The 69,896-nt window shown below is 45.1% G+C and overlaps 6 protein-coding genes and 1 long non-coding RNA gene across 8 annotated transcripts; 3 read left to right on the top strand and 4 right to left on the bottom strand.

Annotated features, from left to right (window-relative positions):
* Nucleotides 1–10,190: 10,190 nt before the first annotated feature.
* nocta (nocturnin a) lies at nt 10,191–15,647 on the top strand. Its single transcript, XM_079745365.1, has 3 exons — nt 10,191–10,633; nt 14,014–14,268; nt 14,504–15,647. Exons 1-3 carry the CDS (start codon nt 10,414–10,416, stop codon nt 15,376–15,378), a joined length of 1,350 nt encoding a protein of 449 aa, XP_079601491.1. The 5' UTR covers nt 10,191–10,413; the 3' UTR covers nt 15,379–15,647.
* Nucleotides 15,648–16,095: 448 nt separating this feature from the next.
* Nucleotides 16,096–22,873, bottom strand: LOC307081844 (ETS-related transcription factor Elf-2-like). The gene is made up of 9 exons (XM_079745193.1): nt 22,558–22,873; nt 21,686–21,769; nt 20,965–21,277; nt 20,336–20,446; nt 20,112–20,225; nt 19,550–19,633; nt 18,467–18,659; nt 17,636–17,878; nt 16,096–17,482 (listed from the first exon to the last, which is right to left on the bottom strand). Exons 2-9 carry the CDS (start codon nt 21,758–21,760, stop codon nt 16,861–16,863), a joined length of 1,755 nt encoding a protein of 584 aa, XP_079601319.1. The 5' UTR covers nt 21,761–21,769; nt 22,558–22,873; the 3' UTR covers nt 16,096–16,860.
* Nucleotides 22,874–23,284: 411 nt separating this feature from the next.
* On the bottom strand, nt 23,285–33,798 carry mgarpa (mitochondria localized glutamic acid rich protein a). Its single transcript, XM_079745284.1, has 8 exons — nt 33,601–33,798; nt 31,377–31,477; nt 30,541–30,646; nt 29,023–29,040; nt 26,841–27,203; nt 24,509–25,527; nt 24,326–24,376; nt 23,285–24,212 (listed from the first exon to the last, which is right to left on the bottom strand). Exons 1-7 carry the CDS (start codon nt 33,674–33,676, stop codon nt 24,338–24,340), a joined length of 1,722 nt encoding a protein of 573 aa, XP_079601410.1. The 5' UTR covers nt 33,677–33,798; the 3' UTR covers nt 23,285–24,212; nt 24,326–24,337.
* Nucleotides 33,799–34,588: 790 nt separating this feature from the next.
* LOC307081424 lies at nt 34,589–36,436 on the bottom strand. The gene is made up of 5 exons (XR_013812147.1): nt 36,374–36,436; nt 36,007–36,118; nt 35,652–35,755; nt 34,976–35,036; nt 34,589–34,864 (listed from the first exon to the last, which is right to left on the bottom strand). It is a non-coding gene; the product is annotated as an uncharacterized lncRNA (long non-coding RNA).
* A 92-nt stretch (nt 36,437–36,528) lies between these two features.
* On the top strand, nt 36,529–50,014 carry LOC307082035 (N-alpha-acetyltransferase 15, NatA auxiliary subunit-like). Its single transcript, XM_079745445.1, has 20 exons — nt 36,529–36,695; nt 38,320–38,404; nt 38,592–38,696; nt 39,043–39,200; nt 39,330–39,464; nt 39,584–39,737; nt 39,826–39,945; nt 40,117–40,212; nt 41,579–41,685; nt 41,765–41,837; nt 42,128–42,297; nt 42,401–42,553; nt 42,638–42,766; nt 43,044–43,257; nt 44,256–44,449; nt 44,599–44,707; nt 47,301–47,399; nt 47,798–47,941; nt 48,031–48,128; nt 49,424–50,014. Exons 1-20 carry the CDS (start codon nt 36,642–36,644, stop codon nt 49,625–49,627), a joined length of 2,601 nt encoding a protein of 866 aa, XP_079601571.1. The 5' UTR covers nt 36,529–36,641; the 3' UTR covers nt 49,628–50,014.
* Nucleotides 50,015–50,367: 353 nt separating this feature from the next.
* On the bottom strand, nt 50,368–58,565 carry ugl (ureidoglycolate lyase). 2 transcript variants are annotated; one of them, XM_079744439.1, is made up of 16 exons: nt 58,441–58,565; nt 58,208–58,226; nt 57,325–57,453; nt 55,402–55,620; nt 55,105–55,195; nt 54,888–54,964; nt 54,209–54,319; nt 54,020–54,079; nt 53,603–53,759; nt 52,750–52,948; nt 52,089–52,167; nt 51,910–52,002; nt 51,511–51,583; nt 51,322–51,389; nt 50,781–50,911; nt 50,368–50,592 (listed from the first exon to the last, which is right to left on the bottom strand). In XM_079744439.1, coding segments are annotated over exons 1-16 (1,668 nt in total). In that variant the 5' UTR covers nt 58,443–58,565; the 3' UTR covers nt 50,368–50,432. The 2 variants fall into 2 exon arrangements, with proteins under 2 accessions (XP_079600565.1, XP_079600566.1); XM_079744440.1 differs by lacking the exon at nt 50,368–50,592 and having other exon boundaries at nt 50,851–51,202.
* Nucleotides 58,566–59,606: 1,041 nt separating this feature from the next.
* Nucleotides 59,607–62,494, top strand: rab33ba (RAB33B, member RAS oncogene family a). Its single transcript, XM_079744442.1, has 2 exons — nt 59,607–59,840; nt 60,048–62,494. The coding sequence occupies exons 1-2, from the start codon at nt 59,616–59,618 to the stop codon at nt 60,558–60,560; spliced, it is 738 nt and encodes a 245-aa protein (XP_079600568.1). The 5' UTR covers nt 59,607–59,615; the 3' UTR covers nt 60,561–62,494.
* The last annotated feature ends 7,402 nt before the right edge of the window (nt 62,495–69,896 follow it).

The following is a 69,896-nucleotide window of genomic DNA, read 5'->3' as shown; positions in this document are numbered from 1 at the left end:
AGAAGGTAAGGACAAAGAGATAGGAAGGGAGAGGTGGAAACAGGGGCAAGAGAGAAACAAAGGCTATACACCAGTGATCCCCACTTATAACTCAGAGACATGGATAATGACAGTCCAATCTTCTGCTATTCTGCTAAAGTATTTGTATAGCGCCACAGAGAACCAACAGCCAGGCAAGGAGGAGGCAGAGCCATTTACCGTTTCACAACTTTGATCAAGGACAGTTGGTCACCTTGTCATGGTGGGGAGAGAGAGGTTTTTTCACATCTATTGCATGCTTCAGAAGAGCCTGCATTGACACAGGAAACATCTTAGCTTGCACTGCTGAATGACAATTATATTTTGTTGTATTTATGTATTTATATGGGGCAAGTGTTGCCTTTTTACCATGGATTTTGCATATATTGTCTACGCATAAATCAATACTGACTAATAAGAGATTCAAGAGTTGTTGGACGGTCTCTTGGGCAAATATTTCCACAACCAGAAACCAACCTAGCCTTTTACGATTCTACAGGTAGAATGTTTTACCAAAACCTATGTCTGCACACGTAGTATATACATGTTCATTAATGACTTACAAACATCTTTGAACTTTCACATTTGGTGGTATTAAAACTAGGGATCTCCCGATAGCAATTCTTCACTTCCGATACCGCAAATCTGACTATCTGCCGATGCCGATATAAGTCAGATACTTTTACTCTTGAACAAATAATAATAACAATAAAATTTATGGAAGCACTTTTCTCGTTATTGCCAATTCGCCACCAAAAAACATCTCACTAAAGAAAAGTTGAATTGCTTAAATCAAGTGAAAAGTTTTGAACAGAGTTCAAAAGTCTAAATAGAGGAAACACTAGGCACTAGAAGGCCGGTTCGGGCACTGCTTGGCTCGCCCCGCATTTGACTGCCTTGCCTGTGTAAAACCGAGGGGGTAAAAACCTCCCGTCGTCACGGAGCCAGCTTTCTTGGTTCCCTCAAGTAGGCGGGGCTACGCACAGAGAGTAGCCATCTTTAGAATAATTTGCATACTAAGAATGTAAAAGAAATGTATGATTCAAGAGACTCGCATGCAAGAATGAGTAGGCTTCTGAGTGTAGGCTACAAACGCGACTGACTAATTCCAAGTGAAAAAACGCCAGCATATTCTTTATTCTGCCAACCAGTTTTTTTATCCCGACAAAAGCGTCGTAAGGAGAGAACCTCTGCGTCTTTCTCATAGATTGCACCGTCTAATTTAATGCGACTGCATCACCTTCTCTCACATGATCAGCAGGGTGTGAACTCAGTTAAACAAATAGCTAAACTGATAAAGTTTGAATACATTTGAGATAAAAACATAGATAGCTGAGTTGTTAACGCTGATTGTTTGAATGGGTTGAATCAAGTGTGTGCGTGTGTGTGTGTGTGTGTGTGTGTGTGTGTGTGTGTGTGTGTGTGTGTGTGTGTGTGTGTGTGTCTGTCATCACTTGTAGTAACCAGGAAAAGTGTTATTGACGTTATTCTTTCACATCTAGTTAATCGAGATAAGCTCACAAAAGGATAAGGCTTGTACCGTTGGACTCCTTGGAGCCTCTTTCATAGGGCCGATCATTTGTTTTAATAGCATGACGTGAAAAAGATTACTTACGTTAGCATTTAGCTTCTACCGTAAGTACATTGGATAATTAAGAAGCAGCTAGCCTCTAGCCATATAAACGGGGGTCCCCACACACAAACGCCCGATATATAATAATCATATTTCCAATGGAATAATCATTTAAATTGATTGCACAAAAGCTGTGATCCGCTCTAGCCCAAGCTGGAGCATGTGATGTGATCGCATGATCGCGCTCGGCAACAGCCAAATATTACATTCGGCTGTTGCACTTTTTTCTACTTTAAGGTTGAAATACTGCCACACCGCTGACGTGACTGTTCAACAGGTAGCATGCACATGATAGATCTATCATGTGCATGCACCTAATTGGCCATTACTGTTGTTTTCACGTGACACGCTTCGCGCATTGGATCATAATTTTTCTACCGTGTGATATCTGACCCAGCGTTCTGGGCCATTATCGGCCCAATACCGATGCCATGGATCGGATCGGGACATCGCTAATTAAAACATATTTCAGAACCCTCCAAAATATCAACCAACAACGTTATGCTAAGCTACCTAAACATGTGGCCAATTATCCTAATCTGTCTGTTTGTGATGGTGAAGGGTGCAACCATCATTCACAGGCAGGGATCATTTCTGATTAGAGAAATGTATTTGTTTTACTTTACTTTTTTTGTGTGTGTTCTGTCCGTTGTGTCTTTATAACATAGCTGCACCAGTGCACCTCAGGACAGCTTTGAACAGCCATAGTCTTTGAAGATAGCAGAGAGATGCAGAGATACACTTTCATACAAATATGTAACGCAAGAAAAGTAGGAAGGATTGAGCGAGACAATCTGCTCAATGTAAATGTTTACAGGGAGAGAAGGTATGAAAGCTCATTTTTCATTAAGTCCTTATTATAAGGCTCTGTTGTCAGCCCACATCCTGCTGTAATCTGTAAGCCATTACCAGCACCTAAAAATAACCAAGTTAACATGCGCAGCTGCCGAGCCAACCAACAACATTTTTTAATAAAAGTCATGTAACTGTGGCCATAATCAAATTTAATGAGCCATCCCCCCCCCCCCCCCCCCTCCCCCTTCTTACATATTTGATTCATAAAGTGGTTCTGAGCATGTTCTGCTGGGGCCCTTAGCGAAGGCCTGGGAGCCTAGCTCCACCCAGGATCTGACTGTTGATATCCAGGGGGAGATACTATGCTGAGTTTATACGGTTAAAGAAAAGAGTGACACACGAAAGACTCCTTTCAGGAAGCCATGCAGAAGATTGCCTTAACCTCTGCTCCTGTCTAAACTGCCCCTTTTTTGTGTTAGGTAGATACATTTATTAAAGGACAATAGTGTGTGTGTGTGTGTGTGTGTGTGTGTGTGTGTGTGTGTGTGTGTGTGTGTGTGTGTGTGTGCGTGCGTGCGTGTGTGTGTGTGTGTGTGTGTGCGTCTGTGTGTGTGTGTGTGTGTTTGTGTGTGCTTGGTAACAGCAGGTTGGGCTGAAGAATGAATGAAGTGTAAAGAATGAAAGAAGCATTGAGTTCAACAGCAGCATAGTGAACATGATCATTTTCGGCGTAGACATACAAGTGTGTTTAAACAGACCCTAACATGTAACTAAATGCTCTAAAGCACTCAAACAGACCACAAGCATGCACCCAGGCTACTACCGCTCTCTCTGCACACCCCGTCAGCTCCGCCTATTTGACGTCACCAAGGTAAATCCAGACCTTACTGAAACAAGGCTAATCCACTCCACACATCGATTTGAGCCTTGCCTTGCAAAGGGAGTGGACACCATAAGATCAGAAACCCAGAGAGCGAGAAAGACAGAGGGAGGGAGGGAGGGAGGGAGGGAGAGAGAGGTAGGAGTTAGGGTATTGGGACACGCAGTGCTACAGAGGATTGGACTGTCTGCTGATGAGAAATACGTTGGGGTTGAAGGGGGGTAAAAGGTGCCAATAATTGCAAGAGTCACACAGGATTATGTGCTTGCAGAAGTCTGGGAAGGTCTACTGTAACACAGCTAAAACAGGAAGGTTAGCAAGGAGGAAGGGAGGCTTGGTCCTCCTCACCTTCAACACCTCTGTGAGTGCAGTGAGGATGACATCCATCTATTGGACTTTCCACACACGCAGGCTCCATGCCGCTGGGTTTTTCTTCCACTCCCATGAGCAACACCTCTGGTCCATCAACACCTACCGTTTGCCAGTTGAGGGGGAATCAATAGTGCTCGACTGAGCAGCCGGGGAAAGCATCGATCGCTCATATCCCCGTGTTTACTGTCGGCCCATGCTGCTCCGCACAGCTTGCTATTGCCTTTGTGTGTTCGGTCGCGTAGCAATATAGGACGGTTGAGTACCGGTCTTTCCTTAAAAAGTATGTTTCTTTAAGTGTGGAACAACAAGGGAAGAAAGGACCTTCTCTAGTGATTAGAAACACACAACAGAACAAGCTCTCTGAGTGCTAAAGTAGACGTCTAATAGGCCTTTGTTGTTCTGGTCACAGACTTGAAGCTAAACTAAACTACACTCATTATGACAGATTTAGGCCGAAAACCAATTTATTAGCAGACACTCAAACTTGTCCTTTTCATAACCTTGCAAGCCAATGCCCCTCTCATACGCTCTCACGCCACATCTCCTCCTCTCACACCTATTACGTAAACCTTTTCCATAATATATTGTATGTAATCATATGACTTTGAAACCTGAGTGTGGCCCACAGCGCCCAGCTCACTGAGCAGGGCGCTCTCAAAGACGATCAAGTATGGCCGACCAAAAAGCCAACCCTGCCCCAGGGGGTTCTGTGGGACCGTCGACTCGGATCCTTCTGGAACGCATAGTCCCATGGTGGTCAATAGTGATGTTTGACCAGCCATCATTTGGTATGGTTTGGGTTAAGAATAGAAGCTATGAAACGTGGGAAGTGGGGAAGAAGTCATGTCGTCAGCACTTGACATTGTCTGATGTGTGCACTTACAGACGTAGCCTACGCTACATGCTAGTATTGTTCAATAAGACCAGCCACAGGCAACATGAGAGCACAAGACCACTGCCGCACAATCCCCTTATAGACTGATGATGTTTTCATTTCATTCTAAAGCTGTTACATTTGTTAAAAATGTGCTCATTTGACATTGCTGAAAGCAAAACTGCCTAATCACGGTGGCTGACTCGGCTACAGCCGAGCAATGATTAAGCCTAAAGGTTCAGAATGAGATAATGTAGGCAGAAGCAGATTACCACACAGGCTAGCCTAGGCTGGAGCCTAGGGGCCCAGGTGTGGAAGGGGCCCTGGATTGGCCAGACTATTTTCCATTTTTCTTATAATAAAATAAAAACCTGACCCCTAATGGCCCTATAGAAACATTAAAAAGTTAAGCAGCTGATAGGGTAGATTAGAGATTAGATTAGATAAACTTCAATATCCGTTTACACAGAAATTTGTCTTGCATTATACATCTCTTCAATCCTCATGGCAAGACCTTAAAACAGCACATAAAAAAACATTTCCACAACATTTAAGAGTCCAAGAGTCCATACACACAGATAAGTCCATAAGAGTCAGGTGTCTCACAGTCCAATTAATGAAAGGCCATAGATGTGTCTGCGGTGTGTGAAATGATATTGGGTGTAGTGTGTTTGCATGTGAGATGTATGTAGAGTCTACTTTACTCTTCTCTGTTGGTTAATTAAAGCGTCTTCAGGATGGCAGGATGATACTCCTTATTTAAGACGTGAGAGGGTACCAAAGCCATCTTGTCTGCCATCCTGAGGATGTGTTCAGGGCAGTAGATGTGTGGGGCCATGTCATGTGGCCAGGTTCATAAAGTCAATTTCGTTGTGAATAAAGATGTCACAACTACTGGACGGCAATATCTGAAAAGAAATGTGATAGTGGAGCAAAAAAGGTCCCGATTGTCTCCCAAATTCATGTAATTTAACATAATTCAGCATTATGTGTTTCATGTTTCAACCATTTGTCCAATGTGGGGCACTTCGCTAACTTGATCTGGAATAATGATGCCCACCTCTTTATTTGACCCACAAAAAAAGAATTGTAATCTGTTTGGGAAATTAAATATCGGCTTGCGCGCAGGAGTGAACATCTAGAGCTTTAGTGCCATCTAGTGATGGATTGTATATCCAAGACATAGCTTAATTAAATGTGCTCCCATATCGAGACCGTTTTCTTTCCTATACATAGACCCCCATGAGGACAGATGGATATATTTGATTTCCACAGGTTTTTACGACCACATTCATTTAGAAAAAGTGGTTTAATGTTTAATGCTTAATTTGAACTACACTGAATGAATGCTACATTTTAAGGCCTACATTAGCACAAAGGTCAAAAGACTGTGTCTGCATGAGCAGCCACATCTTACACTTCTGCAGGGGTCCATTTACAGGGATGAAGTATCCTTTTGTGAGTGATGATCCCGGCATCTGGAAACAGGTCCTTAGCAAACTTGACACTCAATCACGTAAACACAGTGACACCCACAAAGGGCCAAACACAGTATTACCCACAAAGGGCCAAGCACAGAACACACAAGTTACTGAAATCAACTAAATGTATAGACGTCCACCTTGAATGTGTTCTTTGCCTAATTGTAGGCGTACGTCCCATTGCTCTCTGGGTCCTGAAGGCTAATGGATTGAAAGAGAAGCCTAAACCTTTCTATAGACCTGGAGAATACAGACCCTATTATGATTGCATGAGATCAATTAAAACACCTTAAGTTCCCCAAGGTGACACACAGCCACGGCTACGTGGGTGATGTCCTCTGGTCCCTCGTCTCTTGGAAGGAGACAAACTACCTCTGGTCGAATCACACACAGTATCCATCGCTGGGTATCCTTGAGTGAAAGCACCTCTCAAATTTCTCAATAGCATTTTTCAATATGGATAAAGAAAATGTTGAGCTGGAGTTGAAAGAACACACCATGTGATAGCAAAAAAGTCTCTGTGTTACCCAGGTCACAAGCAAATACGATTGAATGAATTCCAGCTATTAGTCTGCTATTGAAAGACTACACATAATAGTTGATATCACCTTATTAGTTTTATTGTGGCCCCAAATGTAACATCAGAAGTCCCATAATACAGTTGACAGTACTACACACACAGATATATATATATATATATATATATATATATATATATATATATATATATATATATATATACTACATCCCAACAATCTGTGAGATGATGCCCACAGTTGAGAAGATAATGAGCCACTTGTCTCACCAGACCTACCTCACTAAGTTGTAGTGATACATATAGCAATGGCTCCTTTTCAACTACTGAACTGTTTTTAGGACCACTGGAAGAAATGACATTGCATCGCATGGACTCTGAGATGTTGTGATCAGTAACGGTTAAGACCCATTTTCTCCTGCGTAGAAGTGGGTCTACAGTACAGTGAGTGTGGATCAAGAGTCTCACTGCATCAAGGGCCTTTGCTTTTGACATTGGGTCCCGAAACAATTCTGCCAACTGAATCTCAATTTCTCATGCATGGTGTGGTCCTTATTGTAGTTATTATAGTATTGGTGGGTTAACTCGCAATTAATCACACTTTTAAAATTCTAATTTAAATCCACTCCAATTGAAGTTAAATTAGATTATCAAATGGCATGACATATTATCATTCATACAAAATGTATGAATGATACATTCATACATACTCATAAGCAAAAACTAGACCAAGTGATCTTGAGAGAGTTATATTGACTCACTCAATGTGGGTTGAATATGAAGCTTAAGGAGTACCACAGATTTGGGAATTGTAAACAGGAATTTAATTAGTACAATTGTAAACCAACAGTTACTACAAGTCTAGTTAAATTCAAATAAGTAGCGCCACAGATTTGGGAATTGTAAACAGGCTGTCACTTACTGCAAGTGTAATTGAATTTAAAGTAATTGGATCCAAAAACAAAATTATTTCTGATATGAATGTTCACATTCTGTGGCAAAACCAAAAAAAAAAAAGCAAAAAGCAAAATCAAAATCAAAGTAAAAAAAAAAAGAGAGAGAACGTGCGTTAATGCGTCAATTTGTATTAATCGCGTTAAAATGAGATTGCGTATCCGCGTAATTAACTTGCCCAGCCCTAGTTGTTACTGTAGGAGTGTCATGCAGAGCCACCTTAATCAATATACTAATAAACACCGGTCGTGCATCTGAGGTATGATGTGGTCTTTATTGTTACGTTGTTACTGTATGAGGGTCATACAGAGCCACAGAATCAACATGCTAATAAACACAGGTCAAACATCCAGTACTTGGCTTGGGAGAAGATGTTATTGCATGTCTGTGCCACATGAGGAACATGACCCACCACATCGGAGAGCGGTTTCTAATGTCCACATGGGCTGAGATAAATGTTGTTCATGTAACGCCCCATCCAATTCACTTGTTTGTTGCTTTTGTTTGGTCTTCTTTAGTGACATATTCATTTCATGACGTTCTTCAGATTTTTGGACCTTTTTGTTATAGTGCTGTGTGATGTGAACCACATGAGGTCATTGCCCTACAGTGCAGTTCGGAGAGAAGCGGGACGTTTGTTAGGAAACATGTTGTGTTGACGAACATATTGGTTAATGATTTATAGAGACTGAACATTGTACACAACACGCTAAATCTTGGGACAGAATATGGCTATGGGTGACTGACCATGTTATGAAGTGGTATGATGAATTCTGGTGTGATCCAGATGCCTCGGACACCAGCCTTCCGAGTTGCACTTGTGACATCATTTACGGTCTCGGAGCACTTATAGCGTTCCCGTTCGTCTTTGTGATTGTTTCATGGAATTGGCTAGTCGTTGTTTATTGTTAACTACATTAGCCTATTAAGCATACCAGCTCGAAAAACAAACACAACTTTACATTGTACTGCACACACAGCAAGACCGTGCAATGCATAAATTGGTGACCGGAATAAAGTAGCAATGTAATCAAGTATGTATGAATGAATCTGTCACCAATTCATTCAAGACAAACGGGAACGCTATAAGTGCTCCGAGACCGGAAATTATGTCACATGTGCAACTCGGAAGGCTGGTGGGTGTCCGAGGCATCTGGATCACACCATAATGCCGCCTTCAAAGCAGCTCGGCGGTTCGGAAGCTCTTACGTGTCTTCACGTAAACATTCCCTTCTTCCGAAATAAGATTGTTCAGGAAACGCCCCACAGAAGTTCGTAGGCTATGACATAAAACCGGAAAAACTGATCGTTCGTGACACTAGACTTCAGGTATGGATCTCTGCAGGGACCTCTTTGCGCTTCTTTGCTGAATCGGATGAATCAGTTATTAGAACTGCTTGCAATGGTTGAACATGAGCGAGAATTTATTTATCAGGTGATTGTTTATCTCTCCGCCTCCCTTTTAGTAGCTGTCCTTTCAACAAGTGTCTTTCCTCTTTTTTTCGCTGTCTTAGCGGTGTTAGTTGTTGGTATCCGGGGAATGGGAAATTTAGGGGCCGTTGATGAAGACATTGCTATTCATTTGTTGTCGCCGTAGTAGTGCAGAACTGTCAGACTGCTAGGCTTGTGAACGCTCACGCAGGGACGCACCAACGTCGTTGCCAAGGTGAACGGACAGTCCCACAGCCAATAAGAACGGAGAATCAGAGCCTCACTCTGATTGATCAAAGTGTACATGAGCGGTGGCAATTTTTGGGGGCGGCACACAGAGGCAGGGGAGAGCAAAGTGATGAGCAGATATTCTCAGAGCACTTCACCTACATACAGCTGACTGGCTATTATGACAGTTTTGCCAAATATTACAGTAAAAAAATTACCCACCCTAGCTTTAAGCACACAATATACATCGTAAGAAAATTAAATGCAGACTTCACATTTAAGAAAGACTACTGGGGGCAGTTAATTTCAACATCAACATCAGTTGAGCCTCTTTTTTTTAACATGTGAATTGGGATTCAAGTGGCCTAAAATATTCCCGTTGGCCAAGTCCGACCTAAGTGATTAGGCCGCTTGTTGTAGTCCAACTAAGGGAAATTGTAGTTCGACTCTAGAGACGCTAGAGGTCAGCAATACTCGCGCAATGACGTCGGTTAGGAAAAGTGGATTCAAATTCATTTTAAGCAGTAATGTATTTTTCTATGTTCGAAAGGAAGCACCTTTTGATCTCTCCTTTACACGATGACGTTTTCCACAAAGGTGAGGTAAAGGAGGAATAAAGGTTAGGAGATTTGACTATTCGTAGAGGCCCCTGGTGTCAGAAGCATCTGGATCACACGATTCTGTCTGCGTGAACACAAGACACCGTGACGAGTCCCTGCGTCACGTCCCAGACTGAGCGTCGAGTTCCGATTGGTCCGTCATGGAATGACGTCTATAAATAAATCCCGCCTCTTCAGATAGACGTGTTAACAGAATCCCTCCTTCGCAGACGGAACCACTTCCACAAGAGGTGGAATTGTACTTTTATATAGTTATCACCATGCATTCAAATCATTCAGTACGGTAATTATTAGAATGAAAGCATAACAATATTTCTGTTTGGAACCAACATCAAACTGGACTGTTGTGGCCGCTTCTGGTTCATCTTTAGGACTGATCCATCTACTTTCCGCCCCTGGAAACGTGACGTAACAGTTCAGTCACTCAGTGCGATAGTAAAGAGACTGTCCGGCGAAACTATATTAACAGAATTTAACAGAATACTCGATTGGTTTCCCTTCAAGTAAATTATTCAGTCAACAGAAGCGACCAAGCTTTGAAGAGTCGGTGGTCGTCAAACCCTTACTGTCTCTTCTGGACCCCCGAGCAGGAATGACCACCGCGCTGCTCCTCAGCCGAAATCTGGCCGCGCTGTGCGTCTCATCCCGTGGGCAACTTTCCGTCAGGAGGGGGTTCTGTTCCGCGTCCCCGTCCAGCCCCGCGCCGAGACCCGGGCACACCACTGGAGCAGGAGGGGAAGCGGAAGCCGGCAGCCACGAGCCAGAGTGGAAGGTGGCTCGAGCATCACAAACTACGGCCAACACAGGACCAGGTACACATCCCCAAAGTGGAAAGACCTACACATTGACATGGAGAAAATGACAAATCTAAGAAATAATTCGTATATTGTAGATATTGTCTGTCTTTAATAAATCCAATTGGAGTGAGAATGTAATTTCAATAGGCTGCATAGGATGTTCGGATGAGAGCATCGTCTTCCAAGCCGCACGTGTTTGCCTCGAGCTGTCATTCAAGCAGGCAGGATGCTGTGTTCTGTGGTCACGCATGTCGCTCTCTGAGCGGATGTTGCCCTCTGGCCAAAGGTTCAACAGGCCGGTTTCTTGTAGTAGCCCGCTCTCACACTGGCACAGGTTTGGTTGCTATTGTAGCTTGAGATGTTTGTTTTTTTTCTAAGGGACAGTGTTGCTGGTAAAACAATGAGTTCAGGCTGAAGGTATATTGATAACCTGCTCAGGGAATCAGCTGAAGGTCATTAAGTCAAAGCTAAATCCATCCAGCAGGAAAGTTGGCGGTAATAAGTTGCTACAGATTTTAGCTTCTCCTGCACACAGAAACATGGCACTATCATGTCATTGTTCCATTTGTATTTCCCTATAGCCCTACAGAGGGAGGACTTTATAATGGAACTTCTTTACTGGCACATGTTATGTAACGGGCCTTAAGAAGTGGCCCACGTGTCACTCTCTCACTCCTGTACTCTCATGCGTGTGCATTATGCCACTGTAAGATTTAAAAGAAGATGTAATGCCACACTGGTGTTCTATTTATACTAAGGTCGATTTCAGCTTATTTTGAATGTTGATTATATTTCAAAACACAGAACCCCGAATGACAGTGAAAAAATATTTTTGAAGGCCTTTCTCAGGAACAAATACAGTCCCAAAACAAAAGTAGCATTTTAATTAAACAAATTCTCTTATTTTTCTATTTCCGGCAGAATAAAAAGTAAAATAAAAAGTTGGCATCAGCTTCTTTATCTTAAATCCACACCCACACAATCCCACCCAGCCACCCCAGCGGAGTGGTCTTGTGATTCACATTCTTCCAGGGTGCTCCATTTCAGGATTCCTAATAAATGACCAGCTAACACAATTTGCCTTCTATTTAAACGCACACAGCCTCCAAACGTCCTACGAATTAGGCTGTGAGTAGTCAGAAAATGTACCCTTCAACACCAGTTGGTACACAAAAGTAGAAATAGTTAGAGAAAAAAACACGGCTGGTATAATTCAAAAAACCCTGAATACTTTCCTAATCAAGGCATGATTCTTATTACAGTCATCTAACTAAATTAGAAGACGTTGGGTAAGCAATTGTGTGTCCCTTCCCCCCACTGAGTAGGTCATCAGTTAAAGGCTGTCTAGGATGTCTCGATACCACCACATGCAGATGGTTCTTACTGTCCACGCACGGGTACACAACTTCACAAGCCAGTAGAGCAGACTGGTGGTGAACACAGCATCCCAGCACATTTCTGCCTTGATTGCAAAGTGGAACCAAGCGAGCGGAGAGAGGAAGAGACACGGATGTTAAGGCAGAGAGCCAAATACAGAAGTGAGCAGAGGAAGAAGCTGGGCCGTCATAAGAGATATTGGGCTGAAGAGGAGATATTAAGCTGAAGCGGCGATATTAGGCTGAGGAGGAGATATTAGGCTGAAGAGGACGTTGGGCGTTGTGTTGAATTAAAGGTGAGCGGGCAAATGTGGGCACAGTCCAAATAATTAGTAGTAACCTATTTAGATCACATGGTGCTGGTCTTGCTTATTTATTTGTTTCATTCAGATTTGTCCTACGACAGGATGCCAGAGAAAAGGACAGGTTGGACAGCTTCTCAAAATTATAATGGAATATAATTTTTCATGGGACATGTAAACGTGTTTTGGGAGAGAGGAGAATTTTGCACAGTGACTGTCGCAGTGCGACAGTCGTATGCTTTGGTCCATGTGCTCATTACATGTTGGTTGATAAGTAACCAATCAGAGGGTCAGTGGTCCTACTGAGATGGCGGCAGCTATATTATTCAGTCTTTATGACTTGGTGGTTCATCAAGTGTTGATACCACAATGCATGTTTTGTGCACTTTACCTCATTAGACCACACAAATCTAAAGCTAGTATCATAACCTCATTGGACTACACGATATTAGAGCTAACATCATGACCTCATTGGACCAAACGATATTAGAGCTAACATCATGTCCTCATTGGACCACACTTTGTAGCACCAGTTCCGACTGGTTTCTAGTGATCAGGACAACAGCATATGGAGGTGTGGTAACTTGAAGAGGCCCTGGTTCCAGGAGACAATGTCCGTTTACCTCATATCTCTGAATAAACCTCTTGTTTTAACTTTGACCCTTCTCAGGCATAGACCTGAATCCAGCCTACACCAGGCATCAACATGACACTTCATCCACACTCGAACATTTTAAGAACGTGTGTGTGTGATAAAGGATTTGTGGCCAACCCCCGTTTGAGAGACGCATGCCGTTTCTTCCTGAGCCCGCCCCCCGTTTGATAGACAACAGGTCTGCTCTTCCTGAGCTCGCCCCCCCAATTGATAGACAACCTGTCCACTCTTCCTTAGCCCCCCTCCGTTTGATAGACAACAGGTCCACTCTTCCTGAGCCCCCCTGTTTGATAGACAACAGGTCCACTCTTCCTGAGCCCCCCTCCGTTTGATAGACAACAGGTCCACTCTTCCTGAGCCCCCCTCTGTTTGATAGACAACAGGTCCACTCTCCCTGAGCCCCCCTCCGTTTGATAGACAACCTGTCCACTCTTCCTGAGCCCCCCTCCGTTTGATAGACAACAGGTCCACTCTTCCTGAGCCCCCCTCCGTTTGATAGACAACAGGTCCACTCTTCCTGAGCCCCCCTCCCCTTCTCTCCTTGTCCAGAGAACAGCAAGCAGCTAGCTCTGCGTCCCTCCAAAGCTGTAGCTCTTTATATTGTCCGGCCCCCCTAGAGGGCTCTCTCCAAAGAATATGTATTGCAATGTTTTGAAATATGATAATCTTTGGGTTATTTTAATGGCTGTTATCAGAGGGTTATCATACTTCAGGTCTGAAGGTAAACATTCTTGTACTCATGGCAACATCCGTACCGTGATACTCATATACACCAGTTGTGTAAATGGAGTCCAGCTCCATCAAAGGGAAAAGAAGACGGGGACCCTGTTGTTCAGTCCTTCAGTATGCGGGCGTCTCCATCGCCTCCATGTGTGTCTTCATGTCCTTCCAGCACACTCTAGTGCTAGCTGACGGAGAGGCTTCTGGATGAGTCCTAGCAGTGAGCTTTGTTCTCTGTGTTCCCTGTTCACTGTACCACATGACACCCCCGCGTGCGCGCGTGTGTGTGTGTGTGTGTGTGTGTGTGGCCCCTCCCTGAACCCTCCCCTGTCTCCTCTACAGGACGTCCCATGGGCTCCATGAGCAGCCGGCCCTTCAGCACCCTGGCCCAGCCGCTCGACGGGGGGCTTCACCGGGACCCCGAGGCGGACCCCCAGGCGGACCCCGAGCAGCTGCTCCGTCAGTGTGAGGAGGCCCTCCGGGGCCGCCCGGCCCGGCCCCGTCGGGAGCTGGTCTCCACCCGCGCCTCGGCCAACTGCTGCCACCACAGCGCCGAGCCCAGGGTCCGCGTGCTGCAGTGGAACGTCCTGGCCCAGGGTGAGGGTGGCTCCCCATCCCTCTGTCTGGATTCACTCTTCACCTCTCCCTCCTTTCCTCCTCTCCTCTGCTCTCCTTCTGTCTGCTTCCCTCCATATTAATGCTGCATTTTATTCATCGTCATCATCATCCATAGAGTCATCGGGACACGCAGACACAACGGTGAAAAGAACGGCGAGCAAGAAACCCTCCTTAGCCCCACTAAAGGGTCCTTCTCTCTCCTCCCCCCCTGCAGCTCTCGGGGAGGGTAAGGACGGCTTTGTGTGCTGCCCGCTGGACGCCCTAGACTGGCGGGAGAGGAAGTACCTGATCCTGGAGGAGATCCTCACCCACCGCCCCGACGTGGTGTGCCTGCAGGAGGTCGACCACTACTACGACACCTTCCTGCCCGTCCTGGGCAGCCTGGGCTACCGGGGCAGCTTCCTGCCCAAGCCCCGCTCGCCCTGCCTGGACGTGGAGCCCAACAACGGGCCTGACGGCTGCGCCCTCTTCTACAGCCACGAGCGCTTCTCCCCGACGGCCACCGACCACTTGCGCCTCTCGGCCATGATGCTGCCCACCAACCAGGTGGCCATCGTGCAGTCGCTGCGCTGCCGCTCCACGGGCCGGGGGCTGTGCGTGGCCGTCACCCACCTGAAGGCCCGCAGCGGCTGGGAGAGGATGCGGAGCGCGCAAGGAACCGACCTGCTGCGGCGCTTGCAGAGGATCGCGTCCCGGGCCGCGGCCTCGGAGGCGGGCGCCCCCGGGGGCAGTGCGGCGGAGCTCCCCCTGGTGGTGTGCGGAGACTTCAACGCCGAGCCCTCGGAGGAAGTGTACCGGCGGTTCCTGGCGTCGTCCCTGCGGCTGGACTCGGCCTACAGGCTCCTGAGCCCCGACGGGCTGACGGAGCCCCCGTACACCACCTGGAAGGTCCGCCCGTCCGGGGAGAGCCGGGGCACGCTGGACTACATCTGGTACAGCCGCGAGTCGCTCAGCGTGGAGACGCTGTTGGACATCCCCAGCGAGGAGCAGATCGGGCCCGGCCGCCTGCCCTCCTACCACTACCCCTCGGACCACCTGTCGCTGCTCTGTGACGTCAGCTTCAGAGAGCTCCCTCATAGGCTGATGTGACCCTGTGTGGGCGGGCTGCTCAGCTAGGGAAATGAGTTTCACTTTCGCTTACCTCGTATTGTTATCCTTAGGAATGAACTTCACTTAACTTACCTCGTATCGTTATCCTTAGGATGAGTTTCACTATTCGTAACGTTATGCTCATTAGTTAAAACGGTTCAAAAGCTTATTTGAGAGGTTGGAATGCAAGTAATTTAGTGTATACAAGACAGCGGGCCACAAATGATGGGAATTGTTTGAAGAAGTTACTTGACACTGGAAAGTAACCGAGTTATTTATTTTCTTTGGACCAGCGTCTGCTCTTTAAAGATATTTTAAAAAATATTTTTCAATATTTAATATTTTTCTACATAATGGTGTTATATTACCGTTGTTTAATTGATTGCTACTTTGTAAAAGTACAAGTTAATTAGGGAATTGTTCCTGTGATCAAATAAACTAACTATATTCATAACTTGTTTGGTGTAAATTATATTGTATTTGATCATTTCAAATATGGTTCCCAAATTTGATCCCCCCCCCCCAAAAAATGTGCGCAACACTTTAGTGTTCTTAGTGTAATAGCATTGAACAGCCTGACACTAGTTTTATGGAACCGTGTTCCTAAATGTTGTTCCATAAGTACATGCTGCGCCAGGCTTACATTGCTTAGTACATGTGAACCAAGAGTACAATAAATCCATTGAGTTTTATTCACTTCTTTTTATAATACATATTTAAGTAAAATCTACATCAATACACTGATAGTACAAGAAAAAAATAGTATATTATTCAAAAAGCGCACAATGTCTAAGTATTTATTCTTTAAGCAGACATCCTTTCACTCCCTTATGTATGGTAAAAAAAATGGACAAGAGAGCAGGGGGGGTGGGGGGGGTTGCTTGAAAGAAAAGCGTAACAACATAGCAATTAGAAGTGTCTGCTGCAATGACACATGCCAGGTGGGTATCAAAAAAAATATTTTTTTCGTTTTTTTTATGTACAACAAAGTCTGCTTGGGCTTCTCATATTTGTTTTTAATTACAAAAGGCATTTGTACAATTAACAATCTAAGGCTGCCCATCAAGGTTGGATGGGATGAGCTCTGAAGCGGACGTAGAAAGAGGGTCCCTTGTTTTCGGCTTTGTTGGGACTTTTGAAGCCCTTCCTGGAGAATTAGGTTTCCAAATAGGATGGCAGAGCTGGGCCAATGGGAGGAGAGGCAGCACTGAGCCCCATGGCCAGCCTGGGCCAATGGGAGGAGGCCCTGAGCCCTGTCCTCAGCCTGGGCCAATGGGGGGAGGCGGCACTGAGCCCTGTTCTCAGCCTGCGCTGGGACGTCCAGCGCACTGTGTGCTGATATCTAGCAGTAGTCCAGAGTCATTTCTCTCTCGCCAAACCCTCCCCGGGCCCTGAGGGGGGGGCCTCTGGACGCCAGGGCCCCAGGGTTTTTGGCATGGAGAGTGGAAGGATGGAGGGTGGCCGGGGGCTGGAGGGGGTAGACTAGGAGGCCTTCGAGTCCTCTGTGGTGGGTGACGCCCCCGTTTCCTGCGGGCCGCTTGCCGTGGCTGGGTCAGTCTGAGGGGCCGGCGCCGGCCCCACCGGTACGGAGACTGCCGCCGGGGCGGGAGACGGGTGGACGGTCGCCGTGACGACGGAGGGAGGCGGCGGCGCCACACGCTGAACGGAGAGCTGAGGGAGCGCCTGGGCCAGGGCGGCCGGCTTGGCCAGGATGAGCTGGGGCCCCTGCCGGCCGGGGGCCAGCTGCAGGGTGCCGACGGCGGCGGGGGCGGCCGCCTTGGGGCCCACCTGTGTCAGGTGGGCCCCGGCGAGCGTCCTGGCCTGGAGGAACTGCGTGAGCTGGCCGGCCGAGTTGGCCTGCATCAGGCTGGCCAACTGGTTGGCCGGGATGGTGATGATGGTGATCTTCTCGCCCGCCTTGGCGCCCGCCGCCGGCAGCACCGAGGGCATGGCCTGGATCACCAGCTTGGGCGGCGGGCCGCCCGACGAGCCCCCCACGGTGAGGGCGCCGCCGGCGGTGGAGGTGGTGGTGAAGATGGGGGAGGAGTTTAACGTGACCTGGCCCAGCGAGTTGGTCATGACCAGGGGCATGGTGCGGATGGACCTGCGGGGGGGGGGGGGGGGGGGAGCACAGAAACACATGAGCCATCAGTCAGAACAGGAAAAAAGACAGGATCCCATTCTTCAGGTGTAGAGACTCTCTCTCAGAGGTCCTTAGGATCATCTCTCTGGTTCTACAGTCGGGTGGTGCACCCACCTGGCCCCGGCGTTGGCGGGGATGACGGTGACGTAGCTGTGCTGGGGCAGACCCACGCCGCTCTGCTCCTGGCCCAGATGGTGAACGGCCATCTGGTGCTCGTTGACCATCACCCCCTCGGCGTCCTCCACCTCCTCCCCGTCGTCGTCGTCGATCACGCGGATGTTCTTGGGCATGTCCTTGAACTGGTAGGCCAGGCGCTGGCCCTCCACCTTGGCCAGTATCCCCCGCTGGTAGTAATACCTGACGGAAAGAAACCACACAGACTGAATACAGAGAGACTGAGGGAAGCCCACTAACGTATAATGCATCGATAATAACAATATAGAACATATAGAACTCAATCAAGATGCTGCAGGACACATAGTCAAGAGTATTGAAATGTGTGCAACTAATTGTGTTGCCAGAGGGTTCTGTCTCCATATGAGCCAACAACAGCTCTGGAGAGCTTAGGACTTTTGTTACTGGGATCTCTCCGGTCTGCCGAGTGGTTCCTCGAGGATAAAAGGGTTGGCACAACATTCATGCCATAATAAAAATTGATTCTGGTATACTAGATAAACCTCAATACCCCCCAATACTATGTGACACTATCAAATAACCAAAAACCAAGGACAGCAAAGCTTGGAGTGCACAATGAAACACAGCTCAATCAACACAGAGACCGTAGTAAGCCTTGAGTCCAAACAACTAAATACCACCCCATTGGTCGTCAGGATCATCACCTGACCAAATGTCTGGCCGATCCTAAACAATACTCTGGGGCCAGCCCTATGTGAGTTGCAGCATGGTTGGTTGGATATACATTATGTATACATCTGTACATATTACCTGAGTGCCCGCCCCATGGTTTCGTAGTTCATGTCGGGCTTGTTCTTGTGTTTCCCCCAAAGCTTGGACACGGCCTTGGAGTCCACCAGCTTGAAGATGCCCTTTTCCCGCTGCATCCACTTGATGTACCTGGGACACGTGTTCTTGTCCTGCAACAGCTCCAGCAGGAACTCCCACAGGTAGGTGGTGTTTCCTGGAATAGCATCAAACAACACTCCTAAAGCCCGCTACACACCAATCCGACTGCCGATCGTCGCCAGAAAAGGCAATCGGACTGATCAGCCGGCTCCCGTCAAAAAAGTGCGAAGAACACACCTGACCGACTAGCGACTTGAGTGTACGTTCTGCGATTGGGCGAGACATAATGTCTCCATAACAGCAGGCGGAAATGACGGACCATCTCCTTGAGCCAAATCACAGAGCATGCTGTCAGCAGTCATTGTTGTCAGCAGAGAGTATTGAGTAGTCAAGAAGGATTGTTGTCATAACTCGCTGAAAAATCAAAAATAATACAATGGCTAGTAATAAGAATAATAAATATAGAGCAATAAATAATATAACTATAATAAACTCACTATCTGGTAGGTTTACCGTTGTCACTTCATGTCTTCTCAATAACTGATTCGCTAGTCAAGATCTAGCCCTCCACCAATCAGATTGGTCAGACTGAACGATTTGGCCATGGCCGATTCGAAAGTGGGAATCGGCGGAAAAAAGAACACAGTTCAAAAGGTGCGGTTAGATGTAAGCGCTATTGGATTCCCTTGTCGACTGCGTCTGCCTATGTATGCGACCATTTCGATCTCGGATCGCACCCGGACCATTTCTGACCTCAGGGCATCTATTCCAGGACGTGTTGGGGTGGATCCATCTTGTCTGTGGTGCACACAGCATTATCGAAGCCCCAGCACAGGTGTGTGAATGGCACACTTTTCAACGGTGGAATAATTTGGGGAGGGGGCTCAACGTTTGCCCGCTCTTTGAACAACTCTAATCAATAACACAACCCTAATGTTCTACAAGTATCTTGTGTCAAATGAAGACGGGATGCAGGCAGTCTCCTTCAGGGGGTTCTCAGCGCACCTTTACTCTCCCGGGGCCTCTTCTTGATCCCCAGCTCAAAGGAACCGTTGGAGGCAGGCTGGTGCGTCTTTGGTTTGCGTCCTCCTGCAGGTGCACAGTCAGTTCATGTTTGTTTACTCCGAGTGCAACAAAATAACCAAAAAGGAAACGTGTGATGGCGGAGGTAACATCAGGGTGAATCTCCAGGACACCAACTCAACTTGATGTGAGCACAGTTGATCAATTCATTCAATTATCTAATTCAGTTTTATGGCCAATTGATACAATATACTGAAAGGGTACGGATATACCTTAGGAAAAATACTGTTTTATAGGGAATCTCAAAACCGTGTCACTAAATGTGTGCTTTTAAGTTTTAGCCTAGATCACGGACGCGTTATCAAACTTTTTTTGGGCAACACGTCCTTAACTTTGGTTTGTGCCAAAACGTGGCCACAGAGAAGAAAATCCCCTTCAACCAGTGAGATGATTGGCTTACTGGTTAACCATTGCAAAATGAGCGACTCGTATTCCAGCAACTCTGAAGAGAGCCCAGTGAACACGGGACACCAGCGTGACTCACCGCCTCTCCTTTTCTTCACCGCTGGCTCGCACTCTGAGGGAACGGGGAAGGAGTCTTCCTCCGCAGGAGCACACTCCGTGGATACCTCCACCACTGTCTCCATCATCACGTCCTCTGAGGAACGACACACACGTCCCATGGTCACACAACCACCCTCTGCATGCCGCGGTCACAGGACCGGGCTGCAGGCGGCACTGAACGTGGAGATGGGGACGGGGACTGACCCGAGTTGCGCTCCGGGTGGAGGCCCAAGCCGGGGGATTCCATGTGGAGCAGAGCCTCGGCCGCCTCGAACGTCTTGTCGAAACACACCATGTCGTGGCCCGACATCTCCACTAGGAAAGCACCGCCAGAAGACATCATGTACTGCACAGAGCTTCAGAACCCTACCGCGCAGAGCTTTAGAACCCTAACCCTACCGCCCAGAGCATTAGAACCCTAACCCTACCGCCCAGAGCTTTAGAACCCTTAAGATTAGAGAGAGATTTACCAGCAGGGGGCGGCATAGCTCCAAAGAAAGTTGACCTTTGGTGTTCTATTATGAAACGCACCCATTACATTGATTGAAATGGGTATTTACTTCATATTTACTGTTTCTAAAATGTGTATGGGCATAGTAACATTTCCCAGGTACAAAAGACACCACCAAGCACAATGGAAACTTTGCATTAACGATAGATTACGTTTTTGCGAAACTGGGTGCTAAAAAATGACGATAAATCTGGGAAGATTTTGCTTTTTGATGTGCATAACACTGTATTTGGCCCCCGATCAAAAGTGGTGCTCAGAGGGGTTATGCTCTCAGAGTCAAATACATCCTTAATAACTCCTCCTGAACACAGTCAAGACTCACCCGTCTCGACCACCTCCGTCACCACCTCCTGCTCATCGGCCACGTCCTGCATCAAGTACGTCTCGTCGTCGTACACCAGCACCTGGGCAGCATAGCACTGCTCCACCTGGGCACTGGGCACCTCCTCCACGATCACCGCCGGGCACTCCTCCTCCTCCTCCTCCACCTCCTGGAACACCATGCCTCCATCATCTCCCTCGACCACCACCTCCTCCTCCTCCTCCTCCTCCTCCTCCTGTCCAGTCACCTCCTCGATCACCACCTCCTCCTCCTGCTGCACCACCTCCTCCTCCTCGCAAGCATACTGGTCACCCTGCTCAGCCAACATCGGGAGGCACAAATCAAATGATCCATGGATCCTTACAGTGTTATCTTATGTTTGCATCCAAAAAATTATCTTAAATCAGCAAACGGGAAAGCAATTTAGAAATGATTTCCAACAACTAGTATTATTCAAATAAAGATCTTCTCATGCATACGGATGGACACGGCCACAGTCACAAAACTCTGAAACTGTTGCTGAGAAAACCGACAGTTTAAGAGTTGTACAAATAGAAGGTGTATTCACACTGTACTGGGTTTTTAAACTTAAATAGTCAAGAGACTTGAAATGATGTAGATAGAATCCAATGGACCCCACCGTAATGGCAGCCCTGAGCTCGATGCCCAAACAGTGTTTTCTCTATATATAGTCTTTGGTGTGAAGAGGAGCTCGGCCTACCTGCTGTGGGTCCTCCATCACGGTGACATATTCAACTATGTTCCCTCCGCTGTCTGACATCACAACAGAAGTCATCACTCATTCCTGCCAAAAACACCAAGGGTCAATAAGTGTAGGGCGATGACAGAATGATGACTTCTCCTATCTGTATTCATACAAATACTAACATATATGGCTCGTTTCAAAAGGTACAAAAAGTAGGATAAAATGAGTCAAGATGCATAATAAACCTCTAGAAGCGCAAGCCAAAGTGTGTAGCGCAGCGTTGTGTGTAGTGTTTGTCCCCTAGTGTACTGTAGGGTACATTAGTGTTGGAGCCTTAGTGTACTGTAGTGGGTATTTGTGTTGGAGCCTTAGTGTACTGTAGTGGGTATTTGTGTTGGAGCCTTAGTGTACTGTAGTGGGTATTAGTCTTGGAGCCTTAGTATACTGTAGTGTACATTCGTGTTGGAACCTTAGTGTACTGTAGTTTATTGCAGTCTTGGAGCCTTAGTGTACTGAACGATGCATTAGTGTTGCAGCCTTAGTGTACTGCAGTGTTGGAGCCTGATGCTGTGTTTACTTTATGTGGCGCTAGCTGAGGCTGAACTTCTTCAACTCAACTCATATCTGCATGATTATCGCAACGTATTACGGTAAGTTACACGCTACTAACACCATATTAAGGTTAAAATGACTTAATGAGAGCATTAAACTCTTAAGTTTAAGTATCAAGGTTCCTCAACGGTAGCGGTCCGTAGCACAGTAGCTCCAGCTAACAAACAAGTAGCTTAGCTTCAGAGATCGCTAACTCTTCCTTCGTGCTACATGTAATCAGCGTGCTACACTTGTCAACAGCGGACAGATACTACTTGTTCTTTAATCCCCCATACCTTTTGAGCTTCTTCAGGATAAACTGTTTCCTTCAGCCGCGTAGCGGGCCCTCCTGGAGCTAATGTTAGCTACCAGAGTCTCCTGGAGCTAATGTTAGCTAATAGAGTTAGCAGGGCCGAGCGCTTCCTTGTGTTGGAATAAACAAGTGATGTCAACATGCAATCACTGAAAACTACATTGAAAATGTATCTTCAACAATGATTACATAAAACACCCAAAGAAAATCAAATTTTAGTTCCATCAATAGTATTTGGATTAATCCTTGTTTCGTTGCTTTCCGGCGCGCCAGCTCTGAGCCGTAGGACCTCCTGCTGCCCTGGGATGACGCATGACGTGATGACGTCATGACGTAGGCTCTGAGCCGTAGGACCTCCTGCTGCCCGCTGGAATGACACATGACGTGATGACGCAACGAAGGGTTCCAGTAACAACAAACCCCCGCGCATGTACCTTTCTATTTTAAATGTGTTATTGAGCGAGCAAATGACCGAATACAATTTTATATTATTTGCATATGGCTTAACACTATGTAGCCCAACTAGATTTGTATTTTTACAATAATTATTTGTACAATTGTTATGTAAAAAAAAACATACCATTATATTCGTTTTACCTTTTTATTCACATTCACATTTAACCTACACAAAAGCTTTCACGATGATCACCTCTGTAAACCATAACAGAAGAAAATGTGCAGAATAGCCATTATTCAATATGCTCCTGTTCCTCATCTTCACTCTTCCTGATCCGTGTTTTAAAGTATAAGCAAACACAAGCAAATGGAGTAATCTGAAGGAAAAGATAGCTGAAAAACATATTTGAAACACACATTTTCAGATCAATACCATATTTAGTTAGCTGTCGAATGTAACATAGCAGGAACTCTACTCCTCAAGCACCTATTCCATTGTTTGACACTAAACACAAACACCTTATAAAGCAACTATTTCATAACATCATCTCCAATTCAAACATTAATTGGCTTACCAGCATCCAATTTTCCTCTTAACCATGAACTGCATTTATTCCTTCCTCAGACAACAAAAAATATTTGCCAATAACAAGGTCTGCATGTATATCCTGGTCAACCCATGCCTACACAAGTTCTCCATTGCTGTGTGTAGAAGTGGCTAATGTCAGTAATGTCCATCAACATTCCGAAACAAGGGCACCTTTCCGTTACAGACCATTTCATTGAACATATGTACCACATTATAAAGCTGAATTAACTACTGGGATTTAACAAAACAATCTTTGAAGAAAAAAGATTTTCTTTGAGGGACTATTTCTCCCATTTATCCCTTCTGTTGAATATCACAAGTGGAGTGTAAGTATCAAGGCCCAAAACTGTTTATCCATTGTGTGAAACATGAAACGTTTTCCATAAGCACAGTAATGTAGGGCTTCAGTATTGGCTGGCATGCAGATACATGAATAATTGTTAAAGTGCCGTTAGGTTACTATTGTCATTTCGATGGCTCATTGTTGCACAATACATTTGGATAAAGTTGCTTGAGCAGTTACTTTGAGTTTTTACAAAAAATAACTTTATATTTTTATTGCAAACACTGTTATTTGAGGTAAGAACATAGGATTGAAAAAGGCACATCCTTTCGGTCATTCTGCACGGAGGGAGTCTTTGTTGATTCATTTACTGTTGGGGAGAAGAAATTGTTAAAAAGCCACGTAATAAACTTGGTTGTGACACCTTAAATGCAATGTGATCCCAGTTAATGCTCCTGATTAAGAAGAGGAAAGCCACAGTACCTCTCGCAAGATCTACTGCATTTGCATCCTTAGAAGCACCCTCTCTTGGCTCTAAAAGACAATGTATGAATACATGTTCAGACATTCCACATTCATTACAAAGCAGTCACTACCAATGCCATGGATTAATCATGGATCAGCAATAATTTAAGTATTTCTGTGGTTAATAAATTCTCCAGATACCTCAGAGGGAGCGTCGTCGTCCGGCCCCGGGATGAGTCTTCCAGTCGCCGGCCCCACACCGAGTACTTTGGGGTTTTTCTCACTCTTGGGCGCTCCCTCCAGTACTACAACGATGTACTCCCTCTTGGGCTCGTTGGCCTGGGTCTCCTCCGGAACGGGTGAGCCAGTATCCCCACCTGGAGCGGACGCGGACACCGGACAAGACGCTTCTGGGGAACCATCTTCCACTGAAGCCTCGGCCTCCGCTGACGCAGCTTCAGCAGCAATGATTTCTAAAGACTGTGTGGCTTCTTCCACTGGGGCAGCTTCAACAGGCGCAGGGGCCTCTTCCACTGGGGCAGCTTCAACAGGCGCAGGGGCCTCTTCCACTGGGGCAGCTTCAACAGGCGCAGGGGCCTCTTCCACTGGGGCAGCTTCAACAGGTGCAGGGGCCTCTTCCACTGGGGCAGGGGCCTCAACTTCCACTGGCGCAGGGGCCTCAACTTCCACTGCCGCAGGGGCCTCAACTTCCACTGGCGCAGGTTCCTCAACTTCCACTGGCGCAGGGCCCTCAACTTCCACTGGCGCAGGGGCCTCAACTTCCACAGGGGTCTCTTCCACTGGCACAGGGGCCTCTTCCACAGCCTCAACGGGCGTAGGGGCCTCTTCCACAGCCTCAACGGGCGTAGGGGCCTCTTCCACAGCCTCAACGGGCACAGGGGCCTCTTCCACAGCCTCAACGGGCACAGGGGCCTCTTCCACAGCCTCAACGGGCACAGGGGCCTCTTCCACAGCCTCAACGGGCACAGGGGCCTCTTCCACAGCCTCAACAGGCACAGGGGCCTCTTCCACAGCCTCAACAGGCACAGGGGCCTCTTCCACAGCCTCAACGGGCACAGGGGCCTCTTCCACAGCCTCAACAGGCGCAGGGGCCTCTTCCACTGGCGCAGCTTTAACAGAGACCGGCTCTTCCACAGGTAGGATTGCGTCGATTACCTCAGCAACCCTTAGTGCCTCAACCGTAGAGGCAGCTGCCAGCACTGCAACACAAAACCCAGCCATTCAAAACATCACAGACTCTCGTCACAACGAATAAAGTGCTACAAGTTTACTATTGTAGATATGAAAGAAATGCATAAATAGTTTAGTTAATACTGCTAATCTACTTATTTTGGATTGGTGAGTGTAGAAACTTTAGACATTTTATAGCAAACAACCAAACATGCTCATAAATTAATGAAATAAAACATTGAGTTAATCATCCTTGAACATGAAACAGCTATTGGAACAATTTCTATAATATGCAATACCTTGAAGATTTAAAGCACCAATACACAGATTGGTGCACGCAGACCAAATTCAGACAAAAAGACTGGAGTAAATCCTTTTCATGTTGATAGAACTTTATTGTATGGCTTAATGAGTAACCTCCCATAGCCCACACCAATTTTAAGCCATTGAGTCTACACATGATTGGAGTTTTGTTCGTTAGCTACTTCCCTGTGCATTATGACAGATCAACAGTTGGAAAAAGTCACACCACTAAATTAAAAGCATGTACACAATCTCAGAGCCATCTTTTAGTTAGTCACAGCCGCATGACTAAAGAAAAATGTACACTCACTGATATATGGCAAAGAAGCACAAAATTATAAATTAAAAATGTACAGTGTCTTTCAAGTCTCGCATAAAGAGAATCCTTATATTGAATAATTGGGTTTGAATAGAATACTAACGCATTTAAAATGAATTGCTCCACCTGCTGCCAATTAATCCTTGTGAACATTGCCTCTGTACCAGTGGACAGGTTAACATTAAGAAGCTGATTAGGGTAATGTAACGCATAAATCAAAGTGGTATTACAGGGTAGCTGGATGAGGAAAGTTTGATAAATGGTAACTGTGGATCTCACCAATAGTGGTTTTACAAGTTGATGAAAACATTGTATTTACCCACTTCCAAGCAGGGGTACATTTGGGACTTCCACATTCCACCACTCTCATACCCAACATAAACACAGCACATGGTCACATTCCAGTCCCTCGCACACTGGTCAGAGACGATGCATTGAATGAGAGAGATGAAACATGGTCAAACTTGGAAGCTAGGACATTTGGCTCTATCCAAAAATAAATATTAGACATCTACAGTGGGGTCAATGTATGCATTTGGGATGGTTTAGTGTCTAGGAGGACTGAGGAGCAGGGGGTAGGGGACGTTACACTGGCTTGGGGGGGGAGGGGTTCTGAAAAGGCTTTAGGAGGGGGACAGCTGTGCCTCCGTGCTCCCCTTCACCCGCGGCTCAGATCTTAGGAGGAATCTGCTTCCTCCACGAGGGGAGCAGCAGCCGTACCGTTGTTCTCCGTCTCGGCCGGCTCAGTCGGCGCCTGGCCAGCCTCCTCCGTCAGCGCCTGGGCCGCCTCCTCCACGGCTTCGGCCACCTGCGCCACCTCCTCTGCCACCGCCTCCACTTCCTGTGCGGCCTCGGCCACCGCCTCCGCAGCCTCTACAACCACCTCGGCGGCTTCGGCGACCACCTCGGCCACCGCCTCCACCACTGCGTCTTCTCCAGGAGCCTCTTCCACCGCCACGTCTACAGGTGCCTCCGCCGCCGCCTCGTCGCCAGCCTCGGCTTCGACCTCAGCGGCTTCTACCTCGGCGGCCTCTTCCTCAGCGACCGCTTCCTCAGCGGCCGCTTCCTCCTCCTCCTCCTCACCTGTAACCAAGGAGACGGCGGAGGGGTTAGTCCTGGTTTGAGTGGAGGTGTTCACATCTCTAGATAATAAAAAAAAAAGGGCCCTGCATGGATATAAAACATGCAATTACATGGCAACTTAAGAGTCAAATCTTAGAATCACAAGCATTGTAATTGAACAGAATCAATCTTAAAAAAGGGAATATCTGAAAATACCAAAGTGAAGCACTAAAACGTTTACTGGCTTATCACATTGCTCCTCATTTTGTAACCACCGCGATCCCGTACATCTTGAGGAAGAGCCGTAGCGCCCGTCACCGAGAGACCTTACCGGCTTTCCCTGTGCGGTGCTCGTCCCAACCGCAGGAGCCCAACACCGCTAGCGTGTCGGACTACAAAAAGGTGCATGCAAACCCAAAGGAGGGAGAGAGGAGAACAGGACAATAGGGAGAAGGGTAGACATTACACTAAAGAAAGGCAGGTTAAAGTGATGGGAGGTGGTGGGGCGGGCATATATTTAGTGTCTTACCATCATTAACATGCGGTCGGTTAATTGTAAACTAGTCAAACAAGTCAGAAGTGAGACGGACATCAAGACAACCCAAGTAGTTTACTTTGTGCAGATTTTAATCCCTCCCAAATACACTGGTTGTTACATTTCAGGCATTAGCAAACCTTTTAGCCATCCAAAGATAGTGCAGACAGTAATTACAGATATTTGTACGTAGCAAGTCCATTCCTCCTATTCCCAGAAGGTGGCTAATGAAAATGTTTGCGTGTGAAGAATCGAATAGAGGAGCAGCAGCACCAAAAGTTCAAAGCAAGGTCACATCTCAGTGGTGAGACGATTTTTTTTGTTCACAGGAAGAGTGAAAAGAGCGATGAAAGGTTGTTCAGTCGCTGGTCCACAAAAAAGCAAAGAGCCAGTTCTAGGAGGGGAAGCCCAAGGGTCCTGGGGACCTTAGAGTTAGCATTAAGCTGGAAAGAGTAAAGAGAGAGAATTAGGGTTTACCAGTAAATTAGACTACACAATGTCATAGTTACTCCAATATCTACCAAAAAGGAAATATGGTTTCAAGACTCATTGAAAATGAGCAGCAGGTGAATTGCAAGACTCATGGAAAATGAGCAGCAGGTGAATCGCAAAGGGGAATTTATTTTTTATTTTTACGGCAAATAACACTTTGACAATAGCACACTACTCAAGAGTCCGTCTGTTATTCTCACTTGGTGCACAGGTTGGGAACATTTGTTTGTATACAAATGTATTCATTTTGGTAATTCAAAAATAATAGATGTCAAGGATAGAAGGGAAGGAGAGATGTGCCCAGGAACAGTACAAAGAATGGGGGCCTAGCTCCCTACTCGCGCCAATTGAGGTCTTTGCAATACAAGGTGAATTCAGGAAAGGCTGAGGAAAACAGGGTTGTCAACGTTCTGCCAGCTCAAATGCAACTATGAAAAAGATTGTTTATCTATTTATAGTCAAGAATACACAAGAGCCATTTGTTAATCTTTTTGTATAGATTTGTTTACATGATGCCTTTGCATGCATTTTCTCAAATTAAAGTCAATAGCTGACCAGTAGAATAAGGTGGGAAACAACCACCTGAATACAAAGATGGTGGCATGAATTTAAACAAATAATAAATTCTGTGCACCATTTGTGTGCACCATTTGGTGATACAAACATTACCATAAACTCATTGCGTTGGAGCACAAGTGGCAAAGAGCAAGAATAAGTGAAAGGATTATTGTAGTGAAACCCACATGACAGATCATACCCCATGCCACCTGTGATTAGTCAGAAGGGAGCCAGGCCATGCTTATGAATGACATCAGCAGAACTCACCTTGACCTGCAAGATAGAAGACAAATAAAATGCTCTCATTAGAAGAGGTAACGTGAACCAAGTTAATACAATGTTACAGTGGTAACCGTGACTTATTGTATGAACAACTGCCAAGTTGCCAGTGTGAATTACTAAAATATATCAGGTACACTCAATATGCCTTACATTCCAACACTCATAATAATGAAGATGTAATGGAATAACAATTAGGGATGGGTCAGAATATTTGATTATTCGTTCCCGATGGTCAAAATCGATTTTTAACATTTGGACCGTTAACATTTTTTCCAAATCAAATATTAAGTTTTTCACAAGCAATAACTTTGTTTCTCTGGTAACCCCTGAGGGTTTGACTAATACCTGGAACAATCATTACCTTCCCGTAATGTTCTTATGCAACGGAAAGGTTGTTCACACCTCCAGTAAATAGGACGGACCTTAGCTACGACTCGGCAACGGGAGGTATTCTAGTCCGCTCAGCTATGACCCAGAGAGCTAACGTTATGCATTGTACATATTTATAATTCAAAATTCGTCCCAGCCTTTATACAACAGATACTCTAGGGTCTATAGCATATAACCGCGTCTGATTATAGTTTAATGAATTTTCCACAATTTACCAGCTCTCGTTTTGAAGACCGAATCAGCGCGCCTTTCGTTTCAATGGGATTCGCGACGGTCTATACTTTTAACATAAAGTGTACATATTTATAATTTGAAATTCGTCCCAGCCTTTATACCACAGATACTATAGGGTCTATTGCATATAACCACGTTTTCTGATTACAGTTTAATGCATTTTTCACAACAGACAATTTGATTGGAACTACTGAGCAGGTAGTTTTTTTTTGCGTTTAAGATATTAAGTGATTTCTGGCTGCCGATGATCCATGGCTGCCTTTACGAATGTCGGCACAAAGCGAATAATCGATTATTCGTTCATACCACCCACTGATTATTCGACCATGAAAAATTTGAGTTATTCACATCCCTAATAACAATCCGAAGTGATGCACTTACAGAAAAGGTGGGATGGGAACAAATGCATGCTATATACTTTGCAGCCTTGTGTGTTAAACACATGTTTTTAGCTGTTAGATATCAGGTCACCTATGTGAATCAAACCTGTTGATGAATCACTTTAAGTAATCTTCATCTCATTGTTAAATGATGAAAGGCTCAATGGACTCAATGTAATGGGTGAGCACGATGTGCAAGTGCTTGAAGTGAAATCTGAAGGTAGTTCATGAGGTCCCAAAGAAAGAGCAGGGTTTCCCACAGCACAGTACAGCTTAGGCGGCTGCCTAAGCAACAGACGCCTGCCGCCTTAACTACGACGTCCCAAAAATAAATAAATATGTAAGGGATAATGTATAGAACGCCGGCCCCCCCCCCCCCCCCGTCTTAAGCATTATTGCTTTAACAAGAAAATAAACCCTTTCTAAACATTTAAGATTTAGTGACTAAAGCTTGTGAAGGCCAACAGGCAAAGGGAAATGTACTTACTCTTTGGCGGCCATGGTTTGGGCACCCAGTCCGTCTTAGGTCTAGCTTGGATCTGTTCCACACGGTCATTGTACCGGGTATGGTCGGTCGACAGGGTGTTGTACACCTGGTGAGAACCCACAACACAAGTACTAACATCAAACTGGACGGAAGCATTCTTATGACCGTCGCTCCTCTACGTTCAGTGTCCCATTTGAAAGTTAGGAGCCATGAGGCTTTAAGAAAGCTAAGCACCACAAGGCTTTAAGAAAGGCACCATATGCAACATAGACATCAATCGTTTTAACTATATACTGTAGTCCAAGTTCAAGATATTGTCGAGTTGTCCCACACTTAAGCCTACCATTTAGAATGCAGTTACTTTGTCATCCTAACACCATTTACTGCCACACCAACGACTAATTTGACATGGTGTAAATTTGTTTCATTCAAAGTTTTATCCCGTTACGGTTAGTCCAGTCTTATTTCGTATTCAAGTCTGACTAATTAGATAGTTAGAGTAGTTAACGTACATTTGTTAGTACCCATACAGCAGAAGCCAATGTTGTGTGGCGAATTTAATTGAGACAGAGGCGTAATCCGCAGTCAAAACAATCAAGCTAAACTAAGTATAAGTTAGCTTGCAAAGTGGACATGAGGCTATTGCTGATCCACTGAACACCGTTACCTTGAATGAAACTAGATTCTTCTTGCATTATCCCAAATGTTTGCGACAATGTTCAACCAAGGACAAAACTTGACAAAAATATATAACAAAGGATTAGTCCTTTTGTGGGGAAATGTTACATACATCTTAATTATATTTTCAAAAGGTGAATGGAAAACGTGGTACTTACATACGCGAGGGAGCCTGCGAACGCTCCACCACATAGCAGAGCGTAGACTATGTTCTCCCCAGAGCCCCCGGGTACAGTGGACATCTGCCGCCGCTGAACAACTACAAGAAATATACACAATTACAAATATTTATCAATAATGCCTTTATGTTTTCCTTTACTGGATCCAACATTTTATTTCCAATTTCAATTGGAAATTATTGTGCCAATAATGATCGGTCGAGAAAATTGGCATGATCATTTACTATGTCAATACACCGTCAACATAAACAGCTGACATATAAAAGTGCTAATTTAACAGAATGACAAGTTGTCATCTAAATGTAATGTGACCAATCACATCATGACAAAAGACTAGCGCATCTATACGAAGACCATTCAGGCCTCCCAGTGTTTCTCTTTTAGACAAAAAGGGTAGCTATATGTGTGGCAGTAGAAAGACACCCAACAAGATATGTTTACAAGTGCCACAACACAACAAGCATTAGCTTGAGAAGGGGGGGGAAGGTGAAGACTTAACGCTGGCTTATGACCCCTCCCTTCCTGACTGGCTGCAGCAAGAGATTTAGCTGGCCAAAAATATGCATGCTGGCGTGTCAAATACAAGCCCGTATACCAAGTCTCCACAATGGATTTGGTAGAACCAGACCTTTAGATTGTTAGATATTTACTTGTTGCCTTGTATCTTCAGCTGCCGTAGTTGAAGCGGAGGCACATTTCTAAATAAATCGGGTATTTTCAGTACTATACTTCTGAACGGGCATTTCCACATAGCAGCTTTTACTACAGAGGGCAACCTTAGTCCTGTTAATGCCACCATTATGCAGTCAACTCTGAAAACACAGTTTACGCTTACGGTATAACCAACACAGAGTTGACATTTACTAGATGGTCTCCACACTGTGGGCAGTATGGATTATTTATCTTGGGGTCACAGGTCAGAACACCGTTTACTGGAGGCACAGAGGGACACAATTTTTTTGTTTCTGACAAATGACTTATTTTGGGTCACAAGCTAGTCAGACTACCAACTCAAGTATCAATAGATATTTAGTCTGGCGCTTGAACAATTTCATTAAATAATTGATCAATTCAGGTTAATTCCTTATTCAAGGGTGTACATCAAGAAACTGCTAAAGAAATGCTATTCTTTAGTTATGGAATATATGACAATATATATCGTAAAACACATTTCTTTCATCTATTGACAAGGGTCTAGGTTGGATAAGGGTTGATTGGTGTATCTTAACAGGATTACCTCATGTCCCCGCCCCCCTCTCTCATTAAGCAGTCCACTATTGGACAAAATGAAATAAAAGGGGCAGGAGGTTCATGCGAAGTACCAAGTCATGTTGGAGACAATAAAGAGGTTAAAGCTAGAACTTAAGCAAGGTTCTTCCAATCTTTATGTAGTTCCTGATAAGAGTAAAGTTCAGCTTATCCACTGGTGTAGCGCGGGGTCATGTTGCTCTGGCCCCTGTTCTTCTTGAGAGCTGTGCTATAGTAGACGCTCAAAACGCACAGCACATAACAGGAATGCCTTCCTCTGACGCAGCAGTCCTTTACATCGAGACCCCGTCACGCACCACGTGACGAAGCTCCCTCCATGGAGATGAAGGTCAAGCTTAACGCATTTCTCTGTAAATGTATTACAAAGTATTGTCCCAAATTAGGATGGGATGCAATGTTGGATGCGCTTGTTTCCATTTTGTAATAACGTTTGGGATGCTTGGGTGGTTCAGTCATTTAAAATAGCGATGCTTCAATGCGACCCGCAGTGAAGAACCAGAAACCCAATGAAGATCACAAGAGGACGTTTATAACGAGTTGGATGGCATTGCCTTCATACAGCCACGTCGTTTTTGTACATGCCGTGCACACATTTCAAACAGCTAAACCAATAAGTCAGTAGAGATGTAATACATCTGCATATTCATTATATTTGATATGGTAGGTATAGCCCTAGAACTCCATCTCGAATTAAATTGCAAAATCCAGAAATAAAATTTGACCTTCAGGTGCCTTAATCTACGACCGGCTGCATCTCTCTGGATTCATGTATGAACACATCTTGCATAATAGTACAAAATGTTCTAGCAGGCCTCTGGTGGATTGCGAATCCCAGCCGGTCGCCATGATGGAATAATGTACGGACCCTATGCGTCTCAGGACCGGGGTCCAGCACATACCATACCCAATTCAACGTCTGGACGTCAGTCCTTACCGTCCTTTGGGCCCCTGAAGGCTGCCCTCCGCACCAAGGGCCCGCACCTCTGCCAGGCTGCTCTGCAGGAAAACATCGCTGTTGCAGGGATGCGGCTAGTACAGATGGGAGATGATGGTGTCTCGCAAAACGCGTAATGAATGACTGGGAGGACTGGAGCAGCGCTCACTAATGGTCTGACCGCGTGGACTGTAGAGACTTGACTGTCCTCCTGCCGACTGTTGCGCAACATAGGTGCGCACGCTACGATCCCGCCCCCTTTGACGTCACAGGTCATTTAACTAAAGGTAATGATAACATGAGATATAACTACATGTTTACATTTAGGGCATTTAGCGGACGCTTTTATACAAAGCGACTTATATCAAGTACATTTGTCAGAAGAAAGAGAAGCAACAATATATCGCTGTCGGTGCAGTAAGGATGCACTTACAGTTACCTATTCCCCTTATTCAATAGATATAGGCAGAATAAGACAAAGATAGGTAGGAAAGGACAAAGATAGGTAGGATGAGTGTCTAAAGAAGACATTTGCACAATGCATATTCAACGAAAAATAAAGAGAACAAAAACTATATGCATACTGTCAATAAACGTACATTTTGTGTTGTTATTGTGTACATTGTTACTCAATAGGGGGGGGGGGGGGAAGAAGAGACAGAATATCAATATCATTTCTCGGACTCAAAGTTCAGAGCACCCAAAAAGTAATCTGAATAATTAATCATTGTTTTTTGCTGTTTATTCTGTCTTTATGGCTATTTAATCTATTTATTCTTCCTGACTTTGAAATTGGTTTACTTAAAAAAACATTTCACGAAATAAAAAATATCTTGAATGATGAACATGAACAAAAAATCATTTACTTTTAAACAGGAAACATTTAGTAAAGAGTACATCGATTGTTATGGTTCAATTTTGATACAGCCACCATACTTTCCTTTTAGAAATAGGCTAGATAGAGTCGGCTATACAAACATACAAGTCATTGTCTCTTCAAAAGTTCTTTATTGATGATTGTGAACCAGATTTACGGCATCAATTCAATTAGATTTGTGTACATATTATAATAAATAATATTTAGTATATTTTTATGTTGTTTGTTTAACACCTAACAGGAGTACAAACAATAATAATAACGTCACAGTGTATGTGGAACATTTTATTAGAGTCTTGATTTAGAATGAGATACAAGGAGGTCCCGGGAGACAGCGGCACATCGTGCATCCTACAGGACAGACTGCAGCCGCAAGGACAGAGCATCCTGTGTAGTGATGGGAGAGATTTTTTTTCTTAGATAAAAAAAATACAAAAAAACACTTGTGAAGTCGTTACAGTATCATGTAAATATGATCTAATTTAGGGGAACACTTACTTTATTCCAAGCCATTCCTAACTTTGTACTCATTCATATCAGTGCTGTGCTGCTTGAAGAGCTATGAGGGTCAACAAGTAGAGAGATGCTGTTAAACACATAACAGAAAACACCTGGACACCACATCATTCCAAGTTCACACCAGGACATGATCCAGATCATTCCAAGTTCACACCTGCTTTGTTCTACAGACAGCTTCTAACAACAAAAAAACCAACAGACTGTATTAAATAGGTATTAATAAGGTTTACAACAGACTGTATTAAATAGGTACAAGTAAGGTTTACAACAGACTGTATTACGGATTAATACGTTTTACAACAGCCTGTATTAAATAGGTACTAGTAAGGTTTACAAAAGATGGTGTTAAATATGTATTAATAAGGTTAACAACAGCCTGTATTAAATATGTATTAATAAGGATTTCAGACTGTAGGAGGTATAAATACGGTAATATGAATAATGTAATATGATTACGGTCAAATGAATAAGGGTTAATACGTTAATATGAATGAGGGTTGATTCGGTAACTTGGATAGGGGTTATTACGGTTATATGAATAAAGATAATACGACATAAATAAGAGTTAATGAGGTAATGTGAATAAGGTTTAGAAACTGTATGAGGTAAGGCGGTAAGATGAATAAGGTTAATATGGTAATGTGAATAAGGTTACCAGGCCCCAGAGGAACGCAGCCGTCCCGAAGGAGAGTCCCACCCGCAGCCAGTTGGGATGGACCGTATCTGGTTTGGAGGCTGTGAACATAGACCTGCTCCCGACTGCACCAACAAAGAATCATTTTGATTAATACATAATAACAATAAGATAATACATTATCCATTACATCTAGGAAATATATATGCTAGTATGAATCCATAATACAGACTTTGTGGTGGCTAACAGTGCTATGCTATTGCTAAGCAAAGGTCAAGCCTTACAATCAATGAGGGCATCTTACTCATTTTATCTAACTATAACCAGAGGCCATTCTATTCAATAATGATTAAGTACTGCTAAAGGATGAACCTACCTTTACTGACAGTACGAGACAATAGGTTGCTGAGAGTCATGTTTGCTACAGGACGTCTGGATACTGCGATCGTAACAATCGGCGGTTGATTACAAATCCTGGCAGCCCTGGTCTGACGACAGAAGATCACAGATAGCATGATGGCATAGAACACAATATCTTAATTCGTTATTTGTAACTGAAAGCTGCACAGTCTAGAGACTTCAGGATGAAAACTATATTATTTATTTATTCAGGTTGAGCAAATAAAAGTGAATTAGTTGACGATGATGTCGTCAACGACCTGCTCTAACGTTATTGAAACGTAACGTCGATCCCTTTTAATAATATTCCCTGTACTTTTGCGGTTCTAAATATTAATTCTTACAAATATCAGAAGCTCCGGTCCTGTTGCGTTCACTGGTGTGTGTGATGGACCTATTAAAGAATGTGTGCGTGTGTGTGTATGTGTTTACTGTTTTAACACGCAGGGCCCTTTGACCCGGAGGAGAAGCGGCCATCTTGCTGAGGGGGCCTCGGCTGTCACCACGTGAGACCCAGGACCCGCCAGAGACCGGGACCAGCCCTACCCCGAACCCCACCGACTCAGGAGGCCGTTCGTATGCCCAGCTCCAAAGGAGTCGCAGGACGACACGATGCCCGCCATCACCTTACCACCGAAGGAGAACGCTCTCTTCAAGAGGATCCTGGTAGGCTGGACGCCTCAGTGTGCTAATGCTCATGATGAAGCTAATGCTTAAGCTAGTGGCCCGAGAAGCCGCTACTTCTAGCATACACCACGCATCTTGTCTCTTGGGAAAATGATATTTATTTAGTACGTCAACTTTTAAGGCTTCAGTTTCTCCTTTAATCTCTCCAGAGCAGGTAGTGACGTGGTCTGCCAGCCTCGACAGCACCTATCATGGGTCCTGGACAGCACCTAGCACGGGTCCTGGACAGCACCTAGCACGGGTCCTGGACAGGACCTAGCATGGTGTCTGGACAGGACCTAGCATGGTGTCTGGACAGGACCTAGCATGGTGTCTGGACAGGACCTAGCATGGTGTCTGGACAGGACCTAGCATGGTGTCTGGACAGGACTTAGCATGGTGTCTGGACAGGACCTGTCCAGGAGGTCCTGCTCCTCATTTAGATGAGAAGGCTGGTGGGAGAAGTCAGGCTCTCTCCTCTGTGTGGGGTTAAAAGATCACCAAGTCAGACCCCCTGGCATAAAGTCATCGACATTTAGGTGACAGTAAATTAAGTTTGAATCCCAGCAACATCACAACTCCTTACTACCGAGTAGAGCTAGTTAACACTAGTAAACACTCACTAGTATTGTTTGTTGATGTCTCAATTGTTGTGTTAAAGTTATTCCACTTTGCAGGCGAAGTAAGCTGAGCTGTGCTAGGCACTGGTAGCACTGGGATACATCAGCCACACTTTAAGTGTGAATTGGTTTATTCGAAGTATTGGTCTATGTATTTGGGCACTGGACGTGCTCAGTAGAGGCAGTCATCACTTTTGATCCGAGGTGGCTGGCAGCTAATTTTAGCACTTGGCAAAATACTTTGCTGACTTGTGCGGTTTGTACTTTTTCGTGTTTACATGGTGGTTTTGATATCCTTGAATAGTATACAATGTTTGGTATCATTACCTGCTATGAATAGTTATGTTTTGTGAATATATATATATATCCTAGTTCATTAGTAACACACTTAGTTCTTTAGTAACAGAAAGACTCTGTCATAGCTCAACGCAGGGCCACAAGCTGAAGCTGTCAAACTGCTGCTGAATGTCAATACTTGGGTTGGATGTTTTAGCCTGCTGGTGTTCAAGGAATGCATCCGTCAATCAGCTTTTAGATTTAATACAATTTATTTGTTTACACCTTGCGTTTGTGATGCAACACGGATGTTCTGAGATCACTGGCTCATCATCAGCCATTCGTAACGGAAAACTTGGGTCTTAATATAGTTTCTGGTCATTGGCCCCTTTAACATAGTATTTTGCAAGTTTTGCTGTTATACTTGCTCTATAAATAGCTGTTCAAAGCTGTTATCAAAATTTATCAGCCAAATCAATTCACCATATGGACTTGTGTTTGTTCTACAAGATGCAGAGGGCTATGGATGTGAATCAGACCTGAAAGGCTGTTGGTTCCTCATGATGCTGAGAGCTATGGATGTGAATCAGACCTGAAAGGCTGTTGGTTCCTCATGATGCTGAGAGCTATGGATGTGAATCAGACCTGAAAGGCTGTTGGTTCCACACCACCAAAGTGATGGAGCGTGTGGCCCTAGCCTGAAACCTTTTTTCTCTTTTATGCTGCAGAGATGTTATGAACACAAGCAATACAGAAATGGACTGAAGTTCTGTAAACAGATCCTATCCAACCCCAAGTTTTCGGAACATGGAGGTAAGTCAACTCTGATACAACACATACTTCTCTATGTATTATTTACGATCCATCTATGTATTGGTATAATGTGACTTTATATTTCGGACAATATGCAAACCTATCTAATGGTTGGTTGTTAAATTTAAGCAATGAAGTCTGACATTTCCATGTTTTCTTCCACCATTCGTGTCCCTGGTTTGATCAGAAACCCTGGCAATGAAGGGTCTGACCATGAACTGTTTAGGCAAGAAGGAGGATGCCTATGACCTCGTGAGAAGAGGTCTACGCAATGACCTCAAAAGCCATGTCTGTATCCTTTTCAGGTCAATGCATTCAGCCCTAATTCTAAAAGGTGTATGATAATTGGCAACAAGGACTTTCTTTACAAGTGTGAACCAGGGGTCAGCCTACAGCCAGGAGTTGACGTGTTTACAAGTGGCACAATTACCAAGAACACAAGAATCAAAAGCCTACATATTTCTAACGAGGATCGCTTTATAAAACTTCACCATTTTCAGTTTTGCTGACAATAAGAAGGATCGTCATAATCCCAAAAGTTCACAACTGATGAGTGGAACGTGCCCAAACATAGTCTTAGCAGCCCTTTGGACCCGAGGTGATGTTACACGTTGTCTCCTTAACGGCACTGCTGCCAGGTTGGCACGTGTACGGGCTGCTGCAGCGCTCGGACAAGAAGTACGACGAGGCCATAAAGTGCTACCGGAACGCCCTGAAGTGGGACAAAGACAACCTGCAGATCCTGCGGGACCTCTCGCTGCTGCAGGTCCAGATGAGAGACCTGGAGGGCTACCGGGTGAGAAGCATTGTCCTGTAAAGACGAAGTAAAACACAATAAGATGTAAGATGTACAATCCCTTGTGCTGTATAAGGGATTGTGTCATTATCCCTCGATGACCTTGAGTGAATGTCCATATCCTTACAGGAGACCCGTTACCAACTATTGCAGCTCCGCCCAGCCCAGCGGGCCTCCTGGATCGGTTACGCCGTCGCCTATCATCTGTTGGAGGACTTTGAAATGGCAGCTAAGATCGTGGAGGAGTTCCGCAAAACACAACAGGTCAGACATACTGGCGTAATCCGCCCGTATCCCTGGTGAGATGGTAGCACTGAAAACTGCTCTGGTGAGGTTGTTGTTGTCTTACAGTTCTTATTGTGTGTGTGTGTGTCTATGGCCAGACCTCTCTAGACAAGGTGGACTATGAGTACAGTGAGCTGCTGCTCTACCAGAACCAGGTACTGCGGGAGGCCTGTCTCTACAAGGAGGCCCTGGAGCATCTCAACAGCTACGAGAAGCAGATCTGTGACAAGATGGCCGTGGAGGAGATCCGAGGTGCGCCTGCCGTCTGGCCCCTTGATGGGGTTTTTTTCGCCGGCTCTTGGGCCTCATGTGACCGTCTCTCCCCTTCTGGCTCCCTCAGGAGAACTGCTGCTGAAACTGGAGCGAGCGGACGAAGCCTCCCAGGTCTACCGGAGACTCCAGGAGAGGAACCCCGAGAACTGGGCCTACTACCACGGCCTGGAGAACGCCCTGAAGCCAAGTAATCAGAGCTCACCGTGTTGGACCCAATGTGCTGGACGATGGCAGAGCTCATCCTTTGTCCAATGGGACACCTCTTCATGTTGAGGGCTTCAACATGACCTTGGCTTAATGTGGCTCTTCAGCACTGTGATTGTGGTTTGTTAACTCCCATGTATCCGTTGAACCCCAGGAAATGTAGAGGAGCGTCAGAAGCTTTATGAGGAGACGTGGGCCAAGTTCCCCAAAGGCCTGGTGCCCAGGCGGCTGCCACTCACCTTCCTCACAGGTAACGGCAGGATGCACTGACTCCCTCCTGACTCTTTGAGGAGGGGACACCAGGTTGCAGCACCATGCAGTCAAACGTGTTTCCATTACTATCGATGCATACAATACTGATGAATACTATGATCATGGTATGTTTTTAAGTGTAGTACAGTGGTTCTCAAACTATGGTACGCGCACCACTGCACACTACCACATACAAAACGTGCTGTTTAGTGGTGCCATAAATAATAAAAAAAAAAACTTAATTTGACAATACAATAATAACAATAATTTGAAAATACAAATGGAAATACATTAACCATGAGATCATTTAAAATGGGGTTTAAAAACGTTGTGCCTTTCCTGTAAAAAAATGTTGTGTGAATATCAGTGTGCTTAATAGACCACTACGATTACAAGCTAAACTGACGGCAAGATATAAGTTCTAAAATTCAAAAATACTGTGATCGTGGCTCCAAGGGGAAACTATTTGAAAGTGATGTGCAGACATGAAATAATTTCGAGCAGAACTGTAAAAAACGGTGACAGTGAACCGAGCACAGGTGGTATGTGGTGATGTTCTCTGAAATTAAACCATCGCATCTTAAACATCATCTTACAAACGAACACGGAGCCCTCTCATTAGTCTTATAATTTTATAACAATGATTAGGCTTTTTCAAAAAGGGTTGTTGGCGTACAATCGTTAAATGTGCCTCCTGCCTGAGCTGTGTGTAGCTGAATAGGGCCGCAGGCCTACACATGTATCATGTTATACTTTATAACATCGGCCATAATGGTGGTACTTGGGGCGACAAATATTTTCTGAGGTGGTACGCGATATAAAAAGCTGTGTGTAGCTGAATAGGGCCGCAGGCCTACGCTACTGTATTAGCGTAGGCTAATACAGTATATATTTTCTAACATTTTTCATAGTGGTGGTACTTGGGAAACAAAAATTTTCTTAGGTGGCTCACTGGATAAAAAGTTTGAGAACCACTGGTATAGTTTACTCGAGTGGTCAATCTCTCTTTAATCCAAATTCAATCTCATTCTTTATTATCTTTAATATTCAAATTATATTTGAATACTGTATGCTAAAATTCGGCCTTATATCAATATATAATATGAACCTATACACTATACAGGCTTATGCATTGCTAATGCCAAAATCCGCATGTGGTTGTTAACAATATGTCCACTTGAGGGCATTCTACGAGCAAACATTTCTTTCTTGCAAAGTAAATAATAATATTGGGTACAGAATCAGATCGCATGTTGTACGGTCCTTTCACATTGATCGTGATTTGCTTTGAGATTATTCAGGCTTTCATGCAAGGAGGATTAGGTTGCCTTTTTAATGAAGTGTTTTGGGCGTGTGTTGGGCAGGGGAGAAATTCAGTGAATGCCTGGACTACTACCTGAGGATGAACTTAAGTAAAGGCTGCCCGCCGCTCTTCACCACCCTGAAGTCCCTCTACACGGACACGGCCAAGGTACACGCTGAAAGATGAGCCAACCAAAGGTCACTGTTGAAAGATGTACGAAATGACCTGGTTGCCTCCCTTGATTCAGGTTGCCATCATTGAAGAGCTGGTAGTTGGATATGAAACCTGTTTGAAGAACTGTCGGATGTTTAGTCAACATGGTGAGTGCTGCTTACTAACCTCACAAATTACGGAAATGTCGGTGACATGAGCACTGTATTGTTCCTGTTTTTATCACAGCTAACCAGTTTTCTTCATTGGGTTTTCCTGCCCACACTGTGTATATATATATGTATGTATCACTTTTAAATCGCAATTTCGCAGATCATTCAAGACTATTCACATTTGCCGTCAACATCTGGAAAAATTGTTGCAAACCAACTTATTGTTTTCAATAGGTCCACATTATTGACATCCTTGTATCATGATGACTGTCATGTCCTACCTGCAGATGAAGGCAAGGTGGAGCCCCCCACCACGCTGCTCTGGGTGCAGTATTTCCTGGCGCAGCACTTTGACTTCATCGGGCAGCAGAGCCGAGGACTGGACTACATCAACACGGCCATCGACAGCACACCCACGCTGATCGAGCTCTTCCTGGTCAAGGCCAAGATCTACAAGGTTGGTACGCGTTTCTGATGCAAAAAGGAATGGACGGCATCCCCGAAAGGGTGGGGGGGGGGGGGGGGGCTCCTAAAAGGGGTTGAGACGTTGTGCTGTGCAGCACGCAGGGAACATCAAGGAGGCGGCCCGCTGGATGGACGAGGCCCAGGCCCTGGACACCGCCGACCGCTTCATCAACTCCAAGTGTGCCAAGTACATGCTGAAGGCGGGCCTGGTCAAGGAGGCGGAGGACATGTGCTCCAAGTTCACCAGGGTGGGTTTGTGGAGCGACGTCCAGACCAGCATGTGAAGGCCAACGGTGCCTGAAGACCGCCTGCTCATCTGTGGTGCGTTTCAGGAGGGCACCTCTGCGGTGGAGAACCTGAACGAGATGCAGTGCATGTGGTTCCAGACGGAGTGCGCCCTTGCCTACAAATCCATGAACAAGTTTGGAGAGGCGCTCAAGAAGTGCCATGAGATCGAAAGGGTAAGCCTTTCAGTCCAAGACAAATTCTCCTCACTCCTTTTGCAGGGACGACGACCGTGAACCTTTCCTAAGGATAACCTAAGTTGTCACGGTAGTTCATTCAAAAGGTTGTTTGTAATTATGATCCGTTTACAATTAATAATTGTTTTTTCATGCCATTCATACATTATATAATTATGAATTGATATAGCGGTAGCAATAATCTGTGAGCACAGAACTGATGAGCCAGACTCAACGGCAGTTTGCTTGACTAAAGTACCTACTGCTGTCCCTGCAGCACTTTGTGGAGATCACAGACGACCAGTTTGACTTCCACACGTACTGCATGCGTAAGATGACGCTGCGCTCCTACGTGGACCTGCTGAAGCTGGAGGATGTCCTGCGGCAGCACCCCTTCTACTACAAGGCGGCCCGCAGCGCCATTCACATCTATCTGGAGCTGCACGACCGGCCGCTGGCCGACGACAGCAAGGAAAGCCAGGCAGACGCCGGTGAGGAAGGATCATTAGAGAGGGATTAGGACTGGGATCAATAGAGGGCCTGAAAGAGGGGGATCACTGGTGGGAGAGGGATTACTAGTGGTCTGAGAGAGAGGGTTCACTAGAGGGTTTAGGGGAGAGAGGGGTCACTAGTGGGTCTGTGAGAGAGGGTTCAATAGAGGGTTTGGGAGAGAGGGGTCACTAGAGGGTCTGTGAGAGGGAGGGATCACTAGTGGGTCTGTGAGAGGGAGGGATCACTAGTGGGTCTGTGAGAGGGAGGGATCACTAGTGGGTCTGTGAGAGGGAGGGATCAATAGTGGGTCTGAGAGAGAGGGATCACTAGTGGGTCTGTGAGAGAGGGATCACTAGTGGGTCTGAGAGAGAGGGATCACTAGTGGGTCTGAGAGAGGGATCACTAGTGGGTCTGAGAGAGGGATCACTAGTGGGTCTGAGAGAGAGGGATCACTAGTGGGTCTGTGAGAGGGAGGGATCACTAGTGGGTCTGTGAGAGAGGGATCACTAGTGGGTCTGTGAGAGAGGGATCACTAGTGGGTCTGAGAGAGAGGGATCACTAGTGGGTCTGAGAGAGAGGGATCACTAGTGGGTCTGAGAGAGGGATCACTAGTGGGTCTGAGAGAGAGGGATCACTAGTGGGTCTGAGAGAGAGGGATCACTAGTGGGTCTGAGAGAGAGGGATCACTAGTGGGTCTGAGAGAGAGGGATCACTAGTGGGTCTGAGAGAGGTTCATGGAGTGCTTTATTCGTTCTCAGAATTTTAAGAAAATTGAGAATATAAAAAAGAAATAGAAGTAGAAATACATTAACATGTGAAAGCACAAAGAATATGCTTATATTAAAAGCATTTCGGAAACTACGCCTAAAAACAAATGCATGTAAATAATATACACAATAAATATATATACACAAATCATAATCCATATAACACAAAATGTTTGAATTTGCACAAAGGAAAAAGCTTCATGAACATATGATTCGTACCCTTGATTCAGAGAACCTGACGGACAAGGAGCTGAAGAAGATGAGGAACAAGCAGCGGCGAGCACAGAAGAAAGCCCAGCTGGAGGAGGAGAAGAAGAACGCAGAGAAGGAGAAGCAGCTCAAGAACCAGAAGAAGAAGAAGGAAGACGACGATGAAGAGATCGGCGGGCCCAAGGAGGAGCTCATACCCGACAAACTGGCCAAGGTAGACGTCTGATCGGTCAACGGCCGCTGCTTTAGCTTTCTTCTGCTCCCCCGCCTTACGTGTGTGTGTGTGTGTGTGTATGTGTGTGTGTGTGTGTGTGTGTGTGTGTGTGTGTGTGTGTGTGTGTGTGTGTGTGTGTGTGTGTTCAGGTGGAGAGTCCTTTGGAGGAGGCGGTGAAGTTCCTGATCCCTCTGAAGACTCTGGTACGGAACAAGATTGAAACTCATCTCCTGGCATTTGAGATCTACTTCAGGAAAGGTAGGGAACCAGAATGACCAGCTTGCATGTCCACCCTCTGATAGCCCTGGGCCTCTTCCTATGCAACCCATGTCTAGATCGATGTCTATTAATAGTAATCTACAGGTTATCCTCAATTCTACCGCTCGCTGGCATCCTCGTTGACGTGCTCGCGTAACAGTCCGTCCTCCGCTGGTCCACAATCAGCGCTTTCTCCGCCTCTCCGCGACCACCACGCGTTGCTCTGTTATAGTTGTTACCGCTTCGGCTCGGCGCTGCTCTCGATCAGGGCCAACAGTTACTCCTGTTGGTATGGTGCGGCTCGTGATCGGGTCCAATGGTTCCAACAGTTATTCCCGTTTCATAGTTAAGGGGAACATTTGAAAAAAACTGCTTGTTTGTCAACAACGGAGAATGGCCATAGATCAGCAGCAATGTAAACACCAATAGACTTGGTTATGGCATTTCCCCGTTCTGAATTCCCAGACAGCGGTTGCTGAAATAGTGTCGTGAGCTGTGTTTGCACAGCTTGTTTTTTTTTTCACAGCAAAGGTGATAGTTATACCTGGATGGTGCCTTTTCAAATGCGTGTGCATGTTAAAGTGCTGTACGTAGACACGGAGAGCCTGTCGGAGACCCTCTCTGTAGCTTACGTGCGCATCTAATATTTTTTTAACTATCCATCGACGCAACGGAGATGGCAAGGGCTGCTATTGGTCCTCAAACAAAATCATTTCCGGAATCACGTCTCCGGTTTGACTTTGTACCTTATTTACTTTGTACATTGTTTACTTGGCATTTTAAGGACCAATAAAACACTGAATAAGATTTGAAAAGCTTTGGATTTTATTTACAACACTACTTACATGGTTTGTAGTCAACGTATAAAATCGATCAGGCGGCGAGTTGCATTGCGTATCAGACATTCCGACGGAGAACTGCGAATGCTCGAGGGGTCTCCGTAGTTACGGAGTCGGATTACGGAGTTGGAGTAGTATACTTTGGCTAAGCGGTCCGGTGGGAACTCCAACCTCAAGTTTTAAATTCCGCATCACAAAACAAGCCTTTACATTCGCCATATTAAAGCTATGTACACCACATCACGCACCGTGGTCCACCTCTGTAACCACCCAGTAGTGCCTGTACTGTGACGGTTCGGTACACATGTGTATCGTTACACCCCTAATAGAAATATGACATAATTATAAAGGAAAGATGTTACCCTTAATGTCATTCTGTGCCACGGCTTTCAGGAGTGTGGGCTGCAGAGCAATGGCCGAATGTCATGTTCAGATTGTTCATAATGCTTAAATCGGGATTCAAACTCTCAACCTAAGGATCACCAGTACAATGCATTATCCCTTTGAGCCGCTGACATTCCTGAACTGTATGAAGCCTCATTCACATCGTGAAAATGTCTATTGATAAGCACACAACATCAAGAAAACCCCAAGCACACATTTCACAAGATAATTAAGGGCTTTCTCAAGAGTACAGATCTGAAAATGTGGACTGTTAATGGTATCCACCTAATGATAGTCGTATGGTAGTTAAACAATAACAAAATGGTCTTATAGGAAAAATGGACTGAGACTGTGGACGTTTGGATTTTCTATGAAATTGTGGAAAAGTAAAACAATTTAGAGCAGAAGACCAGGATGAAAAAGATGCATCTGATTTTAGTGATTAATATGCTGAAAGAATTTTGAGTCCAGGTCAATCTGGTGAGGAGAAATAAGGCTAGTTCATATTTTTTAAAATAGCGCCACCTTTGGGTGCAGTACCACAATTTGGTTATATGGGTATTGGTATCCACCTGAGGATAGGTTGTATTTGTTTTCTTTTTTTATTCAATAACGAAATGGTCATAAGAAAAATGGGCTAACTGCTCCAACTTTATTGGGCAATATTTATCAAATGGAACTAAATAAAATAAATTATATTTGATAACTTTGAGGCTTGGTCTAAAGATTTTATTTTGCGATTTTGGTGAATATTTAATTTTTTTAAAATCTTTTTTATCATGTTTGGCATTTCAATGAAATTGTGGGAAAAATAAACATTTTTAAGGCGTATTAGGAGGGCCATAATGATGCATCTGATTCTAAAGATTAATATGATGAAAGAATTGAGTCCAGGTCAATCTGGTGATGAGAAATAAGCCTAATATATGTTTTTTTACAATAGCGCCACCTTTGGGTGTAGTACCAAAGAATTGTGTTTATGGGTAGTGGGGGTTATTGGTAACCACACCTGAAAATTTCAAGAGTTTCCGACCTACGGTATAGGCTACAGTATGACTGACAGAATTTGGGGGAAAAAATGGTACAGAAACAATAGGGGACAAAGCAGCTTGGACCCCTAAAAAAAAAGAAGCAAAATACATGCAGACATGCAATATAAAAGCAAAACAAAAATGGTATGAACAACACCAGAACAACAACCCATACTTCCGCCGTGCGCCACGTGCAGAAAGAGAGAGGACTTACTCAAGAAACTGAACTCTTCACTTCTCTTATTGTTTGAACCCTTTAATCACCACATGAAATGCAACGGCTGGATCATAAAATGCAGTTCTGATAGTTTTCCCCTTGTCCTGCTCTCCTGGTTCCAGAGAAATATCTGCTGATGCTGCAGTCTGTGAAGAGGGCCGTGGCCATCGACCCCTTGGACCCCTGGCTCCACCAGTGTTTAGTGCGCTTCTTCAAAGGAGGTGAGCCCAGCGTCGGTCGAGACCTACGGAAAGGCAGTTCATCTCTGGACCACTTAAACCATGGGACTGTATAAGAGCGCTAACTGAATGATTAGGAAGGTAGCGCGTGTACTCACCTGACAGCCATACAAACCCTGTGTTTACGCTAGGCCTCTCTTCCTAGAAACATTTAAAAGAAGACCTGCTTGCCAACTCCTGGCAGACACTGCCCAGATACTAAAACGGCCAGTAAGGGGAACTGGTGCAGTAGCAAGCCTTTAACCCTTCAATAGATTAGATAGATTTTGAGCCCATCTTTACATTGTATCCTATGACCAGGATCAAGCCACAAGCATGGCTCCCACAACATCACTCTCTACAATAAGCTGTGTGTAATGTGTTCCTCTCCCTGGATCCAGTGAGCGAGAGCAGCGCCCTGCCCGAGCCGGTGCGGACGGTGCTGAGGCAGGAGATCTCTCGGCTGTTTGGGGACAGCGACCCCAAGAGCTTCAACAAGAAGTACCTGAGCAGACACTCCAGCTCCATCCCCCAGCGGCTGGCCGGTGAGACCCTCCGCCGGTGTCCCAACATGTCTCCTCAAAGCGCTGCACTTTTATCCGACTTCTGAATTCTCTTTTGTTTCTGTGCCCAGCCGCTAAGATGATGGTGTACCTAGAGCCGTCTTCGGACACGATGGCCTGCGAGCTTGCCACCGCCATGGATGATTCGCTCACAGGCCGCAGTATTCAGGTACATCCCACACCTGGTCAAGTCTTACTGTTCAGAAAATGTCATTTTACCAAAAGACGGGGAAAAAGGTTTTATGCTAGCTTGAGCTGGTGTTTACCTTTTTCAAACAAAGATTGATTATCTGACTCGAACATTTCGACGGGATATTCCCATAATTCACATGGGCCTCAACAGGTCATCCTCCGTGTGGACCCATTAGACCTTAATATTCCTTTAATCCATGAGAATAACATCCGCGCCGTTTGAGAGGGAATATAGCTAAAGAAATCTACCTGGAGTTAGGAGTTAACATCACAGCCCTTTGAGAGGGAATACAGCTACGGAAATCTACCAGGAATTAGGGAATTCCATGACTACCAAAATGTCACACCCTTTGTCATGTTTCCGCTTCACAGCCTCTACCTCTGTTTATAAGCCATGTGTAACGCAGACGATACCGCCATCGTCTGACCGTGCATCACATGGTTTACTGGCTCAAGACCAGTAGCTAGTTACGGGCCTAATTACCATTTTCTTTAGCCGTCATTAGACGTGTTCAGATATACAAACCAGGCCAGTGACATGTGGTTAATGTAGGTCAGGAACTGGTTAATGAGAGTCCTAAACCAGTTAATAATGGCTCCAGAACAGGTTAATGACTCCTGAACAGATTAATAATGGCTCCTGGGAACATGTTAATAATGGCTCCTGGACCGGTTGGTTATGACTCCTGACCCGGTTAGTAAGGACTCCTGACCCGGTTAGTAAGGACTCCTGACCCAGTTAGTAAGGACTCATCAACCGGTTAATTAGTATTGACTCCGGTCCAGGTTAATTAGTAATGACTCCGGAACAGGTTAATTAGTAATGACTCCGGAACAGGTAAATTAGTAATGACTCCGGACCAGGTTGATTAGTAATGACTCCGGACCAGGTTCATTAGTAATGACTCCGGACCAGGTTGATTGTAATGACTCCGGACCAGGTTGATTGTAATGACTCCGGACCAGGTTGATTGTAATGACTCCGGACCAGGTTGATTGTAATGACTCCGGACCAGGTTGATTGTAATGACTCCGGACCAGGTTCATTAGTAATGACTCCGGACCAGGTTCATTAGTAATGACTCCGGACCAGGTTCATTAGTAATGACTCCAGACCAGGTTGATTGTAATGACTCCGGACCAGGTTGATTGTAATGACTCCGGACCAGGTTCATTAGTAATGACTCCAGACCAGGTTGATTGTAATGACTCCGGACCAGGTTGATTGTAATGGCCAGGTTAATAAAGGCCCCTGGGCGTGTCCTGCTGCAGGTGTGCTCGGAGGTCCTAGAGGCCCTGCACGGGGGCCAGCTGGGGGGCGAGGGCCACCCCAAGGCGGCGGAGGCGTACCGCGCCGCCTGCCACGCCTTGTTCCCACACACCCTCGCCTTCATGGAGGCGGACTACCAGGACAACAGCAGCGCCAACGGAGACCTGTCGGCCGGGGAGCAGGACGACATGGCCCACGAGATGTGAGGAGGGAGGGAGGGAGGAGAGCGCGGACAGACGCACACGCCACACCACGCCACACCACACCACACCACACCACACACACACAGAAACGCAGACGCCCCCTGCCAGACGTCTGCCGAGCGGCCGGCCATGTTCCTTGGATCCCTTCCACCGTCAGCTCAGCCGTTTGACCCGCCCCACTGCACTGACGCGAACGGACTGACCATGCTACAAAGATATGAGGCCCATTTTACTTTTTTTAAGAAAAAAACAAACAACAAAAAAGGGCTCCCCCTTTCCTCTGTGGGGAGTGGAGAGCGGTGTTGGGGTCAGCGCTGAGCCTAACCCGGGGGAGCGTGGGGAGTTAAGGGTGGAACGGTGTTGGGGTTAGTGCCGACTGACCCGGGTAGACTATGGGGGGGGGGGGAGAAGTGGACTCTGACTGGAGGTTTCTGTAAAACACAGTTTAGATCTTTTTCTAGCGCTCCTGTGTTTCACAAAATGTCCTTGTAGGTACGTCTGCTTCTCACATTTTTAAAAAAAGGTAATTTATATCTTACAAAACTGACAAAATGAATTAAATAAAAGCAGCATTTGCGTAACCTTATACCAATTGTATTCGTGTTTAAATTGCGAGTAACTCACGGATAATGGGTTATCTCTTTGAGTCCAGATGTAAAACTACTCCCAAGTCTCAAAAAAGAAAAGGAAAACTTTAATTAATTTTTTAATATTTTATTTCAGGTACAAAAGGCTTCCTGGTAAGTAAGGGAATAACGCTGCAGCTTGCAAATGGGTAACCCTTTAGTCTGAGACAGCATCTCCTCCTTCAGAGTTTAGACATGAGCGCGACGCCGGCCTCCTCCTCACGCTGGGAGCTCAGGAAGGTGTGGTCGAGGTTCAGGTAGCTGGTGAGGAACTCTGGGAAATCCCTCTTTAGCACCACCTCTAGGAACATCTCTGCGGCGGTCTGCAACCTCTCCGCAGCACTAAAGCACATGAGGGCGATGTCATCAGATCACTAGGCTACAGGAATATAGAGCCATACACTTAGCTGTGTGGTTAGCCACGCTTATGATGCTACGCTCATTCTCCGACTTACTAGAACCAAGCTTGTGCTTTTCGGCCTGGGCGTCAGCATTGTGTGTGTGTGTGTGTGTGAAGGCCCTCGTCCTACCTAACGGTTTGACAGGCGGTGACCTCCGTCAGCTCCTTCATGACCTCCTTGGTGAGCTGCACCACCAGGTTCCGGGACACCACCCTCTGGCTGTCCTCCAGCTGGGCTTGGTGGAGGATCCACTGCCACACCTGACACAACTCATTCGGTTATATGGGGTAATACTCACACAGCGATGGGGATAATACTCACACAGTGATGGGGATAATACTCACACAGTGATGGGGATAATACTCAGTGATATGGGGATAATACTCACACAGTGATGGGGATAATACTCACACAGTGGTATGGGGATAATACTCACAGTGGTATGGGGATAATACTCACACAGTGATGGGGATAATACTCACACTCAGTGGTATGGAGATAATACTCACACTCAGTGGTATGGAGATATTTTATATTCTAATGCATCATCCCTAAATGTGCACATAGGGTTGAACAATGTTGAGCAAATCCTGTGATGCTTATAAATATATGGTTAAAGATAATGAAGCCTGCTATATCGGGTAAGAAAAGGGCTTTTTCCTCAGACCACCTGTGATCTGGAGATTTCTGCTGTGGCAGAGTCTTCGACCTGGCCTCTGTAGAAGAAATGGCCTTTCCCTGAGGAAGATGGGATAGACGTAGAGTTAGGAGCAGAGGTAGTTAATCTCTGGACCATTTCAACCATGGGGCCGTATAAGAGTACACACTTAATACTTAGGAAAGTAGCGTGTGTGCTCACCTGACAGCCAAGCATGAATAAATAGGATGCCCACACCAATGTTATACTTTAAGCCATGAAGGGTGACTCCCCCCTGTTGAGAAATAAAAACACAACCTCAATCCATGCTGATCATAATAAGAAGCCCAAATTTACTGTGATTGTAACAATGTTTCTGAACGCTTTCTTCTGACCCCAGTCTCCCTAAAGATGTACCGGTCCTCTATGTGACCCAGGAGATCACATAGAGGATCACATGCACAGCCCAGTGGGTTCCGGAGTCTGCATATACGTCCCATCTCCTAAAGTGCATTCAGCCAAAACCAGAATAGAAATGCACAAGCCTCAAACATTGTTGACCTAGTAAGTATCTAGCTCCCGGTTGGGAATGCCCCCTAACCCCAGGGGTCTAGCACCCACCGCAGGCATGCACAGCAGGTCCTCAGGCGTCACCGTGACGTCCTCTCGAACCCGGTGCAGCTGGTTCTCTCCTCCGGTGTGCTGCTGGAACAGCTGGCGGAGGGGGACAGAGGGGTCGGCATTAGTATGGCTGCCGAGAGCGGCTACCAGACCACGGCCTGAGACAGCCCACTGCTCACCTTCTGCATGGGCTCTATCAGCTTCAGGTCGTACACCATGAAGCCGTCCACGCCAGCCTGGATCTCCAGCAGCTTCAGCCTGAGGATATGAGGGAACATTATTGGACCTCCAGGATTAACTTGTTGACGTTTTTCTTTTTCGATTGAGCCATTTGTGGCTAATTAAGTAATTAATATGATGAAGTTAATGTGTCCATACGGAATGCATGAGCATAATTCAATTTCAAATGTGTTGTATCATACCGCTGTCTAGTTGCAAAGACGCCCAAAACATCACAGACTAGCAGGTTGAGAATAACATGAGGCCACACTGACCCGCAGGTTGATAACATGAGGCCACACTGACCAGCAGGTTGATAACATGAGGCCACACTGACCAGCAGGTTGATAACATGAGGCCACACTGACCAGCAGGTTGATAACATGAGGCCACACTGACCAGCAGGTTGATAACATGAGGCCACACTGACCAGCAGGTTGATAACATGAGGCCACACTGACCAGCAGGTTGATAACATGAGGCCACACTGACCAGCAGGTTGATAACATGAGGCCACACTGACCAGCAGGTTGATAACATGAGGCCACACTGACCAGCAGGTTGATAACATGAGGCCACACTGACTAGCAGGTTAATGAACGCTAGCTGTAGTGGTGGCACCTTGTGACGTTAGCCAGCACGGTGCGGTGGGCCGGGCCGTCCCGGGCCGGGGGCAGCAGGGGGGCGGCCATGCCCCCGGTGGCCAGGGCCCCGCGGCGGTGGCAGGTCTGCACCAGGAGGTTCATGTAGCTGCGGAGGAAACGCTTCTCCATGTTGACGTACTTACTGCGGTCAGGGAGGAGGAAGGCCTCCCTGTGTCCTGTAGGGGACAGAACCACAGCCCATTGCCACACCAGCATAGAACCACACCCCACTGACTCACCAGCATAGAACCACACCCCACTGACTCACCAGCATAGAACCACACCCCACTGACTCACCAGCATAGAACCACACCCCACTGACTCATAGAACCACACCCCACTGACTCATAGAACCACACCCCACTGACTCATAGAACCACACCCCACTGACTCACCAGCATAGAACCACACCCCACTGACTCATAGAACCACACCCCACTGACTCAGAACCACACCCCACTGACTCACCAGCATAGAACCACACCCCATTGACTCATAGAACCACACCCCACTGACTCACCAGCATAGAACCACACCCCACTGACTCACCAGCATAGAACCACACCACTGACTCATAGAACCACACCCTACTTACTCCTCAACATAGAACCACAACCCGCATTGGCATTTTACAAAGATTGGTATTTTTTTCCGTTACAACCAAACAACCAAAAAAGAGAAAAGGTAAGGTATTTATAAATGCAAATAGCTCTTAAAAATATACATTAACTGTCTTGACGATGGAGGGAACTTGTCAGATATGGTTATACTCGCATTAGTCATCAGGCCCGCTGCGATTACAGACAGAAACATGCACACAGAACACTGACCGAACTTATTGACGAAGGAGGCCGAATAGTCCCAGATGCCGCAGTTGAGACCGGCAGAGTGTTCCCGGAGCTCGTAGAGGATCTCCTCCATTTCGAACGTGGCCAGGACGTTCTCGATGAGCACGGTGGCCTTGATGCTTCCACGGGGTAGCTGTAGCTGTAAACACATCCCTCAGTACAACCATAATACGACTCATACTAGAGAACCTAATAATGACTACAATGGTGCTTATATTTATATAGTATATATACAGAAATACAATCTGTACCGTACACCAATGGTGCATTTACTTGTATCTTGTATCAACAGTAAAAAATAAAAGATAATATAAACTGAAGGTATATATATCTAAAGAAATGCTAGTGTGTTCAATATTGGAGTTAGTTCAATTAATTGATGATGAAATGGATATAAACCTGATGTTGTGCCCAAAGGAATATGTTATTCCATAATCTTGCTTCCATGAAACTCTCTACCTGAAAACAAAGGTGGAAAGGAGAGGGATGATGGAAGATGGATGGAAAAGCATTTCAATAGAGAAGGATGATTTGAATGAACCTTATGTAAAGCTTCAGAGTGTAGTGGTAATAGTGTGTGTGTTATACTTTGGACAGGTAGAAGAAGGGTCCACTCTCGCTGTCGTAAAGAGCCTTTCCACAGTGAAACATCAGGAGTCCAAAGTCAAACAGAGGACCAGGAACCTCTCTACCGTTCACCTGGAGACAGAGAGCTAAACTAACTCATCACGTCACTTAACCTGGAGACAAAGAGCTAAACTAACTCATCACATCACTTAACCTGGAGACGAAGAGCTAAACTAACTCATCACCTCACTTAACCTGGAGACAAAGAGCTAAACTAACTCATCACCTCACTTAACCTGGAGACAAAGAGCTAAACTAACTCATCACATCACTAAACCTGGAGACAAAGAGCTAAACTAACTCATCACATCACTTAACCTGGAGACAAAGAGCTAAAATAAGCTAAACTATTTTTATTCACTACGTTCTATTTAAAGGGCTGTATAACACTAAAGTAAAACAAACGATTGCCCCAAAGTTTATTACAACTACTGTTTCTAATTGGTTCAGTAGAACATGTCAGAGGACATCACGTGTTGATCAGGGCTAACTGAAACCCTTCATGGTTGCCCTTTCTCACTGAACCATCTTTAAATATTTTGCAGTGGTGCCCACGACATTGCTGCCAGAGGATCTGAGGCTAACAAATAATATATAATATATAATCATATTCAAGAGAACCGGACTGAAGCCTAACTACCAGCATGTTGTGCTCCACCATATTCCACGCTCGGGGGCGGAGCATGAGCACCGGAACCTTGGGTAGGGCTGGGATGCCTGCAACAGACATGAGGAGGCTCAGACCCTTCACATGGGGGACAAGCTCTCACCGTGGTTATCAACGTTGTTTGAACAGGATGTTCTCGTACTAGCAGGAAATCAGCCTGCAATGGCGTAACATTCACTCATCAACTTACCGGGGAATTTGTTGTGTACCACTTTGCATACATTATTAATGCCTTTAATTTGGTTGTAAAATGTTGGGCAGTTTCCATCATCAAAGTCAATCTGCCAGAAAAGCAAAGAAAATAGAATGTTCAGAAGTGGGATTCATTTAAAAATGGTTGTTTTTCGTAAAACAAACTACACCTTTTGCATCGCTGATACATTAAAGCTTCTGCTGAATAAACGGAGAACGGGGACAATGTCTTCCTGGAGTCCTGAGTCTAGAGAACCCTCCTGCTGCCACCAGCCCCCACCTCCACTGCTCTCACCTGCAGGCCCTGCGCCGGAGACTGCAGGGCTCTCAGGAGACGCTCCGTGTCACACGGGGCCATGTCCCCTACGTCCACGTGTCTCCTCTGCAGCCGCCGTGGCACCGGCAGAACCATCCAGGACGGGTCGTCCCGGATGCGGCTCGTGGCCCGAGAGAAGACGGGCAGGTCGCCAGACGTGTCCAGGTGGACCTTCCTGGAGACCCTGAGCTGCAGCACCTGAACCCCACGGGCCGGAGAGCAGGGCGGAGTTCCACATCAGCAGAACAGACAGAAGCAGACGGAATCAATATCAGAAGTAGTAATTACTTTTTAATGTTAAAAGTCCTCTTTTTTTTTTTAAATGAACTCAAGTTCGTGACCATTACCCTCCTGATGACAGGCCATTATCCTCCTGATGACCATTACCCTCCTAATGGTCATTATCCTCCTGATGACAGGCCATTATCCTCCTAATGGTAATTATCCTCCTGATGGCCAATTCCCTCCTAATGGTCATTATCCTCCTGATGACCATTACCCTCCTGATGGTAATTATCCTCCTGATGACCATTTCCCTCCTAATGGCCAGTATCCTCCTGATGACCATTAGCCTCCTGGTGACGGACCATAACCCTCCTGATGACCATTACCCTTCTGATAACAGACCATTACCCTCCTGATTACCATAACCCTCCTGCTCAACATTACCCTCCTGATGACCATTACCCTCCTGATGACAGATCATTACCCTCCTGATGACCATTACCCTCTGATGACAGATCATTACCCTCCTGATGACCATTACCCTCCTGATGATAGATCATTACCCTCCTGATTACCATAACCCTTCTGATAACAGACCATTACCCTCCTGATGACCATTACCCTCCTGATGATAGATCATTACCCTCCTCATTACCATAACCCTCTGATGACAGATCATTACCCTCCTGATGACCATTACCCTCCTGATGATAGATCATTACCCTCCTGATTACCATAACCCTCCTGATGACCATAACCCTCCTGAAGGCCATTACCCCCCTAATGGCCATGACCCTCCTGATGACATTACCCTCCTGATGACCATTGCTTTCCTGAAGAACCTTACCCTCCTGATGACTTGCCATTACCCACCAGCATCTGTTCTGAAGAAGGGCTGGAGCAGCATGAACAATAAACAGAGATGATTTTGCCACCAACCCACTTGCCCTTGGCATCAGCAACTAAATGGATGCAATTGAAGTATGCAGCATAACAATAAAGCAATTCCAACTAGCTATTCCATACATAGTTTCAATTCATCTTCCTTTTGTTTGCCTTTTACCTTACGCAGGACTGTAAGACAACGTACCAAAGGATACCGTTACCAAACCACCATCTGTCACAATATTAGTAGCAGTCTGTCCACCTGGTCAAGGAGATAAATTCACCCAACGGGCCCCAGCTGGGCCTCTTGAGCCTACAGCAACTGTACCAAACCTTGGACTTTTACTATCAATTATTAAGCACTGGTGCTGATACAAGAGGGAAAAGGCCATGGGGGTCTGTCCCAAAAGACACACAGACAAAATCTGAAGCCCTACTCAGAAATGAGATTGAAACCCTTAAAGAAACTGAGACTATACTCTTCATTATCTTGCTTCCTCCTTTAAACTAGGTTAGCTCAATTTACTAACAGTGTATTTTACTATTTGTGGAGGTTTGTCAGCGAGTCAGACTGATTGGACTCTAGGGCCAGGTGAGGCTGCATGACGTTTGTGGTTAAACCAGCCATCACCATGCACACTCAGGGAGATCTCCTGCGCGGCACATGGAGCACCAGCTCATGGATTATTGTCTTTCCAACCAGCCGTGAGGAGTCCAGTAAAGGCCACCATGTAGCATCATCATGGTTATATTATTATTGTATGTCATTGCTATCTATTGATTGGTCCTAACCTGATCCACCTCATTGTCAAACTCGGACACCAGCTGATGGACGAAGAGCAAGGAGGCTGGTGTGAAGAGGGTTCCATACTCTTCCTCAAGGCCTTTGGGAGACGGAGACAGCTCCATTCCTACGGGGACCTGTATGAATGTGTATAAGCACATACTTGGATAAAATCTTCAATGTGTAAAATGATCTACCATTACAGTTTTGGTCATACATCTGGAGCTAACAAACCAGCCAGCAATATCTTCTAATTGTTAGGGTGACGTTGTGGTAAACATGTAGCCTGATATTGATTTAGTAAAGTCCTCACACCTCCCATTAGTATGCACTCTGATATATAATAACGTGTTAATATGCTCCATACATTATAATGAAATATAAATATAGAACAGCAAAACTGAAGAAATTACTGGTAGCATATAATGATGCGTTTAGGATCCTCCTTAAACTTCCAAGATGGACAAGTGAAAGCTCTTTGTTCGTGACTTGTAATGTCACCATGCTGTGTTGAGGAATTTTATGTACAAATTTATTTGTCATCTTTTACAGCCACTAAACAAATTAATAATTGCGCTCACTGACACTAAACAGTGATACAAGGTACTCCTCTGGGTTGTGGAAACACTGGAATTGATGTTTGCATGTATTTTAATCAATGTTGACCTTGTATTTTAATCTATGTTGACCTTGTATTTTTATTGTCTTTATACGGAACTTTGAGTCTGGAATAAACTATTCATTCATTCAATAACTGGCCTATAAATATAATGGGGTGAAAAGATATCTAACTAGCAATTCCTATCTATACTATGTTATTTGTCTTTTTTTTTTTTTTTAAATAATGTAGATCCAGAATCAAATGTAGTGCATGAGAGAGAGGCTACTTACGGACATGTCGACCTGTGTCCTGTGCGCATGAAGAAACTCGGACTTTGGTTATTGGACGTCATTCACTGTTTGAACAGGAAAGGTCTGCATAGTGCTTGAGTTTAAAGTACATCTTAAATTGTTTGGACTCCAGTATGCTACAAGTTGTAGTCCTTTAAATTACATATTACGTAGTTCTACATACAATTATTATTTATTTTAGTTGTGACATTCTTTTTTTGTGTGGCGCATACATGCGTTCCTGGGGTGGCGTCCAACTCGGGGTGGCGTCCAACTCGTCCAAATCGGACGCCACCCTTCCGAGTTGCACATTTCTTTTGCCTTCTGAGACGTCATTTCCGGTCCCGGAGCATTTATAGCGTTCCCGTTCGTCTTTGTGATTGTGTCATGAAATTGGCTAGCCGTTGTTTATTGTTAGATACATTACTCTTTAGCAAACCAGCCCGAAAACAAACAACACAACTTTACATTGTATTACACGCACAGCAAGACCGTGCAATGCATAAATTGGTGACCGGAATAAATTAGCAATTTAATCAAGTGTGTAAGTGTTTAAAATCTACATTAAATGACCAATGTTGTACAACTACAAAGAAAATAAATCTCTTCACGGGCGCAGCCATTTTTGTTGAGAGCGTCATCACTGCCCTCGTGCCGCCTTCAAAGCAGATCTGAGGTTCGGAAGGTTTTACGTGTCTTTACGTAAACCTTCCCTTTTTCCGAAATAAGAGTGTTCAGGAAACGTTCGTAGGCTATGACATAAAACCGGAAAAACAGGTTGTTCGTGAGACTAGACTTCATAACAAGTATAAATGCCCGCAGGGTCCTCTTTGCGCTTCTTTGCTGAATCAGATGAATCACTTATTAGAACTGATTGCGATGGTTGAACATGAGCGAGAATTTATCAGGTGATGTTTATAATTGTAATCTAGATCCTGAACGCGTCCTTTACGCACATATGACGCCGAGGATGCGCTCCGTGGTTGGGCTTTGGTCTCGCGATATCTCCACGACTCCGTAACGCATTACGTGGCTTCAAATCAGAGTATAAGGTGTGTATGTTGATCGCTGCTGATGCTGCGAAGAAATAAGGGGTACTTTGGGTTTGACGATCATCATGTAATAACAATTGGCAATAAGCGTGAGCCGGGACATAGTATCCATGTTACACGGGAGGGACAGTGTTGGATCAGTCATCGTCCCACCAGCAGCAGCTCTATTTGCTTACGCCTTCGTCTTGGACGTATTCCGGTTAGATAGTAGGTGATATTTGGTCAATCTAGTCGACAACGGCATTTATCGTTGCCAACCGGTTTATCCCGAGTAGATAGATATAACTTGAACTTGAACTATATACATACATGTATATAAATAAATAAATATATATATATATATATATATTTATACCATGGCCGGGGTGGAGCCAGCTGGATTCCCAAGCTCTCTTTCCAGCACGACTCTTCCTCCTCCGCGCACTCGGATCTTTAAAATCATAGTGATCGGGGACTCTGGAGTTGGAAAGACGTGTCTCACCTATCGGTTTTGTGCCGGCAAGTTTCCAGAGAAGACCGAGGCAACGATTGGCGTGGATTTCAGGGAACGTCTCATCGACATTGATGGCGAGAAAATCAAGGTGCGGGGTGACCCAACACTCGCCTATATCCCATGTACTTCCGTTTGTACCATTTATGGGGATTACCATAAGTTAAACTTATTCATACTCCAGGTCGTTTAATGTTGTAGTAGCCTCTGTGACCCATCGCCAGCACACGAATGGATCTTTTACATCTCAGCATACTCTCTCTCCCCGTTTTTCTTCATCTCATTCCTCCGTCCTCAGATCCAGCTGTGGGACACAGCAGGTCAGGAGCGCTTCAGGAAGTCCATGGTGCAGCACTACTACCGCAACGTGCACGCCGTGGTGTTTGTGTACGACGTGACCAGCGCCAGCAGCTTCCGGGGCCTCCCCTCCTGGATCGAGGAGTGCAAGCAGCACTCCCTGGGCACCGAGGTGCCGCGCATCCTGGTGGGCAACAAGTGTGACCTGCAGGAGTCGGTCCAGGTGGGCACCGACGTGGCGCAGCAGTTCGCCGACTCCCACTCCATGCCGCTCTTTGAAACGTCGGCCAAGAGCCCGGGCTCTAAAGGGGGGGGCGACGGGGCCAGCGACCGCGGGAGCAGTGACCACGTGGAAGCCATTTTCATGACCGTGGCGCACAAGTTGAAGTCCCAGAAACCTTTGATGCTGAGCCAGCCATCTGGCACAGCGGCCGGCGGCGGGACGGTCCACCTGTACAGGGGAAGGGACGAGGGGGGAGACGGGGCCAGAGGCTGGGCCTGCAGCAGCTGCTGAGAGCCCCGGGCCTGGAGGTCAGAGGGGACCTCTGCTGAAAGACGACGAGGATTACAGAGAGGAGAAGCTGAGGGGGATTACACCTGGATGGGGAGGCTCTCTCTTCCGACTTTCAACCAAAACACATCTAGCCACAAGCGCCGAGTGTATTCGAAGAGTACAGTATTCAGTGCAGAAGAGTCATCTTAAATGAACATGAACCAACGTTTAAGAGGTAGTGCTAATTTATTGTCCCAATCATTTCCTTGATATGTTCTTCACAGCATAACTGCGGTGATATTTTGTTATTGTATATTTGTATACATACAATCTACAAAATGAAACAATCTACATAATGGAAAAGGGCATCTTTAATTCTCCATTTATTTGATATTCAATGAATTGGCATCCTCACTGACAATATAGAAGTAGCCATGCAGAGTATCAAACCTAGCAGCCTGCCAATGTGACTCACGGTAGCTCACCTTGTTGCCCTTACGCACACATACTGCTCTACCCCTCAATCAGAGAAGAAAACAAATCAGTTTAATGAGCACTAACGCTTCAATTGTTGCTTCAGAAACCTTTTTCTATTGAAATGTCAATGGAATATTTAAGGAGGCTTAAGTGACTCAGCAACACACCTGTGTTTGACTCCTAATGGGGATACACATAACTATTGATCTGACTCTACTGATACACAGCGTACGTGTCTGTCACCTTGCAATCTGGACTTAGTGAATGACCTGCCTTGGAGAAGGATGAAATCAGGATTGTGACCGTCATTCCTGCCCATGCTACTGTGTGTACCTTCTAATGTCTGTAAGATGTTTGAAGGCATGTCCACCACAAACCCAACCTAAAAGCAGCATCTAGCGACGCTAATGCCCTTTGTGATGGGTTGATATCGGTGCCTAGTAACGTCACTTGCCTTATGTGGTCCTTGTAAAGAAGTATTGCACAGTGAGGACGGAGACTATATCATTGAATTATGTTTTAAAAGTGTTAAGTGTGTGCACATCTCCTGTGAGCTTGCAAGGGGCGTGCATTTACGAACTCTAACAAGAGTTGAACAGGAATGATGTATTTGTCAATAATCAGAGGATAAGAAAGCATGAACATACCTCTCATAGGCTAAAATATATCTACTTCTCAAACACTCAGGCAAGATGTGAACGGATGCTAATTTCCTTTGATTCATGCCACTGGTCCTAAAGGATGTTCATGTTCAAGTACAGAGGGCCTCGGGCCTTGCTTTAGCCTTTTCCATGCCTACGACTTTGATTTGTCATGTATTTTCTATTGCATTCAGGGGGTTTGCAGGGGCCACAGCTGGTACTGGGGCCCGACTTATCCCTGTTCAGCCTGTGGGGGCCACAGCTGGTACTAGGGCCCAACTTCTCGCTGTTCAGCGTGTGGGGGCCACAGCTGGTACTGGGGCCCCACCTATCCCTGTCCAGCAACTGGGGACAAGGCTATTCTCTGGATGGCTAGGCCACTATATTGGAAGAATGTGATATTTTGGAAGTTAGTTAGGGTATTTCAATCCGTTGCTACTTTTAAAGGAAACAGGGGGGCTCTTTAGGGAGTTCATTTACAACAGAATACCGGGACAATGCATAGTCTCATAAGAAGGACGCATTGGCCTTTATCGTACAGGTGTAGTTGTAGGGAGGAAACGGGTAAGTTCATCATGGTTCTGTAGGCAGTGCCCATAAGTATTCTCCCCTACTTTCACACCACTGATAGAGGCCAGTCTTGTCTTGTGTAGTTATGCAATAAAATACCCCTAAACAATCCAAGGCGTGAATCTCATCACTTCTGTAGTAAATATGCTGCTTTGTGTTTACTTTATTCTTTAAATACAGAATGCAAAATATTTTTCCTTGATTTCACATTCAGATTACAAACAAACTCAATATGTCTGTTCAACTTGTGGCTTCCTCATTTTTAAATGGTTGAAATGTGTTTAGAAATATCTGGAAATTGGACAACATTAAATCACTGTTAAAAACAATGTATTCACATTGTTTATTTATCAGCCTGAATGTATGAAAGGATGTACGTTGTTTATGGGGACAATATCTGGCCTTTGACCCATTCACTCAACATTCCAGCAAAGTCAGTGAGTGCTGTGTGTGTGTGTGTGTGTGTGTGTGTGGGGGGGGGAGTGTCACATGGTTCAGTTGATCGGGCAGGTGAGCTGAAGAGCCTTTCATCACCAGCTACTGGCCAGCGAGGAGGTGCTAGGGATGTCAGCTGACGGATACAAAGCGTTTAAAATGCTTACGTCCCACCTGACCAGTGGTGGGCAGTTTCAAAGTTAATGCTAGAATGAAAAGCAGGGTCCAAAACACAACTGCAGGATTAGATTGCCACTTTTAATGCGCCCACAAAATGTCCTGTTTACCGAGTCACTCACTACTTGAATTTTGATTAAATGATTTAGGATTCTCAGGAGTAGTTTAAATAAAAATGATATATAAAAAGCTCAACATATATCTTCCAGAAGCATATTCTTTAAATTGATACACACCATGTTCCACCTTGCCAGGTTCAGACAGTTCAGTTTCCGTCAAGCAGCTGTGTGGAGCCAGGCTGGCAGACGTAATACATGAACCTACAACTGAAGGAAATAGGAATCACAGACATATGGAGGGACATGCACACACTTCATAGAGACTGATCACATTATTCACATCCACACTCAATTTATTCAAGGATTACCTTTTTACGACAACTGGAGATAAACACAGAGTAGAAAACTGTAAGATAGGTGTTAAAGACTTGTTAGACTATAGTGCAATATACCTGTGAATCCAACCAGTAGGAAGAAGAACACAGTCTGAAGGTTGAATGTAGGTCTACTGAATAATAAGGGATTAGTGGAGGAAAAACAGGGAGATATAATCAGATACAAGGAGGACGTGATCAGATACAAGGAGGAAGGCTGGAAATGATAACAGGGTAGTGGATCCAACTATTCAGTGGGACGCGCTGAAGGTAGTAAAAGGGGGAAACTAATAGCACAAACAGCACTCCTCAAAAGAGCCAGACTAGAACTCTATGCAAACTTAACTAGACAACTAAAGGAACTAGAAAGACAAGGTTGAAGAAATTAGAGGGAAGATAGATAAGATATTAAAACAGAAGTGGAGAAGAAAACTAGATTTATGAAGCAGACATATGGATTAGGCCACAACAAATATTAAACACTATACATAAGATCAGTAGCGCCTAAAACAATGAGTTGTTGGGAGAACCAGAGGAAATTGAAGGGGCATTTGATGATTACTATAGGACACTTTATACCCAACCAACAGCAGATGAGGAGGAGAGTATGGAGACGTTCCTAGAGACACTTACCATCTATAGGGGAAGAGCAGAATCGATTGTTTAATTCTGATATTATGGAGGAAGAGTTGGAAGATGCAATTAGTAGAACAAAGAACAGTAAATCGCCAGGTAGTGATGGGCTTCCATCCAAATTCTATAAGACATTTATAAGACATCTATAAAACAGGAATTAATTCCCATATTGCTAGCATCACTTAGATTCACTATGAAGGAAGGAAAAACACCCCCGTCCTGGAAAGAAACCATCATATCATAGAAAGAAAATTAACTTTTTTGTCAGTAGGTGTGCATGCGTAAATGTTCATGACATTAGAGCTCTAACTAAACTATGAACTGAACTATTTGTGTGTTGATCATGTTGCTGTGACATGTTCTGAATCTGCCGATTCACTGGTTTAACAATCCATCCCACACAGGTTCTAACTCGACTCACCCTACTACTAGGGGAACTACCAATACTAGAGAGCTGCACGGTAGCCTCCAATCTCTGATCTGCACTTTGACTAGCAGGTACCCTGGGTTCTGATCAGGAATTGCTCAGCTCATCAGTCTCCCCTGTGTTAAACTGCACGGCAAAGTCAGTGTCCTGTGCGTGTGAGCTTTCCAGAGGGGCTCTGGCTTCTGGTTCAGGAGTCTTGCTGACCACACATCGCTTGCAGGTTTTCACATACTCTCTGACATCCCGTTCCATATCAGTCCAAACTAAAGTCAAAATTGCAGCACTTGCTTGAGTAACGAGGCTGCAAAAACATACTTAATAATAATAATAATAATAATTGATCAGTTTTTTATAGCGCTTTTCTAAATACTCAAAGACGCTTTACAAATAAGAAAGGATACATACAGACAGACAATCAAACAAAAGGAAAAAAAATAAACAACACCACAACAATAGGCAACACATTAAGAGAGCGGGAGAGAGTGGAAGATGGCGGAGGATGATTTGTCAAATGTTGTAGGTGGTCCTGAAGAGATAGGTTTTAAGTTTACATTTGAATGAACAGAGTGTATCAGCGGAGCGTAGGCGGCGAGTGGGGGAGTGGCGATGGAGGAGATCTGTTATGTACGAGGGTGCAAAGTTGTTTAGCGCTTTGTAAACTTAACTAGACAACTAAAGGAACTAGAAAGACAAGGTTGAAGAAATTAGAGGGAAGATAGATAAGATATTAAAACAGAAGTGGAGAAGAAAACTAGATTTATGAAGCAGACATATGGATTAGGCCACAACAAATATTAAACACTATACATAAGATCAGTAGCGCCTAAAACAATGAGTTGTTGGGAGAACCAGAGGAAATTGAAGGGGCATTTGATGATTACTATAGGACACTTTATACCCAACCAACAGCAGATGAGGAGGAGAGTATGGAGACGTTCCTAGAGACACTTACCATCTATAGGGGAAGAGCAGAATCGATTGTTTAATTCTGATATTATGGAGGAAGAGTTGGAAGATGCAATTAGTAGAACAAAGAACAGTAAATCGCCAGGTAGTGATGGGCTTCCATCCAAATTCTATAAGACATTTATAAGACATCTATAAAACAGGAATTAATTCCCATATTGCTAGCATCACTTAGATTCACTATGAAGGAAGGAAAAACACCCCCGTCCTGAAAAGAAACCATCATATCATAGAAAGAAAATTAACTTTTTTGTCAGTAGGTGTGCATGCGTAAATGTTCATGACATTAGAGCTCTAACTAAACTATGAACTGAACTATTTGTGTGTTGATCATGTTGCTGTGACATGTTCTGAATCTGCCGATTCACTGGTTTAACAATCCATCCCACACAGGTTCTAACTCGACTCACCCTACTACTAGGGGAACTACCAATACTAGAGAGCTGCACGGTAGCCTCCAATCTCTGATCTGCACTTTGACTAGCAGGTACCCTGGGTTCTGATCAGGAATTGCTCAGCTCATCAGTCTCCCCTGTGTTAAACTGCACGGCAAAGTCAGTGTCCTGTGCGTGTGAGCTTTCCAGAGGGGCTCTGGCTTCTGGTTCAGGAGTCTTGCTGACCACACATCGCTTGCAGGTTTTCACATACTCTCTGACATCCCGTTCCATATCAGTCCAAACTAAAGTCAAAATTGCAGCACTTGCTTGAGTAACGAGGCTGCAAAAACATACTTAATAATAATAATAATAATAATTGATCAGTTTTTTATAGCGCTTTTCTAAATACTCAAAGACGCTTTACAAATAAGAAAGGATACATACAGACAGACAATCAAACAAAAGGAAAAAAAATAAACAACACCACAACAATAGGCAACACATTAAGAGAGCGGGAGAGAGTGGAAGATGGCGGAGGATGATTTGTCAAATGTTGTAGGTGGTCCTGAAGAGATAGGTTTTAAGTTTACATTTGAATGAACAGAGTGTATCAGCGGAGCGTAGGCGGCGAGTGGGGGAGTGGCGATGGAGGAGATCTGTTATGTACGAGGGTGCAAAGTTGTTTAGCGCTTTGTAAACTTAACTAGACAACTAAAGGAACTAGAAAGACAAGGTTGAAGAAATTAGAGGGAAGATAGATAAGATATTAAAACAGAAGTGGAGAAGAAAACTAGATTTATGAAGCAGACATATGGATTAGGCCACAACAAATATTAAACACTATACATAAGATCAGTAGCGCCTAAAACAATGAGTTGTTGGGAGAACCAGAGGAAATTGAAGGGGCATTTGATGATTACTATAGGACACTTTATACCCAACCAACAGCAGATGAGGAGGAGAGTATGGAGACGTTCCTAGAGACACTTACCATCTATAGGGGAAGAGCAGAATCGATTGTTTAATTCTGATATTATGGAGGAAGAGTTGGAAGATGCAATTAGTAGAACAAAGAACAGTAAATCGCCAGGTAGTGATGGGCTTCCATCCAAATTCTATAAGACATTTATAAGACATCTATAAAACAGGAATTAATTCCCATATTGCTAGCATCACTTAGATTCACTATGAAGGAAGGAAAAACACCCCCGTCCTGGAAAGAAACCATCATATCATAGAAAGAAAATTAACTTTTTTGTCAGTAGGTGTGCATGCGTAAATGTTCATGACATTAGAGCTCTAACTAAACTATGAACTGAACTATTTGTGTGTTGATCATGTTGCTGTGACATGTTCTGAATCTGCCGATTCACTGGTTTAACAATCCATCCCACACAGGTTCTAACTCGACTCACCCTACTACTAGGGGAACTACCAATACTAGAGAGCTGCACGGTAGCCTCCAATCTCTGATCTGCACTTTGACTAGCAGGTACCCTGGGTTCTGATCAGGAATTGCTCAGCTCATCAGTCTCCCCTGTGTTAAACTGCACGGCAAAGTCAGTGTCCTGTGCGTGTGAGCTTTCCAGAGGGGCTCTGGCTTCTGGTTCAGGAGTCTTGCTGACCACACATCGCTTGCAGGTTTTCACATACTCTCTGACATCCCGTTCCATATCAGTCCAAACTAAAGTCAAAATTGCAGCACTTGCTTGAGTAACGAGGCTGCAAAAACATACTTAATAATAATAATAATAATAATTGATCAGTTTTTTATAGCGCTTTTCTAAATACTCAAAGACGCTTTACAAATAAGAAAGGATACATACAGACAGACAATCAAACAAAAGGAAAAAAATAAACAACACCACAACAATAGGCAACACATTAAGAGAGCGGGAGAGAGTGGAAGATGGCGGAGGATGATTTGTCAAATGTTGTAGGTGGTCCTGAAGAGATAGGTTTTAAGTTTACATTTGAATGAACAGAGTGTATCAGCGGAGCGTAGGCGGCGAGTGGGGGAGTGGCGATGGAGGAGATCTGTTATGTACGAGGGTGCAAAGTTGTTTAGCGCTTTGTAGGTGGTGAGGAGGATCTTGAAATTGATGCGTTGTTTTATTGATAGCAAATGAAGTTGACGGAGGATGGGAGTAATGTGTTCTCTGGAGGGGGAGTTAGTAAGCAGTCGGGCAGCAGAGATTTGTACATATTGCAATTTTTGAAGAATAGTGGAGGGGAGGCCATACAGAATGCTATTGCATTAGTCGAGTCTGCAAGTGATGAAAGCGTGGATTAGTGCTTCGGCAGCTGAGGATGAAAGAGTGGGTCGAAGGCATGCAATGTTGCGGAGGTGGAAGAAGGATGTTTTTCTGACGCTGTTTATGTGTGACTCGAAGGAGAGCGTGGCGTCCATGATGATGCCGAGGTTTCTGACCAGGGGGGAGGGAGTGACAGAGTGACCATCGATGCAAAGTGAGAAGTTCTGGGAGGTGGGGGGGCCGAAGATGATAATTTCAGTTTTATTGCCGTTGAGTTTGAGGAAGTTGTGGTCCATCCAGGTTTTAATGTCAGTGAGACAGTTGGTGAGAGTGGAAAGGATGGCAGGAGTAATGGCTGTGGTGGTGATGTATAGTTGGGTATCGTCGGCGTAACAGTGAAATTGAAGACCATGGCGGCGGATGATGTGACCTAGTGGGATCATGTAGAGGATGAAGAGGATGGGGCCAAGCACTGAGCCTTGAATCACTTGAATCTTTTCTTTCCAGTCAGAGGGTTTTTGCTCACTCTGTAGGGGAACCATCTAACATCTTGAGTTTGTCCCACTGTTTCAGCATTTTCAAAACTCTGCCTATCTCATTAGCCCTTTCCCTTCTCAATGGCCATCTACCACGAGTCACAAAAATAGAACCCTGGACAGCGTACTGTCTTGTTGCTGTTGGTCTTGCAGTTCCTTGATGGGAAATACAGGTAAGGGACTCTGACCAGCAGGAATTAACTGCTGAACATCCTGTGCAAGCCAAGAGATGGCCCTTCCTTTGGGGCCCATCTCCCAATCAAAATGACCCTCCAGCACGGCTCTCACCTCATCATGTCCAGCGAGTGATAGTGTAGTGGTGTATGGACAGCAACCGACTCCCTGCTGATTGGCACTGAGTCAGAAGACTTCCTGTATGGTATTGTCCTTTATTTGCTTGGCCTCTTCAAGAAAGGCTCCGTTTAGTTCAGATACCAGCCTCCTGCTAACATGACGCAAAGGGCTGTATGCTGAGGGCAACTGCGACAATGTTTTTTTTTACCAGGAATATACTTGATACTGAAGTTGTACAGGGCTAACTTTGCTACCCATCTTTGCATACTCATGAGTATGAGTATGTATGTTAGTGGATTATGATCCGTCCAGACAGTAAACTCGTGTCCTTTCAGCCAAAGGCAGAATTTTTCAGACTGCCCATTTAAGGGCCAGGAACTGCGGTTTCTGGCCCTTAAAGCCGGTGTGCAGGATACTTTGTCTAGGCATGGGGGAGAGATTTACTCACAAAGACGATGGGATGGGCCTTGCTTTCCCCCTCTGCCACCTGGGAGATGACTGCACCCAGCCCGTCTACAGACGCATCAGTTGAAGGGCCTATTAAAATCTGGATGAGCTAAAACCACTGATTCAAGCAGACCCGATTTAAGCTGTTTGAATGACCTCCGATGTTCACTCGTCCATTCGCTAGGCTTGAGTTTCTTAAAGGAAGCAATACCCTTCGGCTGATCTCCTTGGCCTTATCACTGAATTAGGGATGTTCACTATAAACTTAACATTATTTATTACACTGTTACACAAGGATAAAGAAGTTTACAGTAGCTTCAGACCAATATTCATATTAAATAATGATTATGCGATTTATACCTCGATATCTCAAAAAGATTCGGGACATTCATGCCCGATATGATAGATGAGGATCAGACTGGCTTTATTGGAGGAAGACAGGCACAGGCAAGATAATATCAGGAAAACAATACATATAGTGGCGGCGATACAAAGGAGGGGAGAAGGTGCAATTCTAGTGAGCATGGACGCCGAAAAGGCCTATGATAGTGTGAGTTGGACCTTTCTGTATAAGGCCTTAGGGAAATTTGGCTTTAATGAAAATCCTTATAGATATATAAAATCATTATACCGTGGTCCAACAGCGAGGGTGATGGTCAATGGGAGCCTGAAGAATCGGATTAAGT

The sequence above is a fragment of the Pollachius pollachius genome, assembly GCF_949987615.1.
Source record: "Pollachius pollachius genome assembly, chromosome: 10".
Classification (NCBI taxonomy): domain Eukaryota; kingdom Metazoa; phylum Chordata; class Actinopteri; order Gadiformes; family Gadidae; genus Pollachius; species Pollachius pollachius.
The sequence above is the reverse complement of the archived record's forward strand: the minus strand, read 5'-3'. Positions and strand labels throughout refer to the sequence as shown.

What these genes read in the sequence shown, in the direction of transcription:
- nocta (XM_079745365.1), top strand. Translation starts at nt 10,414, where the DNA reads ATGACCACCGCGCTGCTCCTCAGCCGAAATCTGGCCGCGCTGTGCGTC. An exon ending in TACGGCCAACACAGGACCAG is followed by an intron (nt 10,634 to 14,013) that starts GTACACATCCCC and finishes TCTCCTCTACAG; the next exon opens with GACGTCCCATGGGCTCCATG. An exon ending in GTGGAACGTCCTGGCCCAGG is followed by an intron (nt 14,269 to 14,503) that starts GTGAGGGTGGCT and finishes CCCCCCCTGCAG; the next exon opens with CTCTCGGGGAGGGTAAGGAC.
- LOC307081844 (XM_079745193.1), bottom strand. Translation starts at nt 21,760, where the DNA reads ATGACTTCTGTTGTGATGTCAGACAGCGGAGGGAACATAGTTGAATAT. An exon ending in GACGGAGGTGGTCGAGACGG is followed by an intron (nt 20,447 to 20,964) that starts GTGAGTCTTGAC and finishes GTGCTTTCCTAG; the next exon opens with TGGAGATGTCGGGCCACGAC. An exon ending in GAGGCCCCGGGAGAGTAAAG is followed by an intron (nt 18,660 to 19,549) that starts GTGCGCTGAGAA and finishes ATGCTATTCCAG; the next exon opens with GAAACACCACCTACCTGTGG.
- mgarpa (XM_079745284.1), bottom strand. Translation starts at nt 33,676, where the DNA reads ATGTTTTCCTGCAGAGCAGCCTGGCAGAGGTGCGGGCCCTTGGTGCGG. An exon ending in CTTCAGGGGCCCAAAGGACG is followed by an intron (nt 31,478 to 33,600) that starts GTAAGGACTGAC and finishes TATTTCTTGTAG; the next exon opens with TTGTTCAGCGGCGGCAGATG. An exon ending in GGCCGAGACGGAGAACAACG is followed by an intron (nt 25,528 to 26,840) that starts GTACGGCTGCTG and finishes TTTGTGTTGCAG; the next exon opens with TGCTGGCAGCTGCCTCTACG.
- LOC307082035 (XM_079745445.1), top strand. Translation starts at nt 36,642, where the DNA reads ATGCCCGCCATCACCTTACCACCGAAGGAGAACGCTCTCTTCAAGAGG. An exon ending in GAGACCTGGAGGGCTACCGG is followed by an intron (nt 39,201 to 39,329) that starts GTGAGAAGCATT and finishes ATATCCTTACAG; the next exon opens with GAGACCCGTTACCAACTATT. An exon ending in TCACAGGCCGCAGTATTCAG is followed by an intron (nt 48,129 to 49,423) that starts GTACATCCCACA and finishes GTCCTGCTGCAG; the next exon opens with GTGTGCTCGGAGGTCCTAGA.
- ugl (XM_079744439.1), bottom strand. An exon ending in CTCCGGCGCAGGGCCTGCAG is followed by an intron (nt 55,196 to 55,401) that starts GTGAGAGCAGTG and finishes CTTTTCTGGCAG; the next exon opens with ATTGACTTTGATGATGGAAA. An exon ending in GTGCTGGCTAACGTCACAAG is followed by an intron (nt 52,168 to 52,749) that starts GTGCCACCACTA and finishes TCATATCCTCAG; the next exon opens with GCTGAAGCTGCTGGAGATCC.
- rab33ba (XM_079744442.1), top strand. Translation starts at nt 59,616, where the DNA reads ATGGCCGGGGTGGAGCCAGCTGGATTCCCAAGCTCTCTTTCCAGCACG. An exon ending in TTGATGGCGAGAAAATCAAG is followed by an intron (nt 59,841 to 60,047) that starts GTGCGGGGTGAC and finishes CTCCGTCCTCAG; the next exon opens with ATCCAGCTGTGGGACACAGC.